Source organism: Pinus tabuliformis, chromosome X, assembly GCF_031772625.1.
Source record: "Pinus tabuliformis cultivar Carrire ecotype Pingquan chromosome X, CPIR1, whole genome shotgun sequence".
NCBI lineage: Eukaryota > Viridiplantae > Streptophyta > Pinopsida > Pinales > Pinaceae > Pinus > Pinus tabuliformis.
This window is the reverse complement of record NC_142308.1, coordinates 1,335,214,859-1,335,286,947: the sequence shown is the minus strand read 5'-3', so window position 1 is coordinate 1,335,286,947 and position 72,089 is coordinate 1,335,214,859. Positions and strand designations below refer to the sequence as shown.

The window sequence follows — 72,089 nt, the reverse complement described above, 5'->3', positions numbered from 1 at the left end:
TAGGGAGCGAATAGATGGTTTCTTTATATATATTTTTTTTCTTTATAAACTTACAGACGGAGCCTGAAGTCAAGCCAGCTAGCCTTCGAACTGCATTTTCTATGCAAGTGCAAAGTAGATCAATGCTACTTTAGTCTATCTTTGGGTTTTGTTTATGAACTGAACAATCGATTTACCAGCTCTATAATTTCCCTTGTGGTGGCTCTAGTAACCTCCTTAGATCTACCCCTATGATTGATTTACTGATTACCACTTGCTCGGCCTAAATCCCTGAACTGGGCTGCAAACTGTGACCCAGAACCCAGTTGAAGTCTCGTCCCTAGATCATCGCACTGTCTCTTCTCTCGAATCTGGATGCATCGCACTTCCTGAGTGTAGTAAGTGCGCTTCATCTCATTTTCCTTGTGTTACAGGTGCGCTGATCAAACAAGGCCTCTTCTGCTCTTAGATTTTGGTTTCTGTGTTCACTCTTTTCAGCTCTATTCGAGAGTTTTGCTGTCTGTAGTCAGTGTACCTCTGTTGAAACCCCCTTCCTTCCCATTATTCTGCCTCCATTGTGCAATGAACTGTAAATGTTTTTATGTAGTGTGATCCATTTTCAGTTCTCTTTACAAAGAAGTAGTGTAATCAGATTGTCGTTTCTTGATTTGAAAGTGTCGCAAGTGTCGTTTTCAGTCATAGAAGAGAATCTGATTGTTCTTGATAGTCAATTACACTGTTTCTCTTGTATTTGATTTGAATTAGTAGTTTTTCAAGTGTCGAAAGCAAGTTTTCAATTCCAAATCGCAAAGTGTCGTCATTGTCTTCATTTTGTCTTGAAAAGAAACTTGTTAGTAATGTTGCTTTGAAAAATAATTCAGATTTGTGCTTAGCTTTCTTTTTATCATTCACACATTAAGAAGGTTGCAAAAAAATACATGCATGTTCATTTGCATTTAGAATGTTTGTTGGTTTGATTTAGGACAGTGCATATAGTGTGTGCTCTCTGCTCTATGTTGAAAGAATATCATCTATCTTTCCTTAGTAGCTAGGATTTTCATTGCAAAAAGAAGATTAAACGATTGTTTATCATCTTATATTGCATTTTAGGAATTGTACATCTACATCACGTGGTGAACCTGAAAGGAAAATTTCATAAGCAAGATCAACTATAAAATAAATTTAATGAATCTAAAAACGCTTGGGAACCTAACACACAACATTTAGAAGTCTAGGCTAGAGACGTATTCTAGCGTCGTAAAGCCTGGTAACTATTGTTTTCATTGCTGGTTGGGTGATTCCTCCACTTTGAGATGAAAAGTACCAGTACGGACTTGTGCTCCCACGTACCGTCGAGTATATATTGGGAGACCACAATAGGCTTTATCCTTTATCCATAGGAAGCCATGTCTGCTGCCCTATCGATTGCAATGCACTGAACACAGCATTCGGGAAGATTGACTGCCGTACCGTAAAACGTATTCTGCAGTTTTGTGATTGGTTTGGTAATCCCTCTATCTAGATTTCCAGAGTAGTCTCTTTCATTCATTTTCAGACTCCTTAAAGGAAAAGGTCCATCTGAGCACTTGTCACTTCAGGCTCATTAAAAATTGAAGGCGACTAGAGTCATCTTTTGTTTTTTCTCGACTCTTAAAATTTGAAAAAACAAGTTGTGTCAAAGCGTATAAAATTTATTTTGAATCGGAATAACGTCACTGTTCCCTCGTTGATCTTAGAAGTTAGTCTCCCTTCATCGTAAGTTCTTGTAGAATTGCTAGGAAATCTTTTGGATAGACTAGATATGTTTGAACAACCGTCGACATCCCGGACTGTGTCATCTGACGTAGCAGCAGCAGATCCTCCTGCTACTACTCCAATGATGTTCGCCGGTATACCATCTGTCCCGGCAACTTATCAACAACAAGCCGAAGTCCAATCAGGGACTATTTCGACGACATGGTTAGCTCCTATTTCTTCATCCGGATTATCATCTGGTATTTCTTATGTTGAAACTCAAAAAATTGATCCAATGTGTCTTCAAAGGCCAATCTACCCTTTAAGTACTGGATTGCCACCATATGGAGGGTGGTATGCCTTTTCATTGTTCCCTCCCATAGAACAACCATATGAGAGTTTACAACAAAGTTCAGGTCAAACTAGAATTACATCCAGCGGTTGGGTACCAATACTGCCTTAGCAACCAAAGGTTGTATATTCAATGCAACCAGTCCACCCTATGTCGAATATTCCCACTATACCTGCTATGGTGACTACATCGCAAGTACAAGCGCTACTTGTTGTATGTCAAACCCAAGTTTCTCAGGTTGCAATACAACAAACTCTTGTCTCAACAACTCAATCGCAACCTCAGGTTAGTGCCTCCCTATCTGGAGCGACTTAGGCACAAACAAGTACTATGACTCCTCATCTTGGTCAATCATCCAGTATTGGACAACAAAAAATGGTCCAACAACCAGGGCTGGTTCAATATCAACAACCGCAATTCCAACAATCATATCAAGGACCTGAGCAACAAGTCTTTGTAAGTAATGGGCAACTGCATTTCCAAAGCGGTTATCAACAACCATACTATAATGGTTATGCCCATCAACCTTATCAAAGCTACCAGCATCAAATACTTTATGCTGGTATGCAAAGGCCCACTGCTCAGGCGATTCCATCTTATCTTGGCTATGCTTCGCCTAACCTGAATCAACAGTTGCCCTTTGTAGCAACTCTAGAATTACTAGATCTAAACCAGCTGACGAATGATCCAATTGCTTATGCCCCTTGGTGGCTGGCGATTCCGCATAAGCTTCCATCAGATATTCCTAAATTTAATGGAAATCCGGGTGAAGACCCATCGAATCATGTGATGACCTTTCATCTGTGGTGTTCATCTAATACTCTAAATGATGATTCGATTAGGCTTCACCTTTTTCAGCGAACGTTAACTGGTTTGGTAGCAAAATGGTATATCGAATTGGATAGAGCTTCATTTGATAACTTTAGCACCCTAGCCACAACCTTTTTAACCCATTTTCAGTTACCAATAAGGTACAAAATAGGAACAGAGCTTCTTACCAATTTCAAATAGACAACAGCCACTCAAATATCTGATCATATTCATGAGTGGCGATGTCGTCATAGAATGGTAAAAACATACGTTCCTAATCAGCTTTTAGCTGAATGGTTTATTAAGTCATTATTACCTTCCATTACAGAAGATTTGGCAAAGGGAGGAGTCGTCACTGAAGAGCAAGTTATTGCTCGTGCGCAATATTTAGACTTGATTTATACTCAGTCTGGCACGCTCTACGATAAAATCCTTGACGCCCCCAGACCGGAATTTTCCATTCTTCCTCCTCCTAAATCGAACAATGACTCTCATGCCGGCGATGGCGTGATTGGTACTACAAACACGAAATCAACAAAGGCTACATCTAAAAGACGTAAGATTTCTAGTCAAAATGCAAATGAGGAACTTCTTGCTTCAGAAGTAAATGTCGTGTCGACCGACAAGGGCAAACAACTGAAGCAACCAGGGGGCAAGAAGAAAACGAAAGGGAGAAAAAAGAAGCAGGATGAATCATCTCTTGAAAAACCTTCTGCAAACCCTTCTGGGCAAAGGAAACCCCCTGTGGGGTGTCAGATATGCGATGAGGATCATCAGACAAGAGATTGTGCACATAAAGCTGAAGTTAAGAAACTCTTTAAGAGTTCAAAAACCTCAGCGGTATTGACTGATCCATTTCCAAACCCGGGAACCAAACTGGTTGCTAATCAAAATGCTTCCCGATCCCAAGTGCTTATGTTGTCGGTTTCGAAACAACAAAATGATGCTTTGATAATGACAAGGAATAAAGATTACGGGAATCCACAGCTGTTGAACAACAAGGATAAAAATCAACTTAGTAGTTCGACAACAACTTCAACCGAAGTTGTGCCACCCATCATTCCTGAGCTAACGATAAAGCTGCCAAAGGGATTAGTACACAAATTGACATTTAATCCTTGTGCCAAAGTAGCACAGAATTATAATATAGTAGAGGACCTGGCCCAATCGTCGTTCGCTATGTCGACACTTGAGGTACCGCAAAATTGCCCCTCCCAAAAGCAGACTCTATTATCAGTAATAGGTGGGATTGAGACAACCGATTCCAATATTGTATCATTTAATCACAAAGGATATGACCCTCAGTTACCAGCTCAACTAGATTTCTTTATTCAAGTGAAAGCCCTCAACAAAATTGTTCATCGAACAATTATTGATGAGGGGGCATCTACATGTATTATGTTGATGAGTTGCTGGAAAAATTTGGGCTCACCACCCTTGTCACGATAGTCAACGATGTTAAAAGCATTTGATGGACGATCATACACTACATACGGGATTTTAAGTAACTTGCAAGTTGAACTGGGGGGCAAAACAGTAGAAATTGATGTTGAAGTAATTGACGGAAACCTCGATTACAACATCCTATTGGGAAGGCCCTGGATATATGCCATGGCCGCAGTTGTGTCGACCTACTTCAGGAAGATTGCATTTCCCTTCCAAGGAGGAATTACAATCGTCGACCGACAAACATTTCTCCCCAACAGTTCACAAGTTATGGGAAGCATTCCAATGATCCATGGAAGCAATCATTCACTTCAAAATATTGGAGTAGGCCTCCTAAAAGACCCTACCTTAATGGGTACTTTTTCCCTATCACCTCCAAGTAATTTTGTGGAAGTGGCCACAATGGAAACCTGCAATATGAAATCTCCTATATCTAATGGATTCGGAAGATTCCTAAACATTTTGTCAGCATGGATCATCGCCATTTTAGAAATATTGTAGCAATCAATTTTCTTGGCCTGGGGGGCAAACCCAAATCAACGCTCATCGAGTGTTTGGATAGATAGGTCTAAGGAATATGACACCTCTTTAGATCCTTGGTTGCATGTACATTCTACAGACGAAGGAATCATTCAATCAATGATGATAGGAGAGGCACCATGGGAAGATTACCACCATCGCTCCCATCTTCCGGATTACCACGAAGATTATTCCAGCAACCTTAATCATCCTTCAGTTTTTGATTTTCTATCAAATGTTGTAAATACAGTGGATTCCAAGGATGGTTCTTATCTCGTGTCGACCTCGTTAAAAAATTAAACAAGGAGTCATGAGGATAGTTCTTTTACTGTGTCAACCTCATTAAAAAATGAAACAAATCCCTCTCCAAATCTCAAAAGTAAACCTTCATTCCAACCACCGAGTTGAATGCAATGAAGCTTGGGGGGCATGCACCTCGATTTTCATTATTATGTTGGGGGCATGCAAACTTATCATGAGCAATGTTACTACAGGGTTTAAGCTCATTAAAAAATAAACCCGCCTCGAGCAGTTTTAAAGTGGAATTCAAGCTCGTTAAAAAATAAACATAAGCAATGAGCAAATGTTCCCCCAGAGTTTAAGCTCATTAAAAGATGAACCATTTTCCGGTAAATAACCATCGTGAATGTATTATCATCAGCCTTTGAAACCTTGGTCATGTTCTCATCATCACCTCCACTCTGTATTGGCCGATCATTCACCCCCATTTGATTGTTTACCCTTTTTGAGGAACAGCTGCGAAGAGTGATCCTATTAGCCATCCTTGTGACACTGCCATTATTGGAAAATTCCAAACCTTACCTGGAATCAGCTGCTACCCGAATTTATCACTCATTCCTCAAAAAACGAGTCTCCTTTAAGCTCTTTTCAACTGACTCGTAAAATATGAAAAGATTGTCGAGCAATTGGCCTCTCCAGCTTGTTAAAGGGGCCGGAAGTGCTATCCCTCCTTTCAATTTTAATCTTTTTGGACTTGAGGGATCATTACACAAAAAGATCAAGCACTTGTTTTGTTGGGCTCGTTAAAAGTACCAAAAATTCATCCCTTTTGTATTGTTTTATACTTTTTCGGACTCAAGGGATTATATGACGAAAAAGGATTATTGGATTTTTCTTTACGTCCCTTTTTCAGACTCTCTAAAATTGAAAAGGACCGAGCTATCATTGTCATTAAACTCATTAAAACCAAATAGCGACAAACTTGTCCATACAGACAAGAACGAGTTTCACTATCGCTAGGCTCGTTAAAACATAGCGATGGATTTTCCCGAAGGGAAAATTATAGAACAAGCATATTTTATCCTCCTCAAGCTTGACAAAAATAAAGAGGTACTGGTTAGCAATGACTGGGGAAAAATTGGGAAGAAAACTTGAAGAAACTTTATTGGTAGGAAGTCGCTCTTGAGCATGACACTTTGACTCCGCATCCGATTTGGGTTGGGTTGTTCCGTTCACTGGTCATATCACCATGGGTCCATCACACCATCCATATTTGGTGTTAATCCTACCAATCCATCATGTCAGTGTCACCGATATGTTCAAGAGAAGTTGCTCAGAGAATTCACCTGTGTCTCACCCACTGCAATACATTTATGCTCCATTGTTTCATGACCGCCACCCTGAACCTTATATCACCAGATCATTTTCACCTCCATTAAATTAATTTGCTCCGTTCCGTGTCATTGATGTGGGATTCACTAAGGCCCTCCTATGACAGATCACTTCTTGTCAATATCAGCTCATTATCCAAGAAGTCAATCTAGGAACAACCCTTTCAGTACTTTGAAACTTACATGCCTCAATGGCAAGTTTCTCACTTCCGGCGACAGGTTTACATCAATGGCCTTCGACCGAAAGATTTTGCGTGGTGTTAAATGCCAAGTCCCTTATTCACACCACGTGAATTGTACTATAGTACCTTGAGGGTCATCATCATTATTGGTGATTCCTCTCGCGCCTGTTAATAGCTTACATCATTGGCTGGTAATCAGGCAATGTCTTTCCATGTTCGACTCCAGAACATCTCTCACATGGATCGACTTGTACTTTGAGTGAAGATCGAACGAGATTGAAGACCCCGGATCTAGTTTCATCCATCCGGGCTGTGATATATATTCAGGAAAATAAACACATCAAATGTACATAATTACTGCACAGATAATCATCCAACCTAAGGGGTGATGGCTCTACCAAAATCATCAGTCTACACTCAGACGATTGTCTGTCTTATGTACATGAAAATGAATTTATAAAGCTAAGCATGGGAACACCCGCCTCAGCTAGATCATGAAAATATTATGAAGATAATGTATTGTATTGTATCTTATTACAGGTTGCCTTCCAGCTTGAAAAAACTTTAGATCCTCATGATAAAGCATTTCACCTGACATCAACAGGTTAATGACCTCATGCTTTAAGGGGCAACTGTTATAGACGTTTTTGGGCATTGTAACCCCAATCATAAATGTCCATAAACCAAGGGCTCTTAAGTCCCTAAAAGTGTTGTTCCAACCTCTAAAAGGACAAGGTCAACTGATTACATCTCCCAGAAGTTCTCCATGAAAAACTACTCAGAACTGGTCAAAACTGGACCATCTCACCTGCTCCATGGTCAAAGTACGCTGCATCCCACCTAAACGAGAGGTGCGATGCATCTTGAAAATCCCTTCTGTGGGGTGCAATGGGTGAGAGTGGAAAAATGGTAGGGTCAATCTGCAGGGTGGAGGATCATGGAATCTTCCAGAAACTTCTCCTGTGACACTTGCCTCTCTGCATTCGCCCAGGGATGAGTAAGAAATCATCAATCTCCAAGTGGAATCAAGAACTATGAGAGAGAGGACACTAATCAAATCTCAAAATCTAACTCACACCCCTTGCAAACATCTATATATGGATCCCTCATCCCAGAGATCCAGAGGCTATAATTTTGTATCTTGTAAGGAAGTGTTGTTGGTTTCTTGGTGCAACATCATAGTGTTGGGTGATCTAAGCTTTTCATGAGGTAAAGAAGGGCTTTCTTGCTGAGAGGATGATGCTGGGTCAGAACAATTGGTTGTAATCCTCTGTGCTATTCTTGATTATTAATAAAGCTATTCAAGTTTTCCTCCACATTCTTGTATGATTGATGATATATGCATTTGTGTGGTCAATATATATCTAGTCCTATATTGTTTATGATAATAGATCTATGTTCTTGGATAGTGTTATGCTGCTTTGATTCTACAGGTGCTCTTTGAAGCTGGGTAGATGAGGAAGCTAGTGGCAAAGATCTATCAGAAGGGAGAGGAATCAAGTAAGGAACCAAGCGCAAGACAAAGGTTGGTCTCCTTTATTCCCCTCTTATCTATTTCTCATAAAGGAAAACGAAAGTGGTTTTGGTTTGTTTGTTTCTAAGGTAGCTACCAGCCTTAGTCGAACTAGTAGCTCTGCATAGACACTAGATTTCCTAGTAACAGATTGGGCCCAGTGATTTCTTAGTGGCCTTGTATTTCTTCTTGGACCCTCCTTTCTCCTGCTCCATTGGACACTTTATGTGGGTGGAAATCGCCTGTGCGTCCACATCGTGATGCTCTGTTTGCTTGTCTGTCTCTTCCTTTGTCTCAGGTGCAGGTGACCTCTCGCCTTTGTCTAAGCCCCGCTCTGTTCCACCTGGTTGCTTCTCCATCTATCGAGTGGCATCTCGCTCCTCTTGGGCTTTTTCAACAACCTCCCTCTTTCTCTTTTTGGCCAGCTACGTCAATTTGAGCTTGGCCTCTTCCTTCTTTCTCTATGTGGCGGATTTTCTCCCTCCCACCGCCAAGTATGCTATAGTGCACCTTTCTGTTGGCCGGAAATCAAGTACTGCATCAATGGCATCATCCGCTGCCAGGTAAGGCAAGTCATATGATGCCTATGCAGGGTCCTTCTGCGTCTTAATGGATACATGGTGAAAATAATCTTTACACTCTGCTTCTCCCTACAAGTTGGCAAACACTGTAGGCGACAATAATTGTTTGTGATTGATGGCCATGTGGATGTTCATCTCCATCAAGATTCAGAATATCTTGTTGTCCTTGATATATTGCTCATCCTTTTTTGCCCACAGCGAAGTTTACTTCACTACTTCTGGTAGGTCTAGAGCAACCAAAGGCAATTGACAGTCCTTTGGTAGCTCCCATGCTACGAGCATAATAGACAGCAAGAGCCACGCGTAGTGGAATGTCTTGCTAAGCTCATGTGCTTCGTGGAGGTTCACTAGGAACTCTCCATAGAGATATTCCGACCAATTTAATTGGACTCCTTCGACGCACTAGTTTGCAAGCATGACGATAGGCACCGACACCTCTATGTATCCACCTCTACAATAGGGTCACTGATGCTTGATATGGCATATCCCCATAGATTCTTCACCAACTTAAACTTCTCCTTCATGGCCTCAGCAAGGGCCTTCTCACCACCTTTTCTGCCAAATATCATGGCCATATTTTCTATTGTTTAGGGCAACCACGTGATCTTGTGGATCAATCTATCAGTGATGGGTATTGGCAACTCCAACCACAGACACCCATCATGCACCAAGAATAATAGCTGCTTGATGCCAAGACTGTAATCGGGGTGCGGTTATAGTGCGACACCCATAGTAGGTTGAGTAGACCTCCCTTGTCTACTCCTCTGAGCCACCTCCATGGCTCCAATGCAGTCATTTCGGTGGTTGTATCGATAATGCGACACATTAGTTGCTCAGTCGTCAAGTGTGGGAACTTCTCATGGTCAGAAAAGTCCCAGTCTTTAAGTTTTAACAGAGGAACCCACCTGAAGCGTGGTCCTTCAAAAGAAATTTCATCCGGCTATAGAGGGATTTGTAAGGGGACCTTGGTCTCATAGATATCTTTTAGGACCTTGGTCTTGCCTTTGCACAGAGGGATGTACTTAGGCAACCGAGTGATAAGGTCAGCAACCTGGGCTTCAACTTCCTCCATGTCTATCCTCACATCCTCATCATCCATTGGGATGTCTTCGATTTCTTCCTCCTCCGACTCTAGATTGATGACTTTGCCCTTCTCCTGTGTAGTGGGTCTGTCCCTTGATGGGTTCTTCTTGGTGATGCACGCACCGGTATTGCAGGAAGCTTGCCCTTCTTATCCTTTGTGCTCTCCTTAGTTCGGGTGGGCTTTGGTCTCGGCATCCTTGGCGATTTAGGGACTTCCGCTAATACTTCGGAAACCTCTAGAGCAGATTCTTCGGCCTCCATAGCAATTTCCAACAACGACTCCTCTATTGTCACTTCCTTGGTAGCTATAGCTAATGCAGGTGTTGACATAATGCTTTCTAACAGTGCTTTTGATGTCTCTGGTAAGTTCGTAAACGTTGGATTCACTATCAGAACCTCAAAAAATTCTCGGTTCATGTGCACCTGAGAGCTCAACAACTCAATGCTCCAAATGCCAAGTGTTTTTCACTTTGTAGCCACCTATAATTTATAGGGCATTTTGAATTCAAATTCGACCATTCCCCCACATTTAGCTCATTAATGCTAGATTGGCAGAAGATTTTCAAGGATCTGACCCATAAATTTTGTCTTAAATGTTAGTTGCCCACTCCATTCGGCCGCATTTCTACCATCAAATCATGAACAATGACTTTAACAGTCACTTTCCAGCCAACCTACGTGATTTCTTCTTGGGTAGCACAGCTCCCTTCACATTGTCGCGAACCCTGTGACACTTCCTTGCTTCACACAATCCTCCAGTCGCGTAGATCCCCAACCCGGGTAGTGTAGTTTACAATCATGTGCCTCCTTTCAGCTGCCTGGAGTGCTAAGACTATGCTACCTTCGTATAGTCACATGGCTAGACCACCGGTGTATGCCTTCAATTGACTACCATTCACCTTTCCTCAGAAGGCATCTCCATTCAATTTAACCAACTAAACCTCTCCTCTGTCAGTGATATCCTTAATGGCATAGGGCCCTAACTAGTGCATTCTGAATTTCCCTAGAAATTTATTAAACTTGTTGTCATATAACAAAAGTAGGTCATTACCTTAAAGGTGTGCAACTTAATGTGCCGATCATGCCATGCTTTCTCACGCTACTTTTGGACCTATTGGTGAAATCCAACTATAAATATTTCTTCCTCAAGCTCAGCAAGATGCACGAGCCTCTCTTCCAGGGCTCTGCGATTCGTCATACCCGTGAGTGTCGCGATGCGTAGACTAGCCACATTGTATTCCATGGGCATCACTGCTTCAACACCATATACAAGCCTAAAGGGTGTTTTTCCAGTCAACTTCTTGCGTGTCATCCGATAGGCCCATAGTACTGCGAGTATGTGTAGGTACCAATCACTTCGTTGAGTGTTGCAAACCTTGGTCAGTGCAATCCTAGCACATTATTGAATTCTTCCACCATCTCGTTAGCCTATGGGTGATAAGGCATGCTTTTCTGGTGATATACCTTAAATTCCTCTGTCAGTGCACTGATCATCTCATTTAGAAAGTGTGTACTGTGATCACTCATCAAAATCTTTGGACACCCAAATTGCGTCAGTACATACTCAAAGAGGAAATTTGCAGCAATCACTCTTGTGCAATCCTTCACAAGCTGTGCCTCCACCCATTGAGTCAAATACTCCATCGTGGTGATAATGTATCTCACTCCCGTCTTATTCCCTTGGGGATGAATGGGTCCCACAAAATATATCGCCCATTTTTCAGAGGGTTGTAATGTCATCTGTGGATTTAGAGGTAGCTCTCCGTGATGGCCTGCCAATCCTTTGATATACATCACACACTTTGTAGTATGCTTTTGATTCCTGATGGAGGGTTGGCCACCACAACCTTGTGTGTAGAATCTTCTGCGTGGTCACTTTCCCTGCATAATGTCCTCCCATGGTGCCCCCATGAGCATCCACAAGGATACTACTCCTTTCAAACTCTAGTACATATCATCGCAATATCTCATAAAACCCCATTTTGTACAGATGCTCGACAATGACAAAAAAAATTTCTGCACCCACCACTAACTCCTTCTTCTATTAGACGGTGTATCCTTCTAGGGCAGTTCCTGTCGTTAGGAAGTGTATGATATCTTCAAAATGACCATCCGCAATGTGCACTACAAATAGTTGCACATTAGGCAATCCCTCATCCAAATTAGTGGGCTCTTCACCTGTTTCGATGTGCGACAGATAGTCCAAACCTGCGTTCAATCATCCAGGCTATATAATAACTTCAAAATCATAATCCTAGAACAATAACAACCACTTGTAGATTATCCCCCCGAACATAGGCTTATTGACTAGGTATTTCAACACTGAATGATCTGTATACATCTTAAACTGACCACCAAGCAAATAGTGTCTAAACTTCTGGAGTGCGTATACCATGGCTAACCCTTCACGCTCAGTATTGGAATAGTTATTCTCTACTTATGAACTCTATAGGATGTTCTAAGTCTCCTCCACTAGCCTGTGTCAATACTTCTCCCAACACTATGCATGACGTGTCAACATGTACATGAAACTTCTTCTTCCAATCTGTGAATACTAAAGTCGGCATAGTGACCATATTTTCCTTCAATACATCCAAGATTTTCCTACAATCCTCATTCCAGCAGAATGTGACATCCTTTTTCAACAACATCTCCATAGGCGCAGTGATATGGGCATAGCACTTGATAAACTTTTTGTAATATCGAGTATGCCCTAGGGTAGCATGCAACTGTTTCACACTCCTCGGTGCTTCTAAGTTAAGTATCACCATGATCTTCGCGGGATCTACCATCAGTCCCTACCTACAAACCACATGAACTAGTAGGCTCACAAACGGAATACAAAACAAACATTTCTTCAAATTGACCGTGATCTGGTATCTTCGACAGGTATCTAGCATCAAGCGCAAACTAGCGACATGGCGTTTCACTAGCCCAAACACAATCCAGTCATCAAAGTACACTTCCAAGAACTTATGAATAAATTTCTTGAATGTCGCCATGACTATGTGTGAAAAAATAGCAAGCACATTCTTCAATACGAAAGGCATTACAGTGTATTGAAAACACCTCCACTCAGTCACGAAGGTCATCTTGCTCCTATCCTCCAGTGTGATTTTGATCTAATGGTACCTAGAGAACCCATCATTGAAGGAATATTTTTCTTGGGCACCCACATTGTCCAACACTTTGTCAGTGAATGAGGTCAGGAAAGGATCATGTACACAGGCGTCATTCAACTTCCTAGAATCTACGCATATCCTTATTTCATCCTTCTACTTCTTTTCCTGTACCACCATTAGGCTTACCCAATCAGATTCTTTTACGAGCTCAAACATGGCTACCGCAAGCATCTTGTCTAGCTCTAAGTGGACCTTCTCATTATACTTCGGACTGAGGCGGTAAGGTCTTTGCTTAACCGGCTTTGTGTCAGGCTTCAATGTGATATTCATAGCACCCAGGTCTCCTATTATCCTTTTTAGATCTTTAAACTTGGTAGGGAATAAATCCTGGTATTCGTGGAGCAATTCAGCGACCTTATCCACCCTCACTTCATCCCAGTAATCTCCAATCTTCGCAAATTTGGGCTTTGCCTCCGTATCAATATTTACCTATTTCATTTTTAGTGGCGCGATTATGTCAGGATTCTCAATTTGCAGTCCCTCAACCTTGCGATAACCTTCTGTTTCAAGGATGTTAATCCTTCACAGATCCTCATCTTCTTCTTCAGCAGTCACGTTATAGCATTCTAGTGCATGGCTCAGCTGCGTAGTCCAATTGGGTTGAACTAGGTCCAAAGGATCCTGTGGTATCCTAAATATTGCTGCTTTCACTTCTTGTAGCACCTCGTCAATACAGTCAAACCCATCCTCAAAGCTAAATGTCATTATGAATCCTTCGGGCATAATATCCCATTCACCTATACCATGGTGGAGCTATATTTCTATGTACCAGTTCATCAGGATGACATCCAAGGTGTGACACAACAAGTGCACCCACTCAGGGTGGGGCTTCGCTCCATAAGCTTGAGCCCACTCGGCCAAGTTTGTGCATGAATCATCGTTCCCATCATACTTATTTGTCATTCGTACCATCGGCTTCCCAAAGTATGTTCTCATCATATTTCTACACTCTCTCCAATCATCAAAGCTACCCTTGTGCATACACCACCACCTTACGGGCGTAGCGCATAGTGCCTAGTAGAAAGCCTGGGAGCACTGCTTCTCAGGTGCCTCCCTTTCGAATGCATCCAAAACTATATCTACATAATTTAGGCCATCATAAGTGAGCAGATTTATTACCTCTGATGACACACAACGTAGCGAATGGTTCATCATGTTACAACTTAGCGTGGTTACTTCATGTAACCGATTCTTCTAGCGCTCTAATTCATCATCAGAGTTGGAGGTGCAGGAACTCTCGCGATCCCACGTAATTCATCAATCTACTGTTGGATTCACCCAATCTTGGTCTTGCATTGTTATCTTATATATGTATTCCAAATCATCATCGCTCTCATAATTGCGGACTGGTTCAGTATAGCGTGATCCTTCAGTAGGCTCTAGGGGTACTATTACGCAGAGTGATTTCTTCTCAAATATCATCTTTCACTTATTTAGGTTGATTACTCCATTCCTATCAGTAGCCCAATCAATTCCAAGGAGCGTAGGGTAAGGGTTGTTGTCATCTACAATTCCTGTTACCTCAAAGTGAGGCAATGCGCACGTGCCTTCAATATCTAGAGTCATCCCTTGTAGCTGCCCCATGGGGATGATTTTTTTCTTATTTGCCATCTTTAACTAAATCAAATACCACTGCAGTGTGGGTCTTCCCATCCATTCCCAAGTCTGCTTTGGTAGGACATTCGTGTCTGACACCAGATCCAAAATAACCTAATCCATTTTTTATTCTTCTATCTGCACAGTCAGCCTCATCTCTCGTCCTATCCTTGTTTTATGCTTACCAATCTTTCATGCCATGCGTAGTTCACTTGGAATGTTTCCAACGAATCTATTTATAAGCTCCTTTAATCCCTTCATAGCCTTGCCATCGCGCAGTAATTTCATGTAGGTCTCTAGGAAGGTTGTAAGCATAAAAGGGTCCATCTCTTGATCAGACGTATCCTTGCTCCCTGAGGTAGAGGCCTCAAGGAAGCTCTTCTATGCTTCCATGAACATTTCATGTGCGTGCTCCAAATCAAATTTAGTCTCCCTCACCAGAGCTTTGTGAACCCATGCATTGTCTTTGGGTTGTTTCCCATTATCATATCCTATCGCAATTCCACTTCGGAGCACTATATTCACAGTCAAATCCTCTTCGCGAGGCTCACACCTCATCATCTGCAGGTTTCGATTCAGCTGAGGTGGTAGCGCCCCTTTGTTGCGTATCCTCTCTATCAACGTAGGATAGTCCTCCATCTCATGATGAAACAAATTGTAATATTTGCACAATGGATGCATTGGATTAGTGCAATCACAGACATAGTGTCCTGGTCCTCTACAATTGTAGCAGATTAGGTATCGTCGACCTTTGCCAGGTCCTCCTCAACCTTGGCCTCGTCCGCACCCTTGAAAGCATGTTCTCACCATCCCCGTGCTCTGGTCAGGGGGCCACGTATCTGTCTGAACCCTATAAGCAGGTGTTCTATACATCATCAATTCATAGCTTCTACAATTGTGCTCATCGTGCCCTACTGGCCTACAGAAGTTGTAGAACAGTTGATGTGGTGTTTGTACAAAATTTTGTAGCAAATGAAAATTACATGTCGTATGTTTTCCTGCTACCTAACATATAGCACACCACAATGTAGGCCCTGTGCTTGGTGTTACTTGAGCTTCTGGCTGCAAAGGTGTTGGTCCCCCTCCTAAAATGTAGTTCACAAAGACTGGGCAATGGTCTTTGTCATGCCCCTCAGCCTTGCATTTCAGGCACCATACCTCTTCGCACACCTTCGGTTGAACTATCCTATCCTAATTCAAACTTTGCATTTCAAGGCAAAGATTTTCTAACTGCGCATGGATCTGTTGAACCCCAAGATTCAGATCTTGCATCTGTGTTTCATGTAGTCTCATTGCAATCTCCAAGGCCTCTACCTGAGTCATTATCTTCTATTGTGACAGTGCAACCCTTAGGTGTGGAAGGAGTGAAGCCACAAACCATTCAAGGTGTTTTCCATATATTAAGTTCATATTAGCTTCGTGGATTTTACACTTCAATCTCTAATCTAATTCCCAAGGTGCCTCGCCTAGTTTCATCACGGTTTCCTTGAACCCCACAAGGGACTGTGCCTCATATTTAGGCCTATTGACTTCTTTATTCAATGTGGTCTGGATGTCCACCACCCCAACGTTTCGATTATCATTAGAGTACTTAATGTACTAGGTTATCATGCGATCCTTTAAAGAACTAACCAATGTTGCCTTCTTCATGTGATCATCCATGACACCTTGACCTTCCCATACAAATTTCACGACAAACCAGAACTAGTCCGAGTCCTCATTTCTGAAGCCTTTAAACAAAGACAGATTCACTGAATTTTCGATGCTAAACTGCAGTAGAGGTGGTGGTGGTATGGGTGAAGTCGTAGGTGATGTTGGTGAAGTTGGAGGTGGTATGGGTGGAGGTGGCAACCACGGGAATCCTTGTCATATTAACTGAATAGCACTTCGTGGAGAAGCCTGCACTACTCCCTCTTTGTCACCCAATGTTGGTGAAATTAATGGACTATATTCAAGACCCTTTCTTCCTTCATTCCTTTAAGTTTTTCTGCTTCGTGTAGCTCTAAACATCAAGGTAGTTGCATAACCTATTTTTCGCAAAATAAAATCTTAATCCATATATTCAAAAACTTCAAGTACTTACCTCACGGACCTTTGAAAAAATGTTGCTCCACCTTGCTATAGCTGATTGAGGTATCGACCATGAATTCAATCACAAATCATCCTATGATGCAATCGATATAATGATTGACAGTGTGGGCAACCTTATCCTCAGAGGCTTCCAGTCTCTGTACAAACTCGGGGGTCCAAACAATAGGACCGTCAAGTCTCCACCTTTCTTGGCTATCTACTAGCTTCGAGATCCACTTGTATAGCTCAATCGAAAAGGAACAAAAAAAGATCTCATGCATCTTTGTGTATAGATACCTATCCAGCCAGTGTTCCTTTGTCAATCACGGGTTTCTGTTCTCCTGCGCCGCGAATTCGTGGATCTTCCTATCCAACTAGTCTCCAATCTCTTTCTTAGTTGGATTTCTAGCGATACAACATCACACATCTCTTATGTAAATTCTAGTCATGGAAACGGAACCATTTTTTGGTTGCATGGGGCCTGACTTAGGTTCAATGTTAGTTAGCCAAACAAATTCCTACAGTACTGGCCCTTTTAGGATCACCCCGTGGAACGCGGACCAAAGTCTCACTCGAAGCAATATGGGGGGATGCTAGAACCAAGTTTCTGCACCATGAGATGTTCGTGATGTCAGTTTATTCCTTCTATTCCTTCTTTCACACAGGTTGCTATGTTCTAGGGCTTTGCTGGTCTAGCCCCTTATTTCGCCCTTTAGTACCTCCGTGAAAGGGTACGATTAACCTTCGCGTAGCCCTAAACTGTGGTTCAGGTACTTTCGCGCTATTATGGCAGCATATTGTGTAGATTCCCAAACTAGCTTAAGTGTCTTACTTATCTTATTAAACAATCACAGTTACCACCGCGTAAAAAGATATCCTTACTTGAATTCAATTAACCAACATAATTACATATCTTTACACATCACATAAGTAGTATAAATGAAACCCATACACAATATGACAAGATGCATTAACAGGAAACAAAGACACAAAATTTGTAGAATACTTCTCTTTATTGATATCCTCAAATGATTACAGACTCTATCCACCCTATGCACACAGTTGTAGCGGTCCGCGCACTCAGTTGTGGACTTCCACTCTAGGCCTCTACGCACTTAGCTGTAGAACCTCTACCTACACTAAGACCCAAAACTTATACTTCTCTCCTTATCACTCAATACTTCTTACTTCTACTACAACTTATTCACTACTTAGAGCTTACTTACTTATCTCTTTTTATACAATCCCATGGTCCACAAACCATGGGTAGATATTCACAGCTGACTTTACACTTTACAAAATAAGGGTGGACAACCCTTTATGACTCATGACACCTTCATGCTCTATGACCACAAAATGTGGAGACTTTACAACTTTATTACAAAATTTGACCCAAAACATGGGATTTTAGCCCCAAAACTGTCCTTGGGGGATCCCGTTCCCAACAAAATTCATGAGAAAACTATTCTACAACACGACGCCAGAGTCGACACTTAAAGCATTTAAAGGAGAATAGATAGTAAACAGGGCAAGCAAGATGGGAAGCATAGCGTGACAGAGACAGGGCCTGATCTGAAGTTTTCACAAGGACAACAAAGGACTCCTTCCTCCATTCTTCATCTTGTTTCTTTATTACTTTATGTACTTTTCTATTTCCAAGAAGGGATCAGATCCCAATTATAATCTTTAGGTAGAAGAACCTTACAAGGGTCGAGACAGCTAGAGCTCTATCTCAAAGATATTTTTTATTGTAACTCAAGCTCTCCCACTCTTCTTATAAATAGGGGGATGAAATTCATAAGAAGGGTTCTGAAATTTCTCACCTGTAGGGTTTGAGTTCTATGATGCCATTTGGTTCTAATATGTTTATTTATGGAGGCTTCACTAATATCATGCTGAATGTATGGACTGGTTTTTTGGACCCTTTGAGATAAATTTTGTTTCCCTGTTCATTCCAAGCATTATTAATGTGCAACATCTTCCTCTTAGTAATCTCATTTCATCTATGTTTTTCTTCCTTTGAAATACTATAATGAATGCATTTGGTTCCTATTCAGTCTATGGATTTATATTAGTTTCTCATAGAAGATGAAACCTGTGCTTATCACAGACCTACATATGTTATTCACTAGCATTGAAATACCTGTAAAATTACATATTTACTTGTGTATTGTATTAACCTGTGGACCTGTATTAGCCTAGATCTACGTTAGATTTGGTAGAGAATCATAACCATGTCATGTTTGATCTGAAACCTTCTTTCACAAGCCTCTATTTCTATCATTCCACCGAAAAATCATGGTTTAGGATCTTGTGTTATTTACAGCCCTATCCATCGAATTCCACTTTCTGCCAGAACATTTCTTCTTAGGACTATATTTGTTATAGCTCTATGAATCTTTTTTCCTCCTTCCTTTCCTCCTCTCCATCATTACTATGATTTTAGTTTTAAGTTTTCTCATTTCCGTGTGTTGACCACCAGAGGAAGAAGCCATTTCTCTTTGATATTACCCTAATATACCCCCAGCATTTGGATCCATGAGCTGGCTTGAATCTACCTTAGTGAAGGCTTATTGAACCAATCCCCTCCCATTACCTTTTTACGTGATAATTGGAGTGCTCATAATGCCTCATAGATAATCCTCCATGCACTCCTCTACTTAAGATGTCCTATGCACTGATCTACAATCAACTCAGAGGTTGTCTCTAGGGGGCTTTCTATCTCTACTCCAACGTCTGTGCTAGTGGTGCGATTTGAAGTGATAATACGGTGAAAATACAAAAACAATGCTAATATGCTAACTCAAGAAAGTACTAGTCCTTCAATGTACAACCGGAAATGAAACATGGACTGTTGTAGCTTACTAGCAAGTATAAATCAGTTAATTAAATTATGAGATCAACCCTTAAATCATTCTCAATATGAAAATAACCATATATTCCAATTTAGTAACCAATTTCAATGCCACAATAACCTCAAATATGAACCCTTCAATTTAATATCAAACTATTATAACAACGATATCAACCCATTTTTAACAAGATTGGTGGAGACAGATTCGAGGATAGAACACTTAGTAACCTTTGTGATTACAAATCTATAAAATATAGCATCCAGAGACTCTAGAGGACCATTGAGAAGTAATATGAAGATGAGAGATGCAATGAGGTAGTTAGTATCTAAGAAGGATATCCTATCCTTGACTAGGCTCGTTAGAAAATCCAACAACAATGCCAATATGGTAACTCAAGAAAGTACTAGTCCTTCAATGTACCACTGTCAATGAAACATGGAATGTTGTAGCTTACTGGAAAGTATATATCATTAAATTAAATGATGAGATCAACCCTTAAATCATTCTCCAGATGAAAATAACCATACCTTTCAGTTTAGTAACCAATTTCAATGCCACTGTAACCTCAAATTCGACCCTTGCAATTTAATATGAGACTACTATAATATCAATGCTTCAGACTTGATATTTTTCGACAGTCTGCAACAGGTCACTGTTGAGGAGAAGTAAACTTAAAAGTGATTGAAAAAATACACTCCAATCATAAATAACATGTAGCAGACATTAGAATATCCTCACAACCTAGACAAATAAATCAAATGAATCTCACAACCATGCAAGAGAAAGCTAGAAAATTTTATGTGTGAATCATCACTGTTTCTTTCTAGATTTCTTGTTTCTTTGTGTGAATTTAATTAAACCAAGGCTCTTGTAATATGAAATTTTATCTGTGAAAACCCTTTCAATTATGAGTTTCATATCAGAGATATATTCAATCCCCAGTAAGGCTCACATTAAGGAAATCTAAGATTGAAGTTACAATACATAGATAAAGCAATTATTGTTTCTTCTAATTGATTGCAAATGCCAATTGTTATACAATAAAATGACCCCCTCATCAGCTCAGAGGGGAAAGACATGATAGCTGAAGCAAAGACCAAGATCACAAGCCTTGTTTCCACACTAACGTTGGTTAAATACTGACAACATGCTTTATAAAGCTTCTCTGTAAGCCTAAGGGAGTGTTAGTGTCCCTACTAACTCTAGTTGTTAGTTTGGGAATAGTGTTAGTGGATCCTAATGAGCATATAGAGGTAAAAGGAGCGAAATGACTCATAAATATCTCTATATTCCCTCCTAAATCTACTCAGAAAAGCAAGGAAACATCTCAAGTTCGACCTATTTGTGGGATTTCTAAATCCTAATGAAGGAGGCAAATGGGAAAGAGCTAAAAAGCATGGCAACATCATTGCCTTTACCTTAAGAGACTCATGGAGGAACTTGGCAACCCTAACTCGATTGCAACATAAGAAAAGCTAGGGCTCTGGTCATGGGGGTCAGATCATTTGAAAGGATAGCTTACTTGATTGTTGAGCATAGTCTCAAATCTAAGCATAAGAAGTTGGTAAGAAGGGAGAGAGAGAGAGAGAGAAGCTGGAGGGGTAAGGGAAGGCTGATGCAACAAATGTTTGTAATCACTCTTCCGACATTAATATAAAACTGTAGTTGTATTGTTTACTCCGTGGCGTTGGTACTATCATTCATTTACTTGTTTGTCCAATACCTTTTAGCATGATTAGTGTAGTTATGTGTAACTAGATGTCTTTTATGTATTCATGTATTAGTTATCACGGTTGTATGTCGTGACTATGCTTGTCTCTTCTATGTGCAGGACTTGATCTGGAGACGGCTCAAGGGACTTCCACCTAGTTGCATTGTGCTCTCCAGCAAATCTACGCGGAGGCTTGAGGTAGTCAATCTGTCTTGCTTTGATAGTTAGTTATTGTTTATGGACATGCATGTAACTTTGTGATAGCTACAGATAATATTATAGTCTACCAAAGGTCCCGGGAAGACCTTTAAGGGTATCTCTGTTCTCCTTACACCATACATTTTATCCTATAGCACCAATGAATTACCTTATTTTCTAATACAGTTTTTTAAAATCAAAATTTTGTGGCAAGCAGCCATGCCAAGAGTTTCTATTGCAGATCATAGAAGTAACAAGAGGAGGTGAGGGGTGAGGGAGGCCTAGCTCCAATCCAGTTCATTAGATGAGGATAGGGGGATGATGTGAATGCTCCTAATGCTCCTAGAGATGTCATCGAAAAGGACACTAGGGTGATAGATCATTCTATCCCACCATCAACCACAAATCCACCTTCAACCACAGTGAAAGGTGCAAATTCAACAAAGATTACCAATGCCATCAGAGGCTAGACAAATAAATACATACTAGATGCAATTTATGCCTCTACAAAAAAACATGGTATTGCTGCCTCTAACATACATTATTGGATAAATGGGTTGGCTAATAAAAAGCGTAGAGGCCTTGTTACTTCTATGATTGAAGAGGAGGAGGAAGAGGTGGTTGAGTGGTGTAAGGAGATGGTTGAATTGGGACATGGATTAGAGTTTATACAAATTAAATCACAGTAGCTCAAATTTGTTAGGGGAGGCCAAACCCCTTCAAATATGGGTTTCCTAGTAAATCATGGTGGAGTGGGCTTTAAAAAAAGCATACATACCTTGTTCTATGTATATTTGAGGGCCTTAACACATGCAAGGCTTTAAATCTACACTTTGTAATTGTGTCCAAGTTCTATAACACCCTTTCTGCTACATATGAGCAGCACTCATATTCCCTAGACCATATATGGAACTATGATGAAACAGGCTTGTAGGAAGGAAGGAATTGTGGTATGCAAGTAATTGCCAAGAGAGGGAGCATAAATGTGCCTAAGATATTTCCTAAGAGCAGGGAGTGTATCATTCTTCTTTGTTGTGTCAAATCAATTGGTTATTCAATCCCAGGGTTTTATCTATTCAAAGGTAAAACTCAATTAAAAAACTATATACATAATTATGAACCGGGTGCATACATGGATGCACATCCCTGTGCATGGATCAAAAAAGGAAGTATTCCTGAATTGGTTTTGTCTCTTTGTTGCACCTATACTAGGTGGTCTCTTGCTTGAAAACAAACACCTAATAATTTTAGATGGCCATGGAAGCCACATGGTTTTGCAGACAATTGAGGAGGCCAACAATTTGGGCATAGACCTGTTAACATTGTCAGCTCATACCACCCATAGATTTCAACCCCTTCATGTCAGTATGTTTGGGCCTTTCAAGAAATATTTCAGGGTCGAGTGAGACTTGTGCATGGAAAAGAATCTAGGGGTGGAAGTAAAAAGGTTTGAGCTAGCTGAGCTTGCACGTAAAGCATTTAAAAGAGATATCATGCCTTCTATTATCAAGGATGGATTTAGGAGGAATGGTATATAGCAAGTTAATGTTGATTATCTTATGCATGATACTGGTTGTAGCCAAGAATTTGATGTGGAAGGTCAAGAAGCAAAGAACTTACAAGACCATGTTGATGCCCAAGGAGATGTTGTTGTTATTGAAGGTATAATGTCCCTTTATGAAGGGTACTTCTATGGTGATGATGATGAACATGTGAGTGAGACATAATTCATTCATGAACCAAATGTCAATATCATGGAGGTTGTCACACCCACTAAACCACCTGCTAATTCTACATGTGATATTCCATATGAGGCAGTTGATGAAGTGAATGAAAATTCAAACTTGATTTCAAATTATAATTCAACGAGATTAAACAATGAGAAATTGAGCATGCCAACCCAAGTAATCCCACCATCATGGTTGGAAGAGGCCATGATGAATATAAACGCACATAATGTGTCTACCACCAATGAGGAAAGAATGGACATGCCTTCACAACCATTAGAGTTGAACACCGAACTTGTTCATTATTTTGTGGACAATGGATCACTAGAAGAGGAGCCTATTTAGCATGAAGTACCTGAAGAAGACAACAATGGGGGCCAATCAATTGTACTTGAGGTTGAATTCTAAGTATCAGGTCCTTAGGAGCATGGGACAACAAATCAGAGAACATTTGGTGCATTCCTAAAGCTACCAGTAGAGAGAGTGAAGGCCTCATCAAGGGACTCAACATAAGATTTTCTTCGTTTGGGGAGGAGTTCATAGTTGCTCATATCTGAAGATTATATGAATTTATTGTTTGAGTCAGTGTAAAAAAAATGAAATTCGGGAATCTAAAAAAGATAAAAAAAAAAGGAGTTGGGCAAGGAAAAGAGAGTTGCAAGGATTTCAGTAGCAGAAGCTCGAGCAAAGGAAAGGTTGGAAAGAAAAAAAGCAAGGGAAGATAAGGAACATCAGAAACAATTGGTAAGGAAAGAGAGAAAGGCAAGAAAGGTTCAACAAGTGTTGGAAAAGGTAGGAGGAGTGACAAGCAGGGAATACTATCTTCCAAGACAATTTTAGGAAAATAGGATTATGTCCGACATGCTCAACCACATTGCAGATCACAGACCATCATACCGAAATTTTATTAACATCCAATTCCCTCACTATAATCTAGGGGTTATGTCCACCTCTTATAACCCTACCAGTGCAAATTTATATCCTAATTGTGTTTATATGAGACACACACTCAGTGTTGGGGTTAGTAACATAAGTCAACACTTGAGCTACTCAATCCCTCCATGGATACAAGGAGAAAATTGGAGTCAGGCATATGGCAACATTCAAGCACATCCTAATAATCCAATCTTGGGTAGTCCAACATACATGGGTCAGGCCACAACAATATACAAAATTGTGTCATGTCACCATAAGGGCCACAAAAATACACAAAATTGTGTCATGTCACCATAAGGGCCACAAAAATACACAAAATTGTGTCATGTCACCATAAGGGCCACAAAAATACACAAAATTGTCTCTTGTTATTTTCTCAATGCATCTTAAACAACATTGGCACCAAACAAACCCACAATTATCTTTAAAATAAAAAACACAAACCCTAACATCATATCAACAAATGCTCTCCAAATCATTACTTAACAATTATAGTGTCAACATGTAACCCTAACATCATATCCATAAGGGCCACAAGGATATACAAAACAATGTATTTTCAGTTGTTCAAGGCATCTTAAACAACACTGGCACCAAAAAAACCCACAAAAAAACTTGCAGTTCTCTTTAAACAAGAAAACCAAAACCCTAATAGCATATCAACAAAATCTCTCCAAACTGTTAAATATTATATGGTATAGCATCTCTAAGTTTACCTTTTCCATTTCAATAGATGATCCCCTTACCTTTAGCACCCATTCCCTAAAGAAAAACCAACCAGTTGAATCCATGTTTGTTTGTTAGAATAGACTATCGGCTAATTGACATGGAAAGTTACATGGAAGGATTAAGCCACCACTTCTCTAGGGCTTGAACTCTAAAAATTATTAAATAGTATTGTTTATCAGTAAAAAAAGTTCTAACATTCAATCAAAACAATTAATCACTCAAAGGAGAGTTCCCGTGGTTCACTGCCTATTAGCCAATTGTTATGGCTCACTGCCTATTTGCTAAGGATTCAATTTTCTTACCTCAAGGAAAGCAAGGAAACCATTGGCCCTTCAAGCCTAGCTTCTGTTGAGTTGCAGTTAGTCCTATTCAATCAATTGATTGGTAACAAGAAGGATATAATTTCTAGCTAAGATATCCCTATGATCAATGAGTTTCAAGCCCCAATGGATCACAAATAGTTCTAGTTTTGCAATAGATTTTGTTCCCAGTGACGAAAGTAACCAAAATAGATGCTAATATGATAGTTTTGTTGTAGTCAAATATAAAAATAGTGTAGAAAATCTCTGAACACCAGAGCTTGGGAGCCTTATGAAAGAAATTCTCTCCAAACTGTTACTTAACAATTACAGTGTCAACATGTAACCCTGACATTATATCAACATGTAACCCTAACAACATATCCATAAGGGTGACAACAATATATAAAATTGTGTCTTATCACCATGCGGGGAACAGCAATATACAAAATTATGTCCTATTAGTTTTTCAAGGCATCTTAAATAACACTTTCACCAAAAAATCCCACAAAAAAAGCCATGGTGCTCTTTAAACAAAAAACCCAAACTGTAACAGCATATCAACAAACGCTCTCCAAACTGTTACTTAACAATTACAGTATCAACATGTAACCCTAACAACTTATCCATAAGGGTGCTATAGGATAAAATGCATGGTGTATGGATAATGGAGATACCCTCAAGGGTCTTCCCAAGACCCTTGGCAGACTGTAAGATTATCTGCAGCCATCACAAAGTTACATGCATGTTCATAAACATTAACTAACTATAAAAGAAAGACAGGTGGATTACCTCAAGTCTCCGTGTATATTTGATAAAGATCACAATGCAGCTAGGTGGAAGTCCCCTGAGCCAGCTCCAGATCAAGTCTAGCAAATAGAAGAGACAAGCATAATCATAACATACAACTCTGATAACTAATACATGAATACATGAAAGAAATATAGTTACACATAACTAAGCTACTCATGCTAAAAGGTATTGGACAAACAAATGAATGAATGATAGTACCAACACCATGGAGTTGACAGCACAACTGCAGTTCTATATTAATGTTGGAAGAGTGATTACAACCATCTGTTGCATTAGCCTTTCCTTACCCTTCCAGATTCTCTCTCTCTCTCTCTCTTCTTACCAACTTCTTATGATTTGAGACAATCCTCAACAATCAAGTATGCTATCCTTTCAAATGATCTGACCTCTATGACCATAGCCCTAGCTTTGCTTATGTAGCAATTGAGTTAGGGTTTCCAAGTTCCTCCATGAGTTCCTTAGCGTAAAAGCATCGAACTTGAGATGTTTCCTTGCTTTTCTTGAGTAGATCTAGGAGAAAATATCTATATATTTATGAGTCAATTCACTCCTTTGACCCTTAGAACTTCATTAGGGTCCACTGAAGTTGTTTCCGAACTAGTAACTAGAGTTAGTTGGGTCACTAACACACCCTTAGGCTTGCAGAGAAGCTTTATAAAGAAGGTTGTCATTGCATAGCCAGTGTTAGTGTAGAAACAAGGCATGTGATCTTGGTCTTTGCTTCAGCGATCATGTCTTTCCCCTCTGAGTTGATGAGGGGTTCAATTTGTTGTATAACAGATGCCCCCTAAAGTGTGAGATCAGAGGCTGCAACGCTGGTTGAAATAAAATACTTAACTGTAATTTTGCTTCCTTGAAAATAAAGAGAGAGATAATCAGAGCTTCAGGTGGTACGGGAAACCTGATACAACACATATATATATAATTACTAAAATCATGTCTTGAGTCGGGCATTCCCATGCTCAGTAGCTATGTCAAATTGATTTTCTCCAAAGAGATATGACAATGCTAGCCACCGATAAGCACAATGCGGATCCGGTGTCATAATAGAATCATCCTGATAAGTTGTCTCTAAAAATCAATATACGCAACTTGGGAGATGAAACAAGGCTGAATGATGCAAGCCTCTACCCGAGGTCTTGATTTCCACCCCACCAAACAACATAGATCAATACATGTGAATATATGTGTTGATGTCGAACATGCACGAAATCATTTGATTAACAGTGAATAATGGAGACTGTTAATAGACGCGAGGAAGGCCACCAATAATGGTGATGGTCTCCAAGATGCATAGTACAATCTATTGAGTGTGAAAGATGTTTTTGTCGTCAAACACCCGTAGAATTTTTTAACTACGCGCCAATAAAGAGAACCCCTGATCAAACACAAGGAAACCTGCCACTAATGTCTGCAAGTACCAAGGCACTGAATGTATTTCTAGTTTGTCTTCCTAGATAGAGTGTTGAAGTCGATAGGGAGATGCCTGTCGAAAGATAGGTAATAATGTGTCCTACATCAATTGACATGAAACGGGACAAGAATGATTTGTTTTTTGAGGAATATTTGAGCATTGGGTCTAAACAACAGAGGACATGATGAAAGGATATGCTTGATGGGTTGTGGAGGAAACAAAAGGTTAACCCTTGAACAATAGAAGGCAGAACAACGATTTTAACCATGTAGCACTAGACTCATGAACACCAAAGAGTGTTAGGATACAGAGATGCAGGAACATCGAGGTATTTAGGCTAAACTCATAGGATGGTATGGTTCATATTGAGAGGCTGTGACAAGGAAGATTTATCTAAGGGAGTGCCATGTTCAAGGGAACAACTACTGCCAAACCACGCTTTCTAATATTGAATGCAGTTATATTGTCTACTTTCCCCGTCTGATTAGTTTAGTGAGTCAAGACGAGTAAACTCATCGATCTTTTCATATTTTAAGAGTTTGAAAAGGAATGCGAAAAGAGAGACTCTATGCCCTATATGATTAGTTTAATGAGTCCAGACAGGCAAACTCGTCGATCTTTTCATCTTTTGAGAGTCTGAAAAGGATCATAAAAAGAGTGAATCTATATCTTGTTTGTTTAATTTATTGAGTCTAGATGAGACAACTCGGTGGTCTTTTCATATTTAGAGAGTCTGAAAAGATTGTAAAGAACGACTCCATGGTGGTCCCTTTGTCATAGTTGTTAACCGGGTGTGACAAATGGTTAATAGTATACCCAGATTAGTTAATTTTCCATGTGTTAAGCTATTGAATCTAGATAAAGAGAAACCTATGTTCAATAGATGTTTACCTCATTTTGTTACGAGTATGAGGAGATGAACTAAACTCATTTTTTTTTGTGAATTTTTAATGAGTCACACGACAACAAACTCAATACCTTGATCAAAATTTAACGAGCCAAATGAAGAAAACTCAAGATACCTTTTTAGTTTACTGAGCAAGGAAAAATAGGTAAAAGAACTGCTCATTCCTTCTTTGTAGATTGAACGAGCTCGAAGAAGGGGGAAAACTTGGGGATTTTTCGATTTAAGAGCAAGAAATGGTCCCAAAAAAGCAAGTTCTCTTGTTGCTGCCATAGATGTTTAATGAGCCCAGTGACAAAAACTCGGTATTTTTCAGTTTAACAAGTGAGAAAAGTACCTAAAGTAATTCGCAGGTCATCGTTATAAATATTTAATGAGCCTAAAGAAAAAACTCTAGATTTTTTCAGTTTTATGAGTGAGAGGAAATCACCTAAATAGAATGCTCTGATGGTCTTTTTCAGTTTAGTGAGCTAGAAAAAGAGCAAAAAATAGTTGCTCAGAACGTCATCATATGTGTTTAATGAGCCCAACGATGACAAACTCAGGGAATTTTCAGTTTTTAGAGCAAGAAAATATCCCATAAAAGAAAATTCTCATATCTTCTTTGTAGTAGTTTAATGAGCCCAAAGAAGGAGACTCGAGGTTTTTTCAGATTAATGAGCAAGAAAAATACCATAAAAAGAATGCTCGATCTTCTTGATGGTAATTTAACGAGCCTGAAGAAGGAGACTGGAGGATTTTTCGGATTGACAAACAAGAAAAATACCATAAAAAGAATGCTCGATCTTCTTTGTGGTAGTTTAATGAGCCCAAAGAAGGAGACTCAAGGTTTTTTCAGATTAACAAGCAAGAAAAATACCAGAAAAAGAATGCACGATCTTCTTTGATCTCATGCTTGACAATAAAAGGGTCTATGCCATGCATTTCCGCATAAGACCAAGGGAAAACATCATGAAAGTCCTTAAAAGGGTAGGTTAAGCTCGCAATTTCCTCAGGATTGCGATTGGCTTCAATCTGTATGTTTTCCACCATGCCTGTTTTGACATAAATATATATGAGAAATGTTTTTGAAATACTGCCCATGTTTCCTTTCGAGTCCAAAGTTTGGATAGTCGTATATGGTGAGGAAACGATTTCTAGTATGTTAGGGGACAGGATTTGAAGAGGCATCATGTTCATATCAGATATTGAAACATGATGGTGCGAGTCCTTCCAAGGTCGCTCTTCTAAACTCATGATTTCTCTAATAGCTTCATCCATAGGTAGGACTTGATTGAGTGGATCGAAAGAAGGAGCAGTTATGGAGGGGCATTGGTACCATTGGCCGTAACCAAAGTGACCCGAGATGTGGATGCAGATTGAATGGCTTCATAGGCCAATTCAGCTGGTGAAAACAATATTTGTTCTCCGTAAGTGTCAATGCCTGAAGGAGCCGGTAGGATCCATGGATCAATCTGTTCATGAGGAATTGATGAAAGCATGTTGATCGTCTGTGAAACCTTGGGCGGCTGAAGAGGGAAACAACCCATCAGGGAAGAAGCCTTCAGTAGACCGGTACCAATACTGATGTAGGAGTCAGGTACACCACCCACTAAGGGTACAAAGCTGCTAGGTAACGGAGAGTAATCTGGGGTGCAAAAAGACAGCTGGCCACTATGACTATCTTTCCATCCAAGGGAAAGAGGATGATACGGAAGACCGAAGACACAACGGCCTTCATGGCATAAGTCCAAGTGCAACCCAAAAGTATATTATAGTTGAGTTTATGATCCATGACTTCAATATATACCGTTATTGTTTTCCCACTCAAGGTGATGGGATAGCTAGCTAGGTAACCTTTTGGGATGAAAGTGTGGTTGTTGAAAGTTTTAATGGAATTCAATGATGAGGATAGGGTTGGAGAACCCAGAGTGAGCCAACATGAAGCCGACATGATGCAGGTAAAACCTCTTCATCGATGATAGTTCTGTGTATAGCTTTACCTCTCGAAAAAATTTTCACTTGAAATGCAAGCTGGTGGGAAAGGGGAGGTTTACACTTTTCCATGTCGAAAATTGCAAGCATGGAATCCTGTGGGTTGATACCATCAATAGCCGAAAGAAAATATTTTCTTTGTGCTGGGCATGTTCCTAATACTTTGAGCACTGACATAGCTGAGGTGCTTGCGCCAAGTCTTCTATAATGTTGTAGTTTTGGATGGCACATGCAGATGTATTCTGCATTGTGCATTGAAGTGATTACAAGGTCAGAAACCGACCGTTCAATATGAAAATCATTGGGCGGTGGTGGGTTTGGACTTGAGGAAGGTTCTTTTGCATGAGTGACAAGAGCTCCATGGGATTTGGCTCTTATTTGTAGATCTACCATTTCAAAGGTGTAAATGATAGAGGATCCTTCACCGGCTGAAAGATGTTGCAAACCACCATTGCCCCCTTGTGGGGGTAGCAGTTGTTTTGCAATCATGTGTTGTTGATGCTGAGTGGGGAAAGGATTATTAAGGACAGGGGGGGTCCTACCAGTATCATTTTTAGTAATGAAATTTGTGCATTCCTGAAGACATAGACACAGATATGTCATGTGGTCTTCATCATAGATTTTGCAAGTGAATCTGGCAGGTTTATCCTTTCCTTCGTCAGAAAGCACAATAGCCTTTTGCTTTGGGTTTTTCTATTTTTTAACTGCTCCCCAAAAGTAGCAGTCTTTTTCTTATTCTTCTTGTTCTTACCATGGGTTTTTATGTATATTGCATAGAGTTTATCACGGTGGTAGGAAGAGTAGTCGCTTTGGTAGTAGTGGAAGCATTGGAGTTGCGAGGGGCATTTGGATTACGTCGTAAAGAGTGCCAGACTGTGAATATATCAGATCTAAGTGTTGGGCATAATGTACTGATTGGTCTTCTTTGACCACACCACCTAAAGCGACATCTTTAGCAATTTGCGGGAGTAGGGACTTGCAGAACCAGTCTGGTAAGAGATAGTCTGGGAGGGGAGCTTTGACTAACCTCTGCCTACATCTCCATTCATGTATATGATCAGAGTTGTGGGTGGCGTTATCCTGACGTAATGAAGTGAGGAGATCTGTCCCAGTCTCATAGCAGATGGGTAGCTAGAAGTTCTTTAAGAATTCCATCGCAGAAGTGTCGAAGGTATTTGCTGACGTGCATGGTAACTCAATGTACCACTTAGCTGCGTTGCCAGTGAGGGTGCGGGGAAAAAGAAATAACTAGACATTATCATCCACCATGGAGTTAGAAACACACCAAAGATGATAGGTGGTGATGTGAGTGCCGGGATCCTCCCCTTGTTTCCCTTCAAACTTGGGGATGTCTGTTGGTATCTTATGTGAGATCGGCGACCAAAGTAAGTTGTGGTAGTTGGGGTCATTTGTAAGTTTGTACAAGTTGGGGATATCCAACATTGCTTTTGTGGTTCCCCCAACTCGGACCAAGGTGATGAATTATGACTTGAGGAACCTTGCGGTCCTCCCATCGTTTGAGTCCCAATATTATACATAAGCTGCATGGTATAGTAGTTGCCTTGGGGTATGGCATTGTAGTGTGGATTTCCATGGGGAATCTGATGTTGGGGTATAGAAATGCCCCCAGGATAAGCAGTGCCCCCTTGACTCATTTCAATTTGTGAGTAAGGTGCCCACATGGATTGGTTGGGACCTCCTTGAGGATTCCCACCCGCCACTGAACTAACCATATGTCCTTGATTGACATAAGAAACGCTCATGTCAATCAATGACTGACCATGCATGGCTGAGAATGGAGGGGGAACTGTTACATTCCTGACCGATATGTGCATTTTGGAAATGCCCCCAAATACTTGAATCTAGGGGATTGAACTGTAAAATGGTTGCTGACCATATTGTTGGTGGATGGAAACCGCACTAATAGTGCTATTTTGGGCATTATAAGGAGTTCTATATGTAGCACTTGTCGAAGGTATATAGTTTGACACTAAAGGGGTTGAACCTGGCATCAGCTAGGTTCCACTCATGGAGGGTGTCATGTGAGTGATTGTACCTAGGACAAATGGTATAGTGGGGTTTGCCATCAATGGCGTGGTGGTGAATGTCGACTGGGGAAGTGGTGGAGGACCAAAAGTGTCCACAAAGTTCCACAACCCGTTAGTCATCAACGGGATGGATGGAAATGTTCCTTCTAAAGAGACAGGCAGTACAGGTGCCACAGGAACCAAGAGTGGTTCCAATGGATTTGTGAGCAAAGGGTTGAAGGGAGGAATAAATCCTTCGGTAAAGAAATCCACCAGCAAACTTGAATTGTTGGTTGTCCAAACAGATTCCGTGTGAGATCTAGGAGACTGATTCCCCAAAGATGGGGAATCTGGTTCACTGGAGCTTGGCAAATCTTCCATAATGAGTGGAGGAAGCCCTAACAATCGTCTAGATTGATGAAAAGGGCCAGATGTAGCCATGGTGACCATTAATTTTTATCAATAAATTGTATCTTGATATTTGTTAAAGTCTCAACTATAGCACATGGGTACCTAAAAATATAAAAAATACACTAAATTGATCAATCAACAAACAGAGGGAAATTACCCTATATGATAAGCACCGATCACTGGAGATAAAACCCAGTATCACAATGAATAACAGAGAGGGCTAGCCAAATGTACAGTTACGGTTACTCTAGGGTTTTGCTCGAACCTTAGATTAAGGGGCCAAGTACTCTTGTGAAGATGAGAACCCTCCCAAAAATGGAAGACAGAGTAGGTCCATCTGTGTCAAGTACCAGAGCAGCCCGCCTCAGTGACCTTGTGTAAGTCCCTAAAAGCTCGGCCACTAAGGATGCCTCAGATCACAGACACTACTGGGGGGCACATAGTCGCAGGCAGTACGCTGTGTGGGCAGGATACTTGAGTCCCTGACTCTGCTCCGAAATCCCCGAAGGGATCCCCAATACACAAAATACCCAAAGTATTTGCAAGCGAAGGCAGGCTAAATTCACTTACAGTCCAATGTTGTCTCGTATTTAGCTCCACTTTGACTGGAGTGGTCTCGGTAGTATGAGTGCAGAAGGAATTTTCGCTCTTTTAATGACACTAGTTTTGGTTTTTGATCTTGGGAAGTTTACTCACATTGCCTATCCCGAGATCCTAGCTTGAACTAATGTTTGTTTTCTCAATAAAGAGTTACTGATTCATTTTAGGTAAATTTTATGTGTACCTTTTTATTATCTTCAGTAGGGGAGTTGACATATGAAATGTGATAGGACTCTGACTCAAAAAATCATGCACAAGACAATGCTTTAAAAAATATTCAATTCGATGAAAACAAGTTGTATTCTATAGGTGAGAGTCTTTCACATATTCATATTTGTTTCATGCATCTTAGTCATTATAACACATTCATAACCAACAGAAATCTTTCCAATGCTTTCCTAACAACTACTTGAAACCAAAATACAGCTGCTTTTAACCAGCCAAACAGAAGAATGAATAAAAAATGTGGATCTTTCGTTTGTAAAAAATGTTTTAAGAAAGAAAAAAAACTTATTTCCTAAAAAAAAATTCTTTAAGGACACTGATCTTGCTAACAAAATGCAATTGCAAACCCTCTTTCAGTCCATTAGCAGGCTCCCTATCCCCTTGAGTTTGCAAACATAGTTGTATATCAATATTTTAAGGGGATAACACTCTGTGGCAGTGGCCACAGAGAGTCACTGGGTCCACTAACGCTCTGTGTATGTAGATACAAAGCTTTATAAAACACTATGTAGTCTGATAACCTGCGTTAGTGTGGGAAAACAACTCAAAACAGGGCCTTTTGGATCAGATTCAAGGCTGAATATGTGAAGGCAGAATGCAGCAAGGTTTTGGTGGGTCAGAAAGGGAATGCAGAAGTATAGGGAGGTCATAGAAGGAGGAGGAAACTAAGAACTACCTAGGTAAATGGGAATTGGATGTATAGTCCCCAGCAGAGTCGCCAATTCTGCTATAGGACAAAATGCATGGTGTATGGAGAATGGAGATACCCTCAAGGGTCGTCCCGGGACCCTTGGCATACTGTAAGATTATCTGCAGCTGTCACAAAGTTACATGCATGTCCATAAACATTAAATAACTATCAAAGCAAGACATGTGGATTACCTCAAGCCTCCGTGTAGATTTGTTGGAGAGCACAATGCAGCTAGGTGGAAGTCCCCTGAGCTAGCTCTAGATCAAGTCCTGCACATAGAAGAGACAAGCATAATCATAGCATACAACTCTAATAACTAATAAATGAATACATGAAAGAACATCTAGTTACACATAACTAAGCTACTCATGCTAAAAGGTATTGGACAAACAAAGACAGTACAACTGCAGTTCTATATTAATGTTGGAAGAGTGATTACAACTGTCTGTTGCATCAGCCTTCCCTTACCCTTCCAACTTCTCTCTCTCTCTTCTTACCAACTTCTTATGATTTGAGACAATCCTCAACAATCAAGTATGCTATCCTTTCAAATGATCTGACCTCTATCACCATAGCCCTATATTTGCTTATGTAGCAATTGAGTTAGGGTTGCCAAGTTCCTCCATGAGTTCCTTAGGGTAAAAGCAATGAAGTTGACATGCTTTTCAGCTCTTTCCCATTTGCCTCCTTCATTAGGATTAGAAATCCCCCAAATAGGTCGAACATGAGATGTTTCCTTACTTTTCTTGAGTAGATCTAGGAGCAAATATCTAGATATTTATGAATCAATTCGCTCCTTTGACCCTTAAAACCTCATTAGAGTCCACTAACATTGTTCCCGAACTAGCAACTAGAGTTAGTTGGGTCACTAACGCATGCTTAGGCTTGCAGAGAAGCTTTATAAAGAAGGTTGTCAGTGCATAGCCAGTGTTAGTGTGGAAACAAGGCATGTGATCTTATTCTTTGCTTCAGCTATCATGTCTATCCCCTCTAAGCTGATGAGGGGGTCAATTTTCTATATAACAAAGGGCCAAAATGATATACACAAAATTACACAAAACCCAAAACCCACACAGCTGAAGGTGTTTAAAAAAACAGGCAGATAAGTTGAAAAAAGGCATAATAATCCATCTGGATAAATGTTCTTAAAAAAATTCCTAGATAAGCTAGTAGGATATTTTCCTACCTTCCAGTCATCGTTTCGTCCACTTCCTCCACTCTAGCACTCCACATGAACCCTAGATGCTCCAAAAATTGTAGCGCCAACTGTAAATTTCATAGTGACCTATAAGATAGACATCACACATTATTGTGGGGTTAGACTTCCCTAAACCTACATAAAACAAGACATTTCTCCCATTAAGATCAAAATATTACTCATATACCTGAAAAACCCTTTGGAGAATGAAACGACCATATCCACCATTGAGTCGAGCTAAATTTCCCACAGGGACAAACGCAGATGAATACCCAACCTAATACACCAGATGGGGAAGAAAATCTAGACAAAACAGATGATAAAAACTGAACAATCTCTAAAAAAAGCATAAGGACTACCCCATAACCCACTATCTGCAGCATTAAGGAAGTTTATGGCTGTGACCAAAATTTCAGTAGTGTTGTGCAAGTAATCGGGAGAAAAATGAATAAGAATTAGGCCTGAACAAAAATTCACATTTTGTTCTCCAAGCCTCTAAGACAAGAGGATAAGCTAAACCTAATGCTCCCTAAAGAGGTTGAATAGATCATAATTTATTATGGACAAGTGGTTTCATGCGGAGGATAGGTGTTGTACGATAACTCAACAAGCTTGCGTGGCATGGTTCCGATGTGAGGTGGATGCGTTCGGGTAATGGTTTCCCTCCCCTCGGTTTTATTTTTTATAAACATAAGAAATTTTCATTCGAAGATTCATCACATTAATCCTTTACTCTACTTTAAAACCCACAATTTTTAATATAGAGTTTGAGTTAAGGAATTTTATATATTTTCAGCCTATCTTAAACACCCACACACCCCCCCCCCTATTTTTTTATTCTTTTACCAATTGTTATTCTAGTTTTTCATTGATTTGATATTGTAAGTATAAATATAATTCACTCTCAATATTTTACCTGTTCACAAACTCTTCATTATTCTTTCAATAATGTTAACTGATTTCATTATAATAGAGCCAATAATTAATTATATGAGGTAAACAAAATGGAAATTGTGAGTAAGATTTGATGTAATACACTGAATCAAAATGTGCTAACAATATCACAATCATTGTTTACTAAAAATATAGCTCTCTCACCTTATATTCAATTTTTTCAAAGAGGATAAAAAATGCATGAGTAATGGGCTTATGTTGAATCTTTAAAATTAAATCCAAGGAATGTAAATAGAATTGAAATAACAATAATCTTGTATTTTAGAGTGAGGGAAAGGGAAAGGAAAACAAAATTAAAATACCATGTTAAACCAAGGCCAAGCTAAAGCATGTAAAAAAAGCCATGCCAGATCAATGCTAAAAATAAAGTACTCACCTTTCAACCAAGCCTTTATTTCATTAGAAAGTCTTCGTCTCAAGCTTAAATCTTCTCTACCAGTTCTTTGTGCAACAACTAGGGATTTTATTCAACTTGTAACCTTATAGACAAAGCAAATATTCAAGATTAACCATTCAAATGACAAATTAGTCAAGCATAATAACCCTAATCAATTCCAAGAATAGATAATGAGCTAAAACTAGTTCCATCAAGGTGCCACCAAACAAAACTTAATGCATGGCTTCATGTGGTAGATACCATTTTCAACTATTACAACCAAACTTAGTACGATATAAAACTCCCATATTATACCTAAAATACTCCAATGCTATGCCTTATGTGAATGTAAACTAATATGGTATCATAGTTATAATGTTATCAAGTGTTCACACTATGTGAGAACATATACCCCAATGCTCAGCCACATAACTTAAATATATTTCATATATATGATTTCCACCATATCACCCTATTATCACAATTTATCACAAGATACGCACCTATGGTATACCATATAGCCATAAATTTATATGTTATCAGTGTTATTCATCATATTTATCACCTTACCCTACATTAAAAAAGACAACATTATCCCAAGTAACCAAATGTAAGTTCAACACATCACTTTCCATGTGTTATTTAAAATATTCACCAACCTTTTCTAGCCTTTCATGTGTACCCTAACAACAATACATATGTAGACCAAATTTATACTGTGACCCACCAATTTTAGAAATATGTTCCAAACTTTAAAAGGAATGAGATAATATACATGGATGATGAAAATAAATCATGTATGATGCTCATGTGAAATAAATAATTCCATATAGTGACATAATCGATAATAAAAAAAAAAGTCAAATATTTATATTACTTCTACTAATCGGACCCTGGCTACTTTAGCTGCAGAAAAGCACATGGATATTAAACTTTTAAATACTTTGCAATATGTAATGTGGGTGAGTTATATATGGATTAAAACACCTTAGATACTTCTCACATCACTTCACAATTAGGAATTATCACTTATTACACACCCTTATATCCACATCCGCTTGTTCCTAGGTAAGCTTGTCCTAGTCCCACCTATCCAAGTGCAATGTCAAACCCTTATTACCCATTTCCTTTTCCATATCCTAATGCTCCAGTAACAACATTGTAGGTTCCCATTTGTTGTCCCAGGCCCTCCCCCCAAGGGTAGTTTTATGCAGAACAAAATGTTGTCAATCCACCTAATTTGAATCATAAGAAGATGAATAAGGGGAAAGGAAAACAAAATGAACAAAATTAAGGGAACCTAGGAGGTCAATGCCAGCAACACAATGAAAACATTTGGGGCAACAAAAACATCAAAAATCAAAGCAAAAGTGTTGATCTGCCAAAGTTTCCTTCTTTTTGATAGTTTTACCTTTCCTTTTTGACTTATTTTGTCACCTATTCCCATCTCATTTCATCTCCTCTATGAATTAAGAGTCATTTTGGCCATGAAAATACATTAATAAGGTAAATTTCCATCATAAACTAAATTATATATGTTTTACTTTGTGAAATTGGTTTTATATGACAATAGTTATCGAATTGTGCATATTTTGCAGCTATTATAACATTCTACAGTGGAAACAAAGGTTCTATATGTTCGCATGTGTTAATAATCAGCTGAAGCATATGGGAAGCTACCAAATGTTTACAATATTGAGATCCACCTATTATCCATAGATGAAACTTCACAGGTTCAACATATCTATTAAGTCAAATCTATGGTCATAGTAGTCGTACCACACCTGTAACATATATAATATTGAGTGAATTAGCTCTATAATCAAGTGAGCGAGATTCCAAGATAAAATTAAAGTTGATGATGTGCCTTCTCATGATCTTCTCCATAAATAGTGAATCATGAGAAGGAATATTCATATTCTAGTTAAGAAATTGATATGTCAAAGCGAGTTCTATTTATTAGACACTAATCTCTCAAAGTTGTTTATTTTGGAATCCTATATAAATGCTTCATATGGAAGTGAATAATAGTTCAAAATTTAATAATTTTTTAGACTTATTTTTGTGGAGAGAACTTTGTTTTATGCACTTCATATAAAATAAGTGTTTGTTATGATGTTGTTGTAATCTCTGTTGGTGAAGTTACTTTTGTGATAATTTTCCATCACCTTGTACATCTCAGGAGCACCTGCTACAGAAATGTGTGATCAATAGTATAGTTTCTTTTCATTTTATTTCTTTCTTCTATATTTTTCATGTACTTAGATTAATGTTTTGTCTCGTCTAGATTTAAATGCTCTATTTTCATGATCTAGGTTTTATCTTTCCTTTTACTCATTTGTTTTTCCTTTATCTTCCATGGGTCAAGCACTTGAGAAAAATAAATACAACCAGAAACAAATATTTCACTGCTATTTAATTCACTTAGCCTAAAATTTATAGATAGTTGATAGTTATGATTAGATATAATTTAGTATGCATACATAAGTAATCTCAATATCCTTTCTGCACTTTAATTTAAATCATTTATTTCTCTCTTTAGATTGAGGTTTTATTGCTTTCCTAGAATAGAGATTGATTGATTTGTATAGAATATATTTCCTTTAAAAGTCTAATAGATTAGGTTTCCTTTAAAAGTTCAGTAGATTAAGTTTACTTCCAAATTCAATAGATTAGATTGGATTTCAAAGTTCAATACATCAGATTTATTTTCAAATTTCAATAGACTAGATTCATTTCAAAACCTCAATAGAGTAGGTTTTAATTTTATGTTCAATAGAATATAATTTCAAATCTTTCATAATATAGAATTGGAATAGATTTGTTCTAAATTCCTTTACTTTTGAGTTCTGAATCTGATGCTTTATTGGATATAGTCTTAGAGAAAGAACGTGTATGTGTGCTCATTTATATCTCTTCATACATAGGTTTCATTTTATTCTCAGAATCATTTCATTTTATTTTCAATTGGAAGTTAAAGAGCGTAGCATATATAATGCAAGTATACTTCACAACAATACAAACCCTGCATTGATAATTTAATGTGAGTAATGTAACCAACAATTAAATTACCCAACAAAAGGTCTACAACACAAGTAGGGAAAGAATATCTTAACAAATAAATCTTACACTTGTTTTAGTGTTTATGGGCATTACAATCATGAGTGCCTCCTCAAAATTTGTTGTGTGTGGGAAGTGGAAGATAATGTCAGTCATGCTAATTAGCCACCCCCATCACCCTTGTATTCATAGTTTGGTATGTTAAGGAATCCTTTCATTGCAAAAGGTTACATGGAATCCAATGAAGTCACTCCTTCTACATCACCCCCTATTCCTAATTGAACTAGGAATGGGATGTATGAAATCCTTTACATAAGTTCCAATAATGTGAACCTTAGCACGTGATTACATAAATTTGTTCCACCAACTAAGACTCAACTAATAAAATCTTTAGAGATTAATTTTTACACTGATGAATCCTTAAAAATCCATTGACCTCGGTTGAGTCACTACCTAGGGTCCCTAATATTCGATTATGGCATAATGCACTCTATTCCCATAGATGGACTACCCATAATTATAGTATAGTAAATGAATTATCCCAGTCCCTTATGGATATATCATCCTTGAAATTGATCCAAACATGACCAACACAAACAAAGGATCTACAATATGCTTTGGGCACTATTGATTCATCAAATGATCATATGACTATATTTGATGTTGATAAAGTTGAATTTACCTCCTTTTGTAACCTTCCAAATATTAAATTAAAAGTGTTATCATTCAAAGGCACATTGTTGATGAAGGAACATCCACATATGCAATGTTCACCCAATAGTGGAAGTTAGGCTCATTTGATCTAATCCCATCTATGATAACCCTATGTTCCTAATGATGGACAACCTTCCTAACCTAAAGGGTTGTAATGTAAAAATTCCATATAGGTTGCAAGAAAGCAAGTCCTACTTTATGTTAATGTTATCAATTCTCCTTAGACTATAACCTTCTCTTGGTATGTAGCCTGATGTATTCCATAATGGAAGTTTTATCTATCTCTCCATGAGCATCCCTCACAATAGGGAAATTATAACCATTGACCAGCTCATTTGTTTTATGCAAAGTGTCAGGTCAGATCCTACCTTTTTCAGCCTAAGGTAGATTTAGGCACTAACAGGGTGATTCCCTTCACATAACCTACAAGGAAACTTAACTTTTACCATTAGGTGCATGCTCCCCAAGCTTCCTTACATTCACCTAAGTAGACTACCCATGGCTATCAGGTGGATGGAATGAAGGTTATTTTATAAGATCAAGTGAAAGACATGATTGGGATTTTCGAGATCTAATCCGAGACTCAACTTGGTACTTGGGACCTTGTTTCATTTTTTAAATGAGATTGACACAAGACAAGAAACTCTGCTCAGATTCCTTGTTTCATTTTTTAACCAGCTTGACACAAGACAAGGAACTATGTTCATTAGACCCCTTGTTTCATTTTTTAACGAGGTTGACACAAGACAACGAACCATCCTCGAACTCCTTATTTCATTTTTTAACGGGGTTGACACAAGACAACAAACTATCCTCGTAGAGCCTTGTTTCATTTTTTAACAAGGTTGACACAAGACAAAGAACTATCCTCGTAGACCCTTGTTTCATTTTTTAACAAGGTTGACACAAGACAAAGAACTATCCTTGGAAACCTTTGGTCACAACCCATAAGAGGTCATGAAGGAGTGATCTGGTTCCATTTCCCCCAGTACATGACGTACAACATCATTGAATTGATTGTTAGTTGATGTAGGTATGGAATAGGTTACCACCTAATTAACTCATGGTGGGGATGATACCATTGGTATAAATGGACCATTTAGGGACAATGGTTGACTTGGAGCTATATTTGGACCAGGAAATGAAAGCTAGTCAACGGTGACAATCCCGCTTTCATGCGAGAAATAAATCACTGAGAAGAGTGTTGAAACAATAGCTCCCATGTCATAAACACAGTCGCGCCCAAGAAGTAAATTGTAATCAAATGGTCCTGGGACTACCATCATGTTTAGATAAATGGTTTTCCCTCCCAAAGTAATAGGTAACTGAGGAAGGATCCCTAACGGTTGACTGGTTCCTCTGTTAAAGCCCAACAGATTTTGCGTAACAGGCACAAGCGGTGGCGAACCAAGCACTTGCCAAGCAGTTGAGGAAAGGATACTCACTGATGCACCTTCATCTATAATAGTGCTAGATACAATCATTTACAAACTTGTGCTATGATCTGGAAAGGCACATAAGAAGGAAGGTGGAATCCTACCAGTCGATTCCAATCAAAGGAAGTGACTAGACTACTTGGAGGGGGTACCATAGAAACGGGAGAATTAACCCCTTGAGTTACTATAACTGGAGGATTTTCCTCCTGTATTGATGGAACAGGTGGATTTCCCCCAAGCTCATTTGAATCTGAAGAAACAAAAAGAACTTCAATGGTATGATTTTCACTCTCTTCGGGAAAGGTATGATTAACCGAAGGTGAAATCGGGTCAACTGTTACCTCGACCTGTTGATTTGGATCAGGTATAGACTCATATAATTCACTTTTAGGGAGAGTGGTTTTGACCGACGGTTGATTCCGGTCAGTCAATTCATCAACTAGTGAAGGATTTAGGGAGATTTTCCTATAACCAGATGGAAGTTGTTGCGGTGAAGCAGGATGGTTATCCAACACTTTCTTGGCTTCATCCAAATAGGGACAATGGTGAATGGGGTGATTCCCTTCACATAATGTACATGGAAACTTAACTGTTCCCTCTTTCCATGAACTTTAATATTACTAGTTGATGGTATGTCACCAACATGATCTCCAGAGGTTGATGACATGGGATGATGTGAACAGGAAGACCATTCTTTTAAGATCTGAGGAATATCAGGACAACTTTGAAGAATATGGTCTCCCGCACAAAGTTTTCATGGACATCGAACTTTGTGAGGCTTAATGGATGGTTTCTCATCAGCTTTTGCATTTAAAGAAATGATTTCTTGGTTGCCTCTCTATTGAATTTGCTTTTTCTTCTTCTTCTTCCCTTTCTTCTTCTTCTTAGCCACCTGGTTACTAGTACCAACACTTTCACGAGGTGAAGAGGAAGAAGAGGAGGAAGAAACAAACGAAGAAGAAGGCAAAGGGTAAACTTTAGGATCAAGTAGAGGTTCACTTTGTCTAGCTAGAGGTGTACTCTATTACAGAGAAATCATGACATTTTGAACCAAGGAGGTTGAAAACAACCATACCAGCAAGCCAATGGTAAATCCCGGAAGGGACAATGTAGCCATATATGGAGCACCAATATTTCCGAAAGAAGGAAAAGGACTAGGATTTCCATCAAAAGGAATTCCTTGATCGATGGAATCCGAATTTGTCATTATATGTTTCAACCTAAGATCAACTAAGGAATAGGGATGTTATTCACGGTCAATTAATTTTAACGAAACTTGGACACAACTTTGGTTTTTTCAGTTTTAAAGAGGTGAGAAAAAGCTAAAGATGACTCTAGTCGCCTTCGATTTTTAATGAGCCTGAAAGGACAAGTGCTCAGATGGACCTTTTCTTTTAGAGAGTCGAAAAGGAATGAAAGTGACTACTTTGGAGAATCTAGACAAAAAGGTGTACCAGAATAATCACAAAACTGCAATATACACCTTGGTGATAATTAAAGAGAAATTACCAAGGACTTTACGTACGCCAGTCAATCCTCTGGAATGTTGTGTTCAGTGCATTACGATCGATAAGGTAGTAGACTCAGCCTCCTATGGATAAAGGATTTAAGCCTACTGGGGTCTCCCAATATATACGTGACGGTACGGGGAGGACAAGTCCGTGCTAGCACTTGTCGTATCAAAGAGGAGGAATCACCCAACCTTCAATGAAAACAATAGCCACTAGTTTTAATGATGCCGAAACACGTCTCTATCCTAGACCTCTAAATGTGTTGCGTTAATTCTAAATCATTGTTAAGTTAATTGAGGTTCATTTTAAGTTGATCTTGCTTAAAAATTTGCCTTTGAGGGTTCACCATGTGATGTATGTTCGCAATTCCTAAAATGCAACTAATATGATAAACAAACTTTTGATTTAGTTTGAACAATGAAAACCTTAGCTACTAAAGGATAGAGCAATCACATCTTTGACAAAGAGCAAAGAGCACACCTAATGAAATTTCCCTAGGTATTCCTATCAAGCATTCACAAACCTTAATATGCACAATGCAAAATGGATGTATTTCCTTTCAACTTCCCTTAATGTGAATGATTCAAGAAGGAAAACTAAATGCAGCAATGACTCAAAATGTTTCACACAAAATGACAATTTTTGACAATTTTTCTTCAAAGAGAGAAAGGAAGACTCAAAATGACACTTTCAAGTTTGAAGAAATATCTTTTCAATAATTTGAACGAAATCAAATTAATTCAAATGCACCAAAATAGTTTAATCGATTAGCTATGAAGGAGGATTTTGTGACACTTCACTTTTTCAACGAAAACGAAAGATTTTATGACACTTTTTCTATCAAAATGACAAATCGATTAACACTACTTTTTGACAATGGATTGTAAATGAAAAACAAATACACAAAAACATTCACTAATCCTAATCTAAATAGAGGCTGATCTAAGTGATGTAAGTTGGCTTCAGTGATGAGACATTGTTCATATTCAACAAGCAACCAAACAGGAAAACGAGTAGAAAATCCTCAACTCCTAGATGGGAAATTGAGTTCAGTAAATCATTGCACTTAGACTTTGGAGAGGGTGAGATGCATAGTAGGTTTCCCATTTGGGAAGTGAGATGCATCTCAGGTTATAGTTCATGATAGTGCAATGGTCCAGAGAGCGATTCTGAAAATGTTTTTGGCTCAAATTTGCAGCAGTTTTCAATGGATTAAGTATGATTTTGATTAACAATGATAAGCAAAGTGTGATGGAATGTCCTAAGAGGTTACTAAGCTACCAACAAGGGCATTTTGATGCTTTTGCAAATTAAATGCTCAAGATATAAACCAAAACCAGAGATTGACTGAACTAGCATTTATCTACTATGCAATTGCATAACAAAAGCGGTTCGAAAGATTCCTGGCTAGCTTCAAACTCTGTCTATAGTTTTTTATAGTCCAACATAGAGCAAGAAATAGTGAAAAAAAACATCGTTCCCCAACAGAGTCACCAATTTGTTTTTGGGAAAATTAGTGTCTTATTGAACGACTAACCCTCTAGGTTTGGTTGCTAACCTAGAAACAACAGTCAAAGCAATTGAATATCTTTCCTATGAGTGACAGATAAAAAAGAGATTATGGAAGACCAACCTGTAAATTTTTCTTGAATCCTCACTTGATCTCCCTCTCCTTTGGCTGATGATGTAACTCCTCCCCATACTTAACATGCTTGGAGAGTACTTTCATAGCTACATAAATAAAGACCTGTCAAAGAATAATGATCCATCACTACATAAACATCATAGAATCAGAAATATGATAAACAAATGAATGCATTTACAATTAACAATATCAATTGGGAAAAATCTTGAAGAACATTATTAATATAAAGGAGAATTACAACCCATAAGAAGTCTGATCCAGCGCCATCCTCCCAGCTTCAAGCCTTCTTCACCTCATGAATCAGCAACAACACACCAACAATGACACAATTCTCTCACCTCAATACTAAAACTAGCAGCACTTCCTTACAACTTGGAATAATTCAACATTCTGATATCTTGGATGGGAGATCCTTTTATAGATGATTGCAGGAGTGTGAGTCATCAATGAGGATGATGAATGCCATTCCATTTGTTGAAATTAGTTCCACAAGAGAGGGGAATTGGAGATGGTTTCCTAGATCCCTTGGTCTTCCTTGGGTGAATTCAGATAGGCAAGTGGCACAGGAGAAGTTTCTAGAAGATTCCCTGAGCAACCAAATAACAAACTATCCCAGAATTATGTCCAACCTTGCTCATCGCACTTACGAAAAGGCCAAACTGTGATGCATCTCACTTAGATAGTGTAGCAGGTGAGATGCATCTCACCCTAACACAGGGTTTTTAGATATGGTTCAGTTTAGTCACTTTCTGGATGATTTCTGCGATGGAACTTTTGGGAAATGAGGTTTCAGATGACTAAGATTCTTTAGGGTATAAAAAAACTCTTTTAGGGGTTGATCAGCCCTAATATCAATGACATATGAGTTTGGGGTTGATGTGCCCAAATATGTCTATAATAGGGATGCATGGTAAGGAGTGGGGGAGATGAACATATGTGAGGTAGGTCCCCCCGTTGGATCTTCTCTTTTCTCCTTGATTTCCTTTCTCGTCCTCCTACAAATATAAATTATGTTTTTTCTTTTTCTTTTATTATTATATTTTTTCTAAAACACCTAAGTTGCCACAGAAAGGTTTTCACCCTAGGTATCTTCCCTCGACACCTCAAGGAAGTTTTTCACCCAGTGATCTTCTTTTTATTTTCTTTTTTCTCATCCTTGGGCCACCTCATGGAGGTTTTCAACCCAAATATGTGACCCAAGCATCTCATGGAGGTTTTCACCTGAATCCTTATTCTATTTTTTTCTTTCTTTTTTCAGTGACCTGATGAGGGAGGAGCTGAAACTTGCTCCACCATCATCACTGTCTTATTGATGTTGTCAATGAACTCTTGTTTAGATGAAGGCCTCTTGTATAATTTCAATCTATGTCCATTAACTAGCAATGGAATGGCTTCTTCATCTATAGTCCTGATTTTCACTGAAACATTGTCATGGCATCTTTCCACCACATATGGTCCAAGCCATCTTGTTCTTATCTTGCCCTTGAAGTCCTTGTACCTTGAATCATATAATAGTGCCTAGTCTCCTTCTTGAAATAACTTCTCCTTGATATGCTTGTCATGCCTGATCTTTCTCTGGAGTTGAATATCTCTATATGGAGGAGGGTCTGCATTCTAAATTCATCTAGGCCATTAAAATGGAACAACCTTTCTTTTTGTGCATGACTAAGATCTAAATCTAGTTGGGCTGCCATCCTCAATGTGTTATATTCAAATTCAATGGATAACAAAGCCTATTTTCCATAGACTAGCTCATAGGGTGTGAATCCAGTGGTGTTCTTCCATGTTGTATTATAGGCCCAGGTGGCCTCAACTAGTCTCTCAACCCAGTCCTTTCTGCTGTTGTTCACTACCTTGGTCAGGATGTTCTCCAGTGCTCTTTTGGTCACCTCCACTTGCCCATTAGCTTGTGGATGATAAGGAGTGGAGGTCCTATGTTTGATCTTGTGATGCTTGAGCAGTTCTTCAATCATGCTAGAGGTGAATTGTGTGCCTTGGTCTATGACTAGCTCTCTAGGGTACCCAAATTTGTAGAATATGATCTCCCTTAGGAACTCAACCACCTATTCTTCTGTTGCTATCTTGATGGCTTTGGTTTCTGCCCACTTAGTCAAGTAATCGGTGCACACAATGATGTGTTTTTTTTGCTTGGAAGGAGGGTGGATAGGCCCAATGAAGTCAATGCCCCACTTGTCAAATGGCTCAAAAGTCACTTGAGGCTGCAGGGGCATTTCATCCTTTGGAGTAGGCTTTCCCATTCTCTGGCACCAATCACACTGACTAACATACTTCTTCACATCCTGATGAAGAGTAGGCCAATAATAGCCTGCTTGCAACACCTTGAATGATGTCCTTTTCACTGCAAAGTGACCTCCACAAGGCCCATCATGACAGGTTAGAAGGATGTCAAAGACCTCCTCTTCCCTTACACATCTTCTCAAGATTTTATTTGGACCAAGTTTGAAGAAATTGCCTCCAATCTAGGTGAAGGGGGAACTCTACCTGATTATCTTGCTCTTCTCTCTAGAGGGCGGGTTTGGGGGAAACTATGCTGACACCAGATAGTTTACTATATCAACAAACCATGGGGAGAGCACTGAAATAGTAAACAAATGATCATCTGGAAACTGATCATCCACCATTCCTTCTTCACCTGCAATCAGATTCATTCTGGACATAAAGTCAGCAACAACATTCTCTTTACTAGGCCTATCAACAATAGTTAAATCAAATTGCCGCAATAAGAGTAACCATCTTATGATTCTAGCATTTACATCTGGTTTGTTCATTAAATATTTAATTGCAGCATGATCAGTATGCACAAATGTCTAATAGCCTGTAATGTAATGCCTAAACTTGTTCAATGAATGCAAAATAGCTAGGAGTTCTTTTTCTGTCACAGTATAGTTTAGCTCGGCCTTTGACAGGTTTTTACTAATAAAATAGATGGCATAAGGCTTCTACCTATCATAAGGTTGCTCCTATGGCCTTATGTGAGGCATCAACATGAATGTGAAAAGGGAGGGCCAATTTTGGGCCTCTAAGGATTGGTGTAGTAGTTACCTTACCCTTTAAAATGTCTAAGGGCTGTTGACAGCTCCTTGACCATATAAATTCAGAATCTTTGGCGAATAAATCAAACAAAGGAGAGGCTAGCTTGCGGAAGTCTTCTATGAATCTTCTGTAATATCCAGCTAGCCCTACAAAATCCCTAACATCTTTCTACTTTTGTGGAGGTGGGACCCTTTGAATGATGGCTACCTTGTTTGGGTCCACTTACAGTCCTTGTTGAGATATGGAATGACCTAGCATAGTCCCTTCAATCATTAAGAATTCACATTTTTCTGGACTAAGGGACAGGTTCATCTCAATGCATTTGCATAATACTTTTCCTAAGTTAGTCAGGGTCTCTTTGAAATCATAGCCATAAGGTGTAAAATCATCCATGTAGATCTCCACAGCATCATGAACTAATTCAACAAAATACTTAAGACTTCTCTTTGGAAAGTGGCAGGAGCATTGCACGGGCCGAAAGGAAGGACTCTATAGGAAAAATTACCCCATGGACAAGTGAAAGTGGTCATATCCTGGTCTTCTCGGCATATTTGGATTTGGTTGTACCCACTGAATCCATCTAGGTAAGAAAATAACTTCTTCCCTGCTGGGCCATCTAGCACCTGGTCAATGAAGGGTAAGGGAAAGTTATCCTTCTTTGTGGCCTTGTTCAATTCCCTATAATCGACACAAATCCTCCACTTCCCATTTTTCTTGGGCACCAACACTAAAGGAGAGACCCACTCATTGTCAGAGATAGGGTAAATGAACCCTGCATCTAACAGTTTCTGCAGTTCTTCTTTGACCATGTCTTTGAGGGTTGTATTCACTCTCCTTTATGATTTCTTAACTGGCTTGCAACCTTCCTTGACATATATGTGGTGAGTACACATGTAGGGGTGTAATCCCTTCATTTCCTGGTAGTTCGAAGCAAATACTTCTAGGTTCTCCCTAAACAATTTGCATAGTTGTTCCTCCTTTGAAGTAGAGAGAGATGCATTAATCTTCAAGGTTTTCTCTGGCCCAAATTATATGGTTTTGACTCGGAGTCGGTTGGAATGGGCAAAGCATAAGTTAATTTGATGACTATTCAGTGTTTCTTTTACTTCTTCTTCTAGGGGTAATGAATTGGGAGTTGGATTCTAGAGCAGGTGTTCAATTAAATCGTCCTCATCTTGTTATCCTCCTCCTATGATTCCTTCCAAAGTATACAGTTCAGCAGAATAAAGCTCATCTTCTTCCTCCTACTCCAACCATAAATGTAAGTCCTGTTCTAGGGAGGGTTGAGTAGGATGGTATAGGACTAATAGTTTTGACATATGCCCATTCTTAATGGTCATATTCCCAGCTTTGAAGCTAATGTAGGCATCAGTTGTGGCCAACCATGGCCTCCCAAGGATGAGAGGGTAACCAATACGCTTACCCTTGGGCTAGAGAACTAGGAAATCTGTAGGGTACTCCCAGGAATCAATGGAGACCATCACATCCTCCACAATTCTCTTAGGGGTGACTATGGAATGGTCTGCAAGTTACAACACTATTGTGGTCTTCCTTAATGACCCTTGGAGGTTAAGCTTGAGCATGGTGTCCTTTCTCATCACATTTCATCATGTTAATTACAGCCCCAAGATCAATCAGAGTGTGTGAGACAATGGTTCCATTGATGTGGACATCAACTACAGGGCTTCCAGGGTCTAAGCATTTTGGACATATTGCTTGCCCCAGCATTAAGTTAGATAACTTCCCAATTACATTAATGGTAGGTGTTATAGCTACAAATATTACCCTTGGTATTTTTGATGCTTGGTTTATGTCCTAGGGCAACCCCTCCTTCCAGACTTGGTCCAAATATTTTAAAAATAGTGTTTTACTCCCTTTACACTACGTTTCCCTATGTTAAAAGCATGTAAATGCGGGTTAGTCAATAACCAACCCGCGTATATGTGTTAAAACACTTAAAAAAAATAAATTTCCTTAATTATGGGTGGAGATCATAAGTTTTACCTATTGATTACCTACTAGTACTTGTGGCCCAACTGTTCCCAACTGTTTCCCAACTAAAAAACTAATTTGGGAGAAGTATAAAAAGAATTCAATGGGAAGGCCTTAAGGAGGAGAGAAGAGATAGAATTACTATACTGAGATTATCCCCTGATCAAGTATGAAGTATCCCTATGCTTCAAGCACTTCCACAAGTTCAAGAAACCTTTGTTTCCTTGAGTGTTGATATTTTTTTTTCCAAGGAAAAAAATTGAACTTTTTTATAAGGAATAAAAAAGTTACAAGCATATGAGTGAACATTCTGCAAAATCTGCATGAGAAGGAGCGTAAAAATCCTCAGTGTAAAAACAGCATCATACCTACAAAACTCTATAAACTCATGTACCCAGCTTGAACAGCCACACCATAAAACTGTAATCAAGTATGTCTCAAGGACCCTGGGTCTCCTTTCAAAAGGAAAACAACCCATAGCGAAAAACAAAAAACACAGATCACTACCCGCTCTATCAAAACAGAGTCAACAGATATTAGAGAGAAACACAGTTTTCATATGCCACTAGTATCATATAAAACCACTGATAAACTAGTGCATATATATATAGAGGAAAAAAAACATTAGGAGTATGGGGGAAGATCCGACACACGGATCTGATCCTGGAACTGTTCTGTTATTCTCCATGAGCCCACAGCTTGCTGCAGACCTTCTTTAGAAAACTTGTCTGCCTCTTCATTCTTGTCCCTGTAAATGTGATCAATGGAGAAAACATTAAACTGCAGTTTTAAATTTTGAATTTCTTCTAATAATGGCATCAACATATAGTGCTGGCATCTATATTTCCCGATGACCCAGTTTACCACATTCAGCGAGTCTCCAAAAATCTGAACAGCAAGGATATTTTTGTGAATGAGCCAGCAAAGGAGTAATTTTAAGGCTCAAAGTTCTACAAAATTATTTGTACCCATCCCAAGACCCACTGAGGCTTTTAGCGAGTGAGAGGGGCTAATGTGAATAATAATCCTTGCTCCTGTGATGTTATTTTGGGCTACCCCGTCAAAAAAAGCCCACGGGATCCCATCTCTGATATGAAACTCCATCCGATGATCTGATTTTAAGGGACCTTCCGGCTCAGGTAAGCTGGCGAGAATGGCAGTGCTTTGAATTGCAATAGCTACCGCCGGAGTGGATTTTTCTCTAAATATACTTCGATTCCTGGCGATCCAAATGCCCCAGCAAATGATGGGGGGGAGATTCCTCAGATTCTTCACATGAAAATCGTTCCACCAATATTCCCAGGCATTGGACATAGCTTTCCCCTACCACCTTACGTTGATGTTCAAGAGCCTTTCCACTTCATTCCAGACTTGCCTTGTAAAAGGACAGGCGAGAAACAGATGCGGAATTTATTCTGAGTCTGCAAAACATAAAGGGCATCTGCTAGGACCCTGCTTGAAACGAGATTGAAGAATCTCCCATGAAGGGATCTTATTTTTTAAAGCGCACCAGAAGAAAATCCTAGCTTTTTTGGGACACTTCAGTTTAAACAAAGGCTTTTCCCACCAAACAGGAGGGTCCCATCCCTTTTTCTTCATCAAAAAATTATACCCAGCCTTAGGAGAATATAAACCTGTCTCAGAATGAGCCCAAACCAGGGAGTCCGGTCTGTCCTTTAATCTAACATTTGATCTTCTAAGCTCCTGAAGGAAAAGCTGCCATTCATTCCTCCATATGGGATCTAAACTTAAATCATCTTCAGTTTTCCAAGACTGCCCCCATATAGATGACTGCTCCATATTTGCTATCTGATTTAGGCTTTTGATTCCTTTATCATCCAGGTGAATGAGAAAATCAGGGGGTAGAGCAAAACCTTCGCTACACCCTACCCACGGATCCCTGCCAATCCTCAAGCTTTCACCATTTCCAACCCGCCAAGCCAAACCTTGTTCAATTAGTTTAAAGGCCTCTGTAGTGGCTTTCCAAATAACAGAGCAGTTCCTTCCTTTTTTGTCTGGGCTCCTAATCCAATCTTCAAGAGGAACGGGATCAATATATTTTCTCTTGACAACTCTAGTCCAGAGATTCTCCGAATTTATAATTCGCCATCCAGATTTTGCTGCCAAAGATTGGCTGAAATCAAAAGGACTTTTTAAACCCCACCCACCCCAATCTTTTGGTCTAGCAATTTTATCCCAAGCCACCCAGGGAAGAACTGTGTCCTCCTTAGACCCTGACCACAGAAACCTGCTACAGATCTGTTTGATTTTATGTAGTGTCCCTTTGGGGATCCAAGTCAAAGTAGCCCAATAAACCGGAATAGCCTGAAGAACATAATTTACCAAAGTAAGTCTTCCTACCCGCGATAACCACTTGAAACTCCAATGGGATATTTTTTGTTCAATCTTTGCCACCAACCAGTTCCAGTCCTGTTTTTTATAAGAGGATGGTTTTAGCCAGAAACCAAGATATTTGAAGGGCTGCTCCATATTACAGATTCCAAAAGGCAGGTAAGAAGCAATCAAGATCTCCTCTTGTCTACTGAACCCTTCGAAGATTAATTGACACTTCCTCTCGTTTATTTGAAGCCCTGTAGCTTTCAGGAACAGATCGAGAATGTTTTTAATCTCTTTAATTTCATTTAAGCTCCCATTTGTGAATAAAAGAATATCATCGACAAAAAGAAGATGAGTTATGAACAAATTTACAGCAACTTCCAAACCTTTGACCAAACCTGATCTCTTGGCATTTGAAATCAACCTACTTAATCCTTCTGCTGCTAGGAGAAAAAGCAAAGGAGATAGAGGACATCCTTGTCGCAAACCTCTTTGGCTTTTGAAAAATTTGGAGGCAGCCCCATTTATCAGAACATCAAAACTTACATTTGAGATGCATCCCATGATCCAGTTTATAAACTCCACCTTAAATCCTAGATGAGTCAAAAGCATCCTTAGGTATGTCCAACTAATCCTGTCATAGGCTTTTGAAAGGTCGATTTTAAGCACAGCCCCCTTTTTGTTTGCTTGCCTGATACTGTGAATAGTTTCCTGGGCTACCCCGATTGCTTCATGAATTTGCCGACCATCCAGGAAACCAAATTGCTCCTTTGAAATACATGAGGATAAGATAGGTTTCAGGCGAACCGAAATGATTTTTGCAATAATCTTGTAAATAGTATTGCACAGCGAAATAGGCCTAAAGTCTTCAAAAGTAGCCGGGTCCTCTTTTTTTGGGATAAGAGAAATGAAAGTTGAGTTAAAATGACCATAGATTTCTCCTTTCTTCCTTGATTCCTCCACTACTTCAGTAAGTTCGGCTCCAATTGAATCAAAAAAAGGGGAAAAAAGCTCGATGGTACAACCATCTGGCCCCGGGCTTTTATCTTTAGCCATAGATTTAATTATACTTTCTACTTCCTCCTTAGTCACTTCTCTGAAGAGGTCTTCAGCATCCTCCTCCTCCACAAAACGGGGGAAAGCTTGAGCTGTTCTGATAATTTCCGCTAAAGAGCTCCCCCCAGGGTCAGAGAAAAGGGATTGAAAATGGCTCTTACCCATGTTTGATAACTCCTCAAAAGATGAGGCCTCTCTACCTTCAGAGTCCTTCAACTTCCATATGGTATTTGCATTCCTCCGGCCCTTTGCATAGTTATGAAAAAAATTTATATTTTCATCCCCCGCTTTCAGCCAGATAGCCCTACTTTTCAATCTCCACTCCTCTTCTCTATCCAGCAATATCTTTGCTCTATTCTTTTCTAGAGCCAGAATTCTTTCTTTCGACTCCTGGGTTGCATAAGCATCAGCCTCTGGATCTTCTAATACACGAAGGGCCTCATCAATAGTGGCCAAATCTTCATTTTGATTTTTCCTTTTAGCTGAGGCCCATTCAATGACTGCTTTCTTAAATCTTTTTAGGTTTTCCATGAAGCAGGCTCCTTTATTCTCCGAGTGATCGATGCCCGGATGTCTCCAGGTATCTCTGAAAAGTTGATTGAAAGAGTCCTACTGTAGCCAAGAGGAATTGAATTTGAACGGAGCAGCCGGCTTTGGAGGGGGTTTGGAGAATTCCAGCAAGATGGGAAAATGGTCCGAATTCCCCCCTTCACCCACCCATTGCCTGAATAAAGGAATATTGGATGCCAACCTTTCACTGATGAGGAACCGATCCAGTCTTTTTGCAATTCTATCCTCCCCCGTTCTTCTATTCCTCCAAGTAGGTTTAGCTTTTATGATATTTACATCAATCAGCTTATGAGAATGAAGAGAATTTGAAAAATAATCAGTCAGAGGATCTTCCCTCGCAAGAGGCCCCCAAGCTTCAGCGATCCCCAGGGAGAAATTAAGATCTCCCCCAATTATCAAGTTTTTATCCTTTATCAGACCTTTTGAGAGGAGATCGTTCCAGAAAGAAACCCTTCCCTGACATGGGCCATAGACATTGACAAATAGAAGGGGAATATCAAAATCAGGAGAAATGATCTCCATACCCAAAACATTTGGCAGACCCCAGAAATTTAACATCTTCAATCTTCCTTCCTTAAAACCCATAGCAAGCCCTCCTGAATGACCAGAGGCATCCAGTGCTATGAAAGTCCAACCCGGAAAGGAGGATCGCAGGGCAGCTTCAATATCAGTACTTTTGCCCAAGGTTTCTTGAAGGAAAACAATATCCAGGTTGTGACGAGAAATTAGGTCTTTTAAAGCCAGTTTTTTGGGTTTACTGGCTAAACCCCTGCAGTTCCAAGAAAGACAAATCATTTTTTAACCGCCTCAGGGGTTTTAGCTGCTCTAAGCGCCCCAGGGATCGACATTTGTTTTCCATCAGCCACATCAAATATTGCTTTAACTTGGGCTTTTGAGAGAAAAGATTTTCGACCTCTACCTCTTTTTGATAAACTCTTAGAGGCCTCAGCACCTAACCCACCTACAGACTCCATAACCTCATTCGAGCAAACAGACTTCTTACTGAGGGATCTAAGGTTATAATGACAAACAGAAGAGGAAGGACCCGGACCCTGACTCTTCGGGGGATAATCCTCACTGTTCAGATTTAAGGAGGGGATAGCAGCTGAAAGGTTTTCAATATTTTGCATGACATCATTACAATTGTTTAACAGAGGACTGCACCCGACAATTGAATTAGAAATAAAGGGAGAAGTGACTGGGGAGGATTGCATACCGGAAGGGTCACCTTCAGGAGCGATGGCCGGATCAGCACGATGCGTTTCCAAGTTCGGCTGGTCAACTGAAGCACGGACCGGGTCCCCGTCCTCCCGAGGCTCTCCCTCTTTTGACTGATGAAGGAGATCTTCCATAGATTTTTCATTTGGAAAAGACCCCGCCACCGGATTCTCAGTATTCCTCATAGAATCCTCCCACTCCTCTTCTTTGCTTTGAATCCTCCTTCTTCTCTTCCCCAATGGGCAATCCCTCGCCAGATGCCCGTACTCGTGACAGCGATGGCATCGAAAAGGCAGGAGTTCATAATCCAGGGGCTGTTCGAAGACATATTCCTTATACTGCAACGTGATTGATTCTGCCAGGCCTTCCTTCGGATTGAGCCTTACTAATATCCTTGCCACAGCTTTTTCATAGGTATGGAGAAACGATCTATCAGCATCCAGATAGGTGCCCAAGAGATTCCCTATAGATTTGAAAACGGAATCCACCCATAGAAAGGGGGGCAGATTAGGAGCCCTGACCCAAACAGGGTATTCTTCGAGCTTTTCTTTTGAGGCGTCGAAAAGGGGGGACCATCTTTTAAAGAAAACAGGTCGCTTCGCGAAAGCCCAGTTCCTCCCCTCGACCCATTCCAGAGCCTCCTTACTGTCAAAACTAACCATAAACCAACCCTTGACCAGAGTGTTTGTCTTGAAAGAGTTTTCCGGAGTTTCCAACCACTGGTTCTCCGCCCACTGCCTTAAGGATTTGCCTGATACAGGGCGCCCTCTGACTCTGCCCACGAGAGTACACGCTGCCACATCCAAAACATCCTCCACCTGCACATCCATACCAAGTACCAAATTCGCAAAATGCTTCTTCTTCAGATGTTTAGCCTTCTTCCTTTTTTCCCCTGTCTTCTGTGTTTCTGGCTCCAAACCCTTGCCCCCGAACTCAGGGTTTTGGTCCCCTACGACCCTTTGCGAACCGCATCCATTCACTGCTGGCTAATCAACCCCAATTCTGGGAGGGGTTTCAATCAAACCTTCAACAGGACTCCCCGCTTCTCCTTTATCCAAAATCCCATCCTCTATCACCTTACCAGCACCGAGGGAATGAGCAAGATTCCCTTGATTTACAACCTTAGCAGGTCCTGCATACGACCCCTCCGCCCCTACAAACCTCTGGGAGGAGTCTCTTGAAAAAAGAACCATGTTAACAGACGGAGGAAAGCTTTTGCCGCCCACCTCTTTCCCAGCTATTTGTATACCCCCTACAGGCCTCCAAATCCCTATGTTTTGAGAAGAGCTAATGATATCCTCAAGGCCGCCAGACGGGAAAAAAACTTTTGAAGGGGAGAAAGACTTACTATCGGGTGGGGTGATAAGCTTGTCTCTCCACGCGCCTAACTTTTCTTGAGGGTTTTTTTCCTCAGAACCCTTGCCGGTATTACCGAGGCCGCCTGAAAGATCCCAACTCTTGTCCAACAGACCTTTGGCGATTTTAGAACTTCGCGAGCCTCCTGCCGAGGACAATGCCGATGCATGACTATCAAACTGCCCAAAAAACTTTCCGATATTCTGCTCATTGGCCTCCTTTCCCCAGACCGAGAGAATATCTTCCGGGGTTGGGTCAAGTTCCACCGTTTCATTTGGAATTACCATGGTAAAAAACACAAAAAACCCCCGTAATAACTGACGCCTCCTCGCAGCCGTTACCCAGGAAGAACGCTGAAAACCGCTTGCAGGCAAAGTAGTTGACCTCACGAAGGGAACAGAACATAAAAAAAACCTAGAAAGGTTTCAAAGAAAAAACCACCAGGTATCGAAACCCCACCAAAAAACAAACCGTCACAGTACCCGTCGCCAGACTGGAAGCGGAAAAATTTTATCCCAGCTGTCTCTTTCTCCGTTTGCCCACCGAAAATCAGCCTCGTTGGGTCCGCTGGCACCCAGACTCCCGTACCTGCGTGTCCTCACCTGCGCCGATTGCATCACCTAGGCCTAGGGCCTAGGGTTCCCGGATCGAACCCTACTCTCTCCATCATCTACTTTTGTATTCCTTGAGTGTTGATATTCTTCCACTTGCTTGAGATATCATGGTATTGGTTATGGAAGGAGGTTGTTGAAGACTGGGAGTGGACGGACCTGGAGGATGGTTCCGCTTGGAGCCGGAAGAGGAAGACTTAGGTGATGCATCTGATGTTATTGTTATGGTTTATATATGAATGACTATTTTGATGTATAATTAACCATCTACTTATATGATATAAAGTGGATTTCACTAAAATGCTTTATCTATATGCTGCTATGTGTATTTGAATTGATTGATTTACAGATTCAAAGATCATCCTCAGTTGCAGACGGTTTGAACCTTGGCTGGAACTACCCAAACCAAGGACATCCCGGTATGTTCAGCCTCACATAGTTAGTTTGTTTAAGCATGTTGCCTGAGTTAAATTATTTTTTCTTGCTATAGAATACTCCTACTCTGCCAGGGTTCTGAACCAAAGCCCTAGGGTACTTATTCCCTTAATAGAATTGGCAACTCGACTTGGGATAACAATCTTGTTATTCCTAGTTTGGGTTATTGTTATAGACATTTTTGTGCCTTACAGCATTAAGCATGAAATTTCCATAATCCAAGGGATCCAAAGTCCCTAAAAGAGTTGTTCCTGCCCCTAAAGGAACAAGGTCAACCAATGACAGCTTCTCCCATAAGTTCTCCACCAAAAACCACTCAAAACTAGTCAATTCAGGATCAATTCAGATGCTCTACTAGCTGCCTGCGTTGCAATGCACCCCAGTACACTAGCTAGGTGCGTTGCAACGGACCTAAATGCACTACCAGGGTGCGCTGAGTGAGAAATGCCTAATGGCAGTATCATTCCGCGAGGTGTACAGACACTGTAAGCTTCCAGAATCTTCCTCAATGACACTTGCCTCAATGAATTCGACCAGTGATGAGTAAGAGGCTCTCAACCTCCAAGTGGAAGCAAGAACTGACAGAGAGAAGCCACAAGTCAAAACATAAGCTGACTCATCCTCTCTGCTTACATCTATATATGGATCCCTCATCCCAGAGATCCAGAGGCTGGAATTTTGTACTTTGCAGAGAATTGTTGTTGGTTTGAGATTGAGATTAGTACATTGGGTGATTTATGCTTTGTTGGAGGAGAGGAAGGGATTCCTTTGCTGGGAGGTAGATGCTGGATCGGGACTCACTTAGTTGTATCTCCTCTTGGACTTTCTTATTCTATCAATAAACTATTTGAGTTTCTCCTACATGTTGTGTATCAATGATGTTTTGTTATATTTGCATGTTTAGCTTAATCTGATCCTAAGCTTTTTATGAATGTACATCTATATCTTCGTGTAGTTTCTCTCTCTTGTGATCTTGCAAGAATTCGGTGAAGCTGGGCCGGTAAGGGAGCAGGGAGCTGGGAGCCATTGAAGAGAGGAATGATTGGATCAACAAACTAGCGAAAGACACAGGTTAGTTACATCCTTTCTCCTCATTTACATTTCATAAAGAAGAATATTCAAGTAGTTTTCCTTGTTTGTTGCTAAGGCACTATCACACCTTAGAGTGGGATAGGGGCATTCTGAATGGATACTTTTCCCAACAAAAAATTGGCGACTCCGCTGGGGATCATATCTAGTTAGTTTATTTGTGTTTCTACTGTTGTTCATCTCATAAACTCAGGAGTGTTGAATCGAACTGCATTTGCCATTTACAAATGAAAAGTAGAGATCTGCCACTCTAGTCCACTCACTGGTCCTGTTTATGATCTGAACAAGCTGATCCACAAATGCTCTAACTGCCCTTTGTGATAGCTCTTAGTCCTCCTTTAAATCATCCTTCTAATTGTACCTTATTGATAGCTTTTATCCGACCAAAAACCATAGATCAAACTGCAAACCGTGACCCAGAACCCAGAGACAATTCTCGTTTCTGCTTCAGCGCAGGCTCTGTGAAGAGGTTCTGCATTTCAACGCAGGTCCCGAGAGGGCTACCTGCGCTGCAATTCAGTTTCTCTGTGCAAGGGGTGCGCTGATCAGCCTTTGCCTTGTGCAGCTGTGGTTCTCTGCTTCTTTTTGCTCAGTTTTATCTCTATTTTTGCAGCCTGTTATCAGTGTGTGTACCTATCTGAAAACCCCTTTTCTTTGCCTTAATTCTGCCTCAGTTGTATAAAAGAAACTTTATTTGTTTTTGTGTATTTGTTACATCATTTGCAGTTTCCCATTACAAAAGTAAACTAGTCATACTGTCGCCCTTAGATCTAGACCTGTCGTAAGTGTCATTTTGATCTTAGGAGTGAGTTTGTTTGTTGTTCACAGTTGATTACGCTTTTACTTTTTTCTTTTGGTTTGAATTTATGAATTTTTAGTGTCGAAACAAGTGTTTACTTCAAAATCATAAAGTGTCGTAATCGTCTTTTTGATTTCGAAAGAAGCTTGTTTGTGTTTTTCACTTGAAATCGAATTCAAATTTGTACAACAGCTTTCTTTTTAGGCATCAATATTAAGAAAGTGAAAACAAATACATGCATTTGTGCATTTTCATTTTGACAGTTTGCATGCTTTGATTTAGGAAAAGTGCATTTACAGTGTGCTCTATGCTCTTTGAGAAAAAATTGTGTCTTTCTTTTCCCCTTGTAGCTAGGATTTTCATTGTTGAAAAGAGATAAAAGCTTGCTTATCATCTTTAGACTGCATTTAGGAATTGTATCTACATCTCGTGGTGATCCAAAAAGGCAAACTTCTAAGAAAGATCAACCTAAAATAAATTGAATGAACTTAAAAACGCATTGGAACTTAACGCACAACATAGAGGTCTAGGCTAGAGACGTGTTCCGGCGTCGTAAAACCTGGTAACTGTTGCCTCACTGATGGTTGGGTGATTCCTCCTGAGAGACAACAAGTGCCAATACGGATTGTGCTCCCACGTACCGTCGAGTATATATTGGGAGACCCCTATAGGCATAAAACCTTTATCCATAGGAAGCCGTGTCGGTCGCCCTACTGATCGCAATGCACTGAACACAGCATTCGGGAAGATTGACCACCCGTACCTTAAAAAGTATTCTGCGGTTTTGCGAAAAGTTTGGCACACCCTCTACCTAGAACTCCAGAGCAGTCCCTTTTGTTCCTTTTCAGACTCCTTAACGGAAAAGGTCCATCTGAGCACTTGTCACTTCAGGCTCATTAAAAATTGAAGGAGACTAGAGTCATCTTTTTCTTTTTCTCAACTCTTTAAATTTGAAAAAGCAAGTTGTGTCCAAGCGTCGTTAAAATTTATTTTAAACGAAATATTCATACCCTTTTTCCTGTGTTGATCTTTAGGTTGAGAAAATGGAGCCTACCAACCAAGGAATTCCCCTTGGTGGAAATCCTAGTCCCTTCTCCTCTTGGGGAGATGTTGGTGTGCCCCATATGGCCACATTGTCACTTCCAGGACTGACAATTGGCCTGCCGGTCTGGCTCTTCTCAACCAATGTCATTCAGAACACCACTATTCCTAAACAGTCAAATCAGCAGTTAGACCAGTCCAGAGTTACCCACCGGCCTTCTACTTCCTCTAATTCTTCCTCTCCTCCTTCCTCTTCGCTTGACGGAACTGGTAAAGCTAAAGCTAAAAACCAAGTTCCTAAGGCAAAAGCGACTGGGGACAAACGAGTGCTGTCTAACGAAAATTCACACACTGCACTGACCAGGCCTAAATCGCCATGTGTCATCTGCAAGGGAGACCACTTTCACAGAGATTGTCCCTGCATCCCTCGGATACTAAGGGACTGGTCTCCCCGTTTGCACAATCTGGTGGCGTCAACCTCTGATAGCCATGTTGAATGCACACCGTCAACTAGCGAAAGTGAAGTCCCAGGACAAAAAGGGAGATCTAGATCTCCTTGTAAACTGTGCGAAGGCAATCACGCCATCCACCGTTGTCCCTTCTTAGACGAAGCTAAAAGAGTTTTGGATGATCGTCTGGTTTCACCGTTACGACTTCCTCCTGGATATAAAAAAATCTTGCCGAGTCCTTCGTTAGTTGATAATCCAGCTGGGCCGCTCAAGTGGTCAGCTGAAGCGCCGGTCATTGAAGATGAAGCAGCTGAATCCATACCAGACGAAAGTCAAAAGGTCGAGGCGGAAGTTGACCCGGTCTTGCCTTTAGAGGTTTTATCTTCGAATGATACTGTCACTGAGGAGAATAAGGATGACACCGTCCAAATTCTCTTCATCAACACAGACTCCGACGAACACGGGGGCAATCCACCCATTCCTTTATCGTAGGAAGGAAGTTCGTCAGAGCGATACCCGGTCGTCTACTCGGTCCCACCACCAAGAAACCTAGTTGTCTCCTTCGACTGGATTCAACTAGGCAGACCCCGTTTGCCAGCAAGCATACCATTCAGAATTATTCTCCAAATATACAGAATGGTCATGGCTAGCACCATCATTGATGAGGGGGCATCTGTGAGTATCCTTTCCTCTATTTCTTGGAAAGCGCTTGGTTCGCCATCGCTTTTGCCTGAAATGAGAAATCTGACAGGCTTTGATAAAGGAACCAGTCGACCTTTAGGGATCCTCCCCAATGTGCCCATAACATTTAAAGGGAAGACCATTCAAATGAACGTGATGGTCATTCAAGGACCCTTGGATTATAACCTACTCCTTGGACGAGACTATATATATTGCATGAGAGCCATCATCTCCTCACTCTTTAGAGTAATGTGTTTTCCGCACGAAGGAAGAGTGGTCAAGCTCGTGGACCATCTTTCATTTCCCGGATCACGCATCGCAAATAGTCATATACCATCCCTAAATGGTCTCTTCACGCAAGAAATGTCTCAACCTACAGTCCGTCCTCCTGATGAGCGTGAGTAATTTGGAGGGATATGACTGGAACCCAGGGGGCATGCGTCCTGGTCTGCTTCGGCAGGAAAACTTCGGGTATAGGGTAGGTTTCCGCGAGAGAATATGACTAGTCTGTACCCCGTCCGTCTTGGAAGAGGGGTTATTCTAGAATAAGATTCTCTTGTCAAAGTTATGTGTTTGGCACTCGTTGTCACTCACCTTTGTCTATCTCGGTAGACATCGTCGAAGAAGTGTTTTGTTTGCTGCGCAAATAAGACAATCTTTGGTAACCTGAAAGAGGTAGGCCTTTCCTGGTAGAACAAATGTTTTATCTGCAAATTGAGGGGTAACCTTGAAATCGTACTTTATACCTGGGGGCATGCAAACCTTTTGGAGTGCAAGCAAAGAGCGGTTATTTATCTGTTTTTTGGGTTAGTCGTTTCCTAACTTGCATAAAGAAAGGATCCGGAGCAAAGCTTTGTAAGGCGCAAGCTCCATAAAAAATGGAATCTTAAATGAGACATTCTTATCATATGACTGGAATCGAGCAGTTTTAGCACATAGTTCATGCTCGTTAAAAAATAAACATAAGACCGAGCAAGTGTTTCAACCCGCGTTTAAGCTCGTTAAAAAATGAACTATCCTCCGGTAAATAACCACCGTGAATGTAATATTATCAGCCATTAAAGCCTTGGTCGTGTTTGCACCGTCACCTCCACTTTTCCATTGGTCGATCATTCACCTCCATTTGATTGTTGACCCATTTTGAGGAACAGCTGCGAAGAGTGATTTCACTAGCCATCCTTGTGACACTGCCGTGATTGGAAAATTCCAACCCTTACCTGGAATCAGCTGCTACCCGTTTTATCACTCGTTCCTCAAAAGACGAGTCTTCTTTAAGCTCTTTTCATCTGACTCGTAAAATATGAAAAGATTTCCAAGTTTTGGCCTTCCAGCTCGTTAAAGTGACCGGAAGTGCTATCCCTCCTCTAGATTTTAATCTTTTTGGACCTGAGGGATTATTGCACAAAAAGATCGAGCGCTTGCTTTGTTCAGCTCGTTAAAACTATCAAAAATTCATCCCTTCTGTATTGTTTTATACTTTTTTGGACTTAAGGGATTAGATGACGAAAAAGGAATTTCAGAGTTAACTTTACGTACCTTTTCAGACTCTCTAAAAATGAAAAGGACCGAGTTATCTTTGTCGTTAGACTCGTTAAAAACATTAATAGCGACAAGCTTGTCTTTAGACGAGAACGAGTTTCACTATCGCTAGGCTCGATAAAACATAGCGATGGGTTTGCCCGAAGGGCAAATTATAGAACAAGCATATGTTATCCTCCTCAAGCTTGACAAAAATAAAGAGGTACTGGTCAGCAATGACTAGGGAAAATTGGGAAGAAACTCAAAGAACTTTTATTGGTAGCAAGTCGCTCTTGAACATGACACTTCCGCTCCATGCCTGAGTCGGGTTGGGTTGTTTCATTCACCGGTCACATCACCATGGTCTCGCCATACCATCCACCTTTGGGGTAAATGCTACCGATCCATCACACAAGTGTCGCCGATATGTTCAACAGAAGTCATCCAGAGAAGTCAACCGTGTCCCATCCACTACCATACATTATCCTTCATTCTTTCATGACCGCCACCCTGAACCATATATCATCAGATCGTTTTCACCTCCATCAAAATCATTTTCTCCATTCCGTGTCACTAATGTGGGATACATTAAGGCCCTCCTTTGACGGATCACTTCTTGTCGACATTAGCTCATTATCCAAGAAGTTGATCTAGGAACACCCCCTTCAGTACTTTGAAGCTTGCATGCCTCAATGGCAAGTTTCTCACTTCCGGCGACAAGTATACATCAATGACCTTCGACCGAAAGATTTTGCGTGGTGTTCGACGCCAAGTCCTTTATTCACACCACATGAATTGTATTGCAGTACCTTGAGGGTCATTATCATTATCGGTGATTCCTCTCGCGTTTGTTAACAGTTTACATCATTGACTGGTAATCAAGCGATGTCTTTCCATGTTCGACTTCAAAACATTTCTCACATGGATCGACTTGTACTTAGAGTGAAGATCGGACGAGATTGAAGACCCCGGATCTAGTTTCATCCATCCGGGCTGCGATATATATTCGGGAAAAATAAAGACATTGACATGTAAGGCATTGCAGCACAGATAATCATCCTACCAAAAGGATGATGATTTCATCAAAATCATCAGTCTACCATCAGACAATTGTCTGTTCTATGTACAGAAAAATTAATTTATAAAGCTGAGCATGGGAATGCCCGCCTCAGCTAGATCATGAAAATAGTATGAAAAATAATGTATTGTATTGTATCTTATTACAGGTCTCCTCCCATCATTGAAAGAACTTCGGATCCTCCTAATAAAGCATTTCACCCGATAAACGGCCTCATACTTTAGGGGGCAACTGTTATAGACATTTTTGTGCCTTACAGCATTAAGCATGAAATGTCCATAATCCAAGGGATCCAAAGTCCCTAAAAGAGTTGTTCCTGCCCCTAAAGGAACAAGGTCAACCAATGACAGCTTCTCCTAGAAGTTCTCCACCAAAAACCACTCAGAACTAGTCAATTTAGGATCAATTCAGATGCTCTACTAGCTGCCTGTGTTGCAATGCACCCCAGTACACTAGCTAGGTGCATTGCAACGCACCTAAATGCACTACCAAGGTGTGCTGAGCGAGAAATTCCAAATGGCAGTATCATTCCGCGAGGTGTACAGACACTGGAAGCTTCCAGAATCTTCCTCAATGACACTTGCCTCAATGAATTCGACCAGTGATGAGTAAGAGGCTCTCAGCCTCCAAGTGGAAGCAAGAACTGACAGAGAGAAGCCACAAGTCAAAACATAAGCTGACTCATCCTCTCTGCTTACATCTATATATGGATCCCTCATCCCAGAGATCCAGAGGCTGGAATTTTGTACTTTGCAGAGAATTGTTGTTGGTTTGAGATTGAGATTAGTACATTGGGTGATTTATGCTTTGTTGGAGGCGAGGAAGGGATTCCTTTGTTGGGAGGTAGATGCTGGATCGGGACTCACTTGGTTGTATCTCCTCTTGGACTTTCTTATTCTATCAATAAACTATTTGAGTTTCTCCTACATGCTGTGTATCAATGATGTTTTGTTATATTTGCATGTTTAGCTTAATCTGATCCTGAGCTTTTTATGAATGTACATCTATATCTTCGTGTAGTTTCTCTCTCTTGTGATCTTGCAAGAATTCGGTGAAGCTGGGCCGGTAAGGGAGCAGGGAGCTGGGAGCCATTGAAGAGAGGAATGATTGGATCAACAAACTAGCAAAAGACACAGGTTAGTTACATCCTTTCTCCGCATTTACATTTCATAAAGAAGAATATTCAAGTAGTTTTCCTTGTTTGTTGCCAAGGCACTATCACACCTTAGAGTGGGATAGGGGCATTCTGAATGGATACTTTTCCCAACAACAGTTATTCAATGCCAATCAACGCTCAGTTCCTAGTTTGCTTTTTCTGACTGTATTACCTGCTCCTGTAGGAACTCAGACTTCAAGTTTGATCTTTTTCATCAGGCCTCATTTTTTATTTTTCTTGTAAAACTTTATATACGCACTTTTGTCTGTTTACAGAAGCGTACACACACCTGTTTATATGAACTGAAACCGCATATACGTGAGTTTCTTTTGGCAGAAGCGCATGTACACGCACATGTGTAGGGACACAGTCACGTATACAATTTTTTTCATGATTTTTTTAAATATTTCTACGCAGAAAGATTTGTTTCTTGGTTTGTGTGGTTTCTGAGTGGTCAGTTTCTGTCTTCAAATTTTAATTATTTAGTTAGCTTACTATTTTGAATTCTTTCCTGCTTTGAAAAATTTTTGGCCTCGGTTTTCTTTAGAGCGAATTTTATGATTTGGGTTTGAACACACAAGGCTTCTTATAGAGGTTCTTGATTGTTCTGGTCTTCCGGAACAGAATATTGTCTGGAATCTTTGTGTCAAACTTCATTATTGGTCTACTTGCTTTGCTTCTCGTCATTTTTGTGGCCATACACCTTTTCTTGCTTTTCGAAAGTTTCTTGTTGATGAATTCGAAAGTGTGTCTTTCCTGATTTCTTGATCAGTTTCTCAAAGCTCTTTTTGTTGCTTTTGGATTGTTTAGTGCAAGTTGAAACACCTATTTTGTTCAAGTTTTCATTCATGTTGAATTGGTTACTTACAAAGTTTCCTTATGCTTTGTTTTTAGTCTTTCAGTCTTTAGTGGCATTTTGAGTGCTTTTGAAAAGTTTTTTTTATTGTTTCTTCAAAAGGAAAAGTTCTTCAAAAACATTGTTTTTTCTTTCTTTTGCCGAATTTGATTTTGGTTTCTTTGGTTTTGTGAAAGTGAATTGTGATTTTTTGAGATTTTCCTTGCTTATTTGGAGGAAAATTTGTATTTGAAACTTGCATTCTCTTCAAACATTTAAGTTGGCTTATCAAAAAGTTGTAAACAATTGCTTTCATCTCTTTTTAGAGTAATCTAGAATTTTGCATCATCATATACATCTTGCATTAGGGTAGTTTTTGCATTGTTAAAGCATTAGTAATCTTTTTAGTTTTTGCGTGTGTGCAGTGTGTTGCAAGAAAAGAAAAGAAAAAAGTTTTCTACTTTCTAAAAGTTTCGTAGAACCCACGTAGAGTACTCTTTTCATCGAAGGAAAAATGATTGCATTCATGTAGTTACTTGTTCATTGATTTTGGTTGTCATACACACATCATTGGTTTCACTTCCATATTGTCCCTTTGACTTAAAAGAACAACCACTTAAAATCAAGCGCTTAATAAAATAAACTAGAACTTTTTGTATTGTCATCAGAATACACCAACAAGTTTTAGGTTTATTTAGGGCCTTGTATTAGGCGAGAGGAGAGTAAACTCTCCAAGGCTGCTCTAAATTATAAAACATAGAAGTTTGATTAGAGAGCGAAATCCAATAGCGTTAGGGAGATCGAGAAAGCTCCGTGACTGGGAGTAAAGCACAAGGGTTAGTGAAGATAAGGACGAGAGATACCCGCTCTCTTACTTGTCAGATCCTACTTCATGGTTGTTCCACCCAGCTTCTAATACGAGTTGGTGTCCACAGTTTCCTATCCTAGGAATCTACACAGGTGGCTGTGGAGGGCAATCATGTGGCACCTGAGGTTGATTTTGCATCATGTTCAGCAGTAATTCTAGAGGACACCCTTGCGAAGCTTGGGGGCTTGTGTTGTCTGGAGATCAGTGTAACTACCTTTGATACCTTCACTGGTAGGCATGGGCCGTCATTATCCCAGACTATCTTCAGAAGGTACCTTACTTCACTTTCTTTATTTTGGTGTCTGGTCCTCATCACCTGGAGTGGAAATACTTGGAAGTTGCTTGATTGGTTTTATCTTTAGGGACTTTATAGTCGAGTGCTCTTTGCTCATTATATATAGTTGGCTTTAGGTATTTTTGTCTAGTCACTTTTGGACTTTAGATTCTAAGTGACTGACTTACCACTCCGCTGATCTTGAAAGGTTTTTTATCATTCTTTCGAAAGTTGTGGAGTCACCTCCTCAAGGGCAAAGGTTTTGATTGTGCATCTATCTTCCTTGAAAAGTCATTTGTACATTCCTATAAGGGAAGGGTCTATGAATTAGTTAGATATGGCCAATATTCCTGTGGAATCCAACCAAGGTACCCTCCCAAAAGGGGATCCTTGTGCTTTTCCTTTATTTAGAAACGTTGGTACTCCCTTGATGGCCACTTTGAATATTCCTGGGTTGAATGTTGGACTACCCATTTGGCTGTGGTCCACTCTGAATATTCCAAATGCTCTTGAAGCTTCTCAGTTGAATGCTTTATTTCAGGGGCATCACATGGATGTTAATTGTTCATCTTCTTTCAAAGAGAAATCTAGGATTCCTCTTTCTCCTCCTTCTTGTAATAAGAAATCTAAAAAGAGGAGAAAGAGGAAGACGAAGAAGAAGAATAATTCTATCCATTCATCATCAACCTCTACTAGTCATGTTGAAGATGAGCCTTCAGCTGCTGCAAGTCATGCTAGGGGCACAAGTCTAGTCACTGTGAGTCATACTAGCAATTCACCATCAACCTCTGCAAGTCATGTTGAAGATGAGCCTTCAGCCGCTGCAAGTCATGTTGGGGGCATAAGTCTAGTCACTACAAGTCATACTAGCAAAGAGTCATTGACCTCTGTAAGTCATGTACAGGACTCTCCACAAACCACTGCTAGTCATGTTGGCAGAATGGATGTTGATAAAAAACCTAGACGTAAAAGCTTTAAAACTAAGTTCCCTTGTAAGATATGTAAGGGAGACCATATTACTCATTTGTGCCCTGGTATTCCAAGGTACAAAGGATATGGTCCGAGTCTTAAAGTTCTTCTACTCCTGGATTTGATATGGTTTCTCATCAATCCCATCAACCATTAGTTGATAATGTGGTAGATACAGTGCAATCTCTGGTTGATTACACTCCTCTTTTGTGGGGTGAAGTGCCTAACAAAAGAGTCTATTTGATTTCTAGTATAGAGTCTTCTGGGATAGGGGGCATTCTGGTTGCTTCGAATGTTCCCCCTTCAAGTTCTAAGAGTGTTTCCTTTGATTGTGATAGTCTTATCGAGCCTTGCCTTCCTTCCACTGCACCTTTTCAAATAAAGGTTAGCGTTAATTCCACAAATGTTTATCGATCTATGGTGGATGAAGGATCCTCTGCAAGTATTATATCCTCTTTGACTTGGCAAGTTTTGGGTTCTCCAAAGTTGTTGACAGCTCAGAGTCAGTTGTTAGCCTATGATAGAAGACTTGGTGAATCTATGGGTGTTCTTCCTCAATTGCCGATTAATTTAGGTGGGAAGATTGTCTTAATCGATATGATGGTGGTTGATAGCCCTTTAGACTTTAATATGCTACTTGGGTGTGATTATGTTTATGCTATGAATGTGGTGGTGTCTTCACTCTTTCGAGTGATGTGCTTTCCTCATAAAGGGAATATTGTCACTATTAATCAGCTTACATCTGATAATCACCACCCTAATTCAAATTTACTGCAGAATACCCCTTGGTTTGTTCCAAGTGTTCAAGTAGACTCTACCCCACCACGGATGAATTATGTGGCATTGAATCATCAATGTTCAATTTCTTCTGAGAAGGATCCTTTGACCTATTATTCTCCTTCTTGGGACTTCGTCCCGACAGTTGACTGAGAGATTCTTCCTATAGGGACATGGGACCCCTTAATTCCCTCTTTTGATCCTTGTAGTTCTCATGATTTCTCAAGACTTGATTTGCCTTCACATGAGGAACTCTTTGAAACCATGAGTTTTGACTACCAAAGGAGTCCTTGGCCTGAGCCCTACAAGGGGTTTTTCCAGAAGAACTATTATGCGTAAGCCGTAAGGTTGTGTGCTTCCCTGTACCATATTGTATATATAAGGTACACATTTTCAAGTTTTGTATTCTATAACACAAAATTTTATCTGAAGTTTATATGTGGGATGTATTAACTTCTTATCTAGTGTTCCTATCCATGTTTATAGAACTTGGAAGATTTCTCCTTTGGAAATTTTTATGGGTGATCTGTTCTGACAGGTATTGGTTCTCGAAACTGGCATATAGGCTAGGTTTTGTCACCTGCATTGTGCATTTATCAGTTTCCTTTCCCATTTTTGCCTTAGCATCAATCCCACCAAGTTATGGTGTAGAACCTTCTCATTGCTTAGAAGTATCATGACTTGTGTGGTAGAGCCTACCTTATCATGGGTGCCCTAGATGGTACCTTCCTGTCACTTGGCACCCATGTTGATTTTTTGTTCTTAGGCTCGGGAGTCCTCTTTAGTCCCACCAGTACTTGTGAGTTGAAGACTCATATCTCTTTGCTTCTTCGCTTCATTCTGGCCTTATACCCTAGAGGCTCCTTTGCGTTAAATTGTACTACTGCAGTGCATTTTGACTATTTTAACCTTTTGGCCTTGAGCTGGCTTCACTTGGACTCGTGTTTAAGCCACTTATTTGGCCATGTCTTCTGCAAACTCAAACTTGCAATCACTTAGCTTTTGCAACTTGACACACCCTCAAACCCATTGAAGGAACATCCCTATGAGTGTCCTTAACCAGCTTCACCTCCCTGCATTGAGCATAGGAATGTTCCCATCCCAGGAACTAGATCATCTATTTCACTGATAGTCATTCGTTCCACTATACTATAGCATTCTTTTATTCTTTTTCTAGCTTAAATAAAAAGACAAAAAAAAATTACATACTCCAAAAAAGAGTGGGAACGGCACAACATTTCCATATATTGTTGGCATCTAGATTCAGTCATGTCGCCCTTGAACAAAGCACTCAAATGAAAGTATCTCCTCCATTTGGGCGGGATTTAGTTTGACTTAGGTAAGCCTTAACCTTGTTATTGAGTCAGTTCTCCTCCAATTGGTTATCTCTTCCAATCATATGGAGAGTTCGTTCGTTCCTCCTGCATGACGAACTTATATAGAGTTATCATATGCTACCACATGGTCATCATTGAGTCGTGCTTTTGTTCAAGGGAAGTAAGCCTGAGTCAGCCTCTTTGTGGTGTCTCTTGACCTATTTCTTAGTCGGCCATCCCTGGTTGTCAGTGTCTTGTTTGTCATCACATCAGTTATATTGGTCCTTTACTCGTGTCGGTTTGAGAAGGTCTCCATTGACTTCTTGCTGGTGGGTCTTGTCCTTATCGTCGATGACATATTGCTCTGAGGGCAGGCCTAGAGCTACACCGTGGCCCTATTTTCATTATTGATAGGTCGCCTTGTGCTCAGCATCGATCAATATCATGGGTCTTTGACTGAGTGGTTTCCTTTGTGTTTCAAATCAGCTTTCATTATCAAACATTGGGATTTGTGCAGTGCCTCGACTTCCATTTGACCCTATTGGTGGATTCCTCGCCTCTATGTCAGCTTTCATTATTTGTTGGTGTCAAGTCAATTTAGTGTCCTAAATTGCTACATAAATTATCAATCTGGGTATCATAAACTGATGAAGTGTAGTGCACTATATGTGCTAGATGACCCTTCTTACCTCACTATTTTTGAGTTTATGTTTGTTTTGGGGTTTTTCTCTTTTAATTCCTAATGTTCTGCAATGTAATCTACAAAATCTTAATCTACTGCTACTAAGAATCTAGAGAAATGAAATGAGAGCTAAAAGTGATTTAAGCCAGATTTGGAAGTAAAGTTTTAAACAAGAAAATGAAAATAGAGCTTCTCTTCTTGCTATTATGATTGTTTCCAAAACATGAACTAAAAGGAGTTAAAACTACTATCTACTCAATTACAAAACCAAAGCTTAAATGAGAAAATGAGATTGCAGCTATCTATGATAAACCAAAAATGAAATACTGGAAATAAGATTACCACTACTGTCTAATCTATTGTTGAATCAAAACTTAATGAACAACTAAAGATGGAATTACAGCTAAACTAAGTGAAAAACTATAATTGAAAATGAAGTTGCAACTATTCTATTATGAAAGCAAGCTAAACAAGTATTTTTGTCACTCTAATACACAATTTAGGGCTTCTTGTGATAACATTTTGAGAGATTTCATTCTTTATTATTCTAAGAAAAGTAAACATAAAAATGCAGAGAAAGACTCATTCATAAATGAAACATTTCACCACTTAGTTTTAAGATTAACCATCAATTGAAAGGGCTTTTGGAAATATTCATTTATAACAAGAGTTACTAAACTAATAAGAAAATGGCATTGAACAACTTAATTCAAAATCTAAAAAAACTAATGAACAACAAATGAAATGAAATCAATATATGCTACTGACATCAACTTAAAGCTACTGGTAAGAAATTAGAAAGTAGTGAAAACCAAAGAACTATTCTGCACTGAAATAAAACT

The 72,089-nt window shown here is 39.8% G+C and overlaps 1 protein-coding gene across 1 annotated transcript; it reads right to left on the bottom strand.

Annotated features, from left to right (window-relative positions):
* Nucleotides 1-54,134: 54,134 nt before the first annotated feature.
* On the bottom strand, nucleotides 54,135-54,890 carry LOC149145004 (DNA-(apurinic or apyrimidinic site) endonuclease, chloroplastic-like). Its single transcript, XM_089452334.1, has one exon. It carries the CDS (start codon nucleotides 54,888-54,890, stop codon nucleotides 54,135-54,137), a length of 756 nt encoding a protein of 251 aa, XP_089308460.1.
* Nucleotides 54,891-72,089: the final 17,199 nt, after the last annotated feature.

Excerpts from the sequence above, each read along its gene's own strand:
- LOC149145004 (XM_089452334.1), bottom strand. The coding sequence starts at position 54,890 with ATGATTTGTCTTTCTTGGAACTGCAGGGGTTTAGCCAGTAAACCCAAA.